This window comes from Uloborus diversus, unplaced genomic scaffold (assembly GCF_026930045.1).
Source record: "Uloborus diversus isolate 005 unplaced genomic scaffold, Udiv.v.3.1 scaffold_12, whole genome shotgun sequence".
In the NCBI taxonomy this organism is placed as follows: Eukaryota; Metazoa; Arthropoda; class Arachnida; order Araneae; family Uloboridae; genus Uloborus; species Uloborus diversus.
In genome coordinates, this window is record NW_026557876.1 from 7,484,702 (window position 1) to 7,547,924 (window position 63,223).

Sequence of the window (63,223 nt, forward strand, 5' to 3'; positions counted from 1 at the left end):
ATATATTGTGACGGATTCGGTGCGACTTCCACTTTCTTGAAATGAAGACACAGTTCTTGATAAAAACACAGGAAATTTATTTACACTATGTACAGGAAAGAGCGTCAACAACTGCTAAAATATTCATCAGCAATTAAGCAATTATCACACAACACCGTAAACTCAACGTTTACACACGTATTTACTTCCAAATACGAAAACAACACAGCGAAATGCCTCGCTATAAACAGAGCTAATACACACTCTCAGTACAAATTCTCAATCGAAACTCTCCTCTTTATCCAGCGTAACCGTTTATATACACACCGAAAAGAGAACTCTCAAAGATTCCAGAAAATGCTACAACGTTCTACAACTACACTTTCATTGATAAAATCAGTGAATGAAATAAGAAAAAAAGAATAGGGGGTTGTATACTTTAGCCATATGTTAAGGGGTTGTATATTCATTACGGGAAACTATTTACAGGTTACGTTACTACAATAATTACTATTTACAGGATTTGTGACAATATATACGGCATGCGTTAGTTTTACCTTTTTCATCCGCCATTAGACAGTGGCTGCAGCTCCCCCTATAGTTTATTGGAGTTGCGAATTACGGGGCCTAAGTAAGGAAACCCAAAGGATTTTTATCGCGGGTAACTAGTATTTTATAGAGCTGTGAGATATAAATTAGTTGGGAAAACATTAATATTTAAATGGCTTTAGATGCATTGATAGATTTTTTTTTCATATGTATGGTAGTTATATGAAGTTTCCTCATCACTCATACTATTTGTGAAATATATTTACACTAAAAAGAATGAAATTTAAAGGAAAAATAAAAATAGAACCGACTGTAGAGCTGCAGCTGGAAATTGCTCTAAAAATTAAAATAAAAAAAAAATTATTTGAACACCACAGATACTACTGTTAAACATAATTTTTGAGGTCGGCGAAAAACGACTGGTAAAAAATGCGTAGCGTAACCATAATTCAATTGCAAATACATATAAATTTTAATGGGCCCAGGTTCTTCAAAAGCACAGCAGAGAAAAAAAAAAAACTTCAAGATGCTTCTGATATAATTCTTGCTGATTCTTATGTAAAATGACCTCTGAATCCAAATATGACCGCCGTTCTCACTCTGCATGTTCCACTTTTTGGAAATGATGACCCCCCCCCCCCCCCCCAGGGTTGGCCGGATTGGACCCAATTGGGTTGGACCCAATAGGTTTTTTTGAAAAAACCCATTTAAAAAACCCCATTATTTAGCCCACTTTTGGGTTTTTTTAAATTTTCTGAGAACTTTTTTTTAAAAAATAATTAATTTAAATACTTTTACAATTTAAATTTCTTTTTTATTTCTTCTTCACAATAGGCAATGGACATAAAAAATGAATTTTGAACTTTAATAGTATTTCTTAACTCTTAAGGGCATTAAAAATGCTTCAAAGATTTTAAATAAATATATTTAACTTTTTCCTTCAACTGGTCAATAAGGAACTCAAATTATCTTGACTAAGTCCTGTCACGTCAGATTTTCTCGGTATTTGCAGAGTGTACAAAGGATACTACTTTAGCTATAGGGCTCTCATGTGAATTATTTTCTGCAAACCAACACATCACAAAACTAGAATAAACAAGGTATATTTTTTAGAAATTAACAGGTTTTACAAATGGTCGGACAGAAAACGGAATAGGATGTACAGTATTTTCATTATCTTACGAAAAAGGTTTAATATTTCTTACTCTGTACACAGAAATAGAAAAACAGGCAACATAAAATTCAAAGAAATGTCTTAATTTAGCTGGAATTCAGTAAAAAGGGATTTAAACTACTTGAGGTTCTACAGTAGTTTTGCATATAACAAAATGAAATACAATAAAGTAAAATACAAAAAAAAAAAAAAATGTCGCAATAAAAAACGAACAAATAAACAATAGATTTTATCACTCAAGAAGTAACTTTGCCTTAACTGTTGGTAATCATGGAAACTAAAAAAATCTGAAACTTCACCATTCTTGAATTTTGTCGTCTTTTATACCCTTCTTCAGAAAACGCTGAATTTTCCAGCTTTTTTTATCAAGACAATTTTTGTGCTTTGTCCATATACTTATGCTACAATATGCTACGAGTACCCCACCTTTCCTCTAAAAAAAGACAAAAAAAAACCCACATTTCTTTTAAAAAACCCAGCTTTAGTTGGGTTTTTTTTTTTTGGGTTTCATTTAAAAAAAACCCAAAAAAACCCTGGGTCCATGGGCTTTTTAAAAAAACCCGGGTTTTTGCCAACCCTGCCCCCCCCCCCTCCCTTTTTTCCGTTTTCAACAGTTTCATAGCCATTATTTTTATTCGGAGGGGAAGGGGGCATTATGTTAGTTATTAACACTCTTCTAAGGGGCTAGAGAGGTGCAAAATTTAAAAGCATGATCATTTGAAGCTATTTGGGAGACTCATGGGAATATTCCCCCCTTAAACATTTAAAAAATAATCAACACCGACTTTTTTTTTTATCCACTAGGGGTTTGTTTTACATTTTTTTCACTCTTTTTCGGCATGGAACTTGATATATGAGCATATGTCCGAAAAAAAAAAACCGCTGTAAAAAATATATACAGTAAACTCCCGATTATCCGCGGAATAGAGTGGCACGGTAACCGCGGATAAGCGAAAACCGCGGATAATCCGAACAATGGGTAAAATACAATACTACTGTTTATAATAGCTAAAAAATATGAATAAAACTCAAACATACATTTAAGTTATAGCTGAAAACATTGCTACATTGTATCTACTAACATTGAATGTAAAAAAATATAAGCATTTAAAGCTAAAAACGAACAGTAACACAATCATAAGTTTGAAAAATATTTAATGACCGTTAAAAAAAATTAATAAAATAAATTGTGAAAAGACCCGCGGATAAGCCGAGCCGCGGATAATCCAACCACCGATAATCGGGAGCTTACTGTATATATATTGCATGTAGTCAGAGTTGCATCGCAGATCTTCAGTGAAGAACCTTCCAGTATTGTTCAACTCACATTTCCAGACATAATTATGATTAAAAACAAACTTAAATCTGCTTATAAAGTAGCATTAATATATGTACAGTGCAATCCGCTTAATTGGACCATCGGTATATCGGACCAGCCGCTTATTCGGAGATTCGGACCAAATCTTAAAGAATCAAAACAAATCCCATTACACAAGTCTAATATTATTCGCTTATTGTGACCAAAAATCCGTTTAATCGGGCCAAGGAACATGAGAAAAAACTGGGAAAAAAAATAATAATAATATCTTGCTTGAAGCGAGTTTTAAGTAGGTCAATGAACTTGATTGCTAGTGCAATAAAAGTTAATAATGGATCCTTGAAACTTTCAATTAAACCCAGCAACATTGACAGGAAATATAAAGCTTAATGAAGCTTCCACTGCATGGTGGCGCTGTTCGATCAGAGATCAAAATTTCAGTGAAATTTTAAATTTCCTCAGTTTAGTAAGCACGTTCAAGAATATGTAATTGTTTTTCAAAAGAAAAAAAGTTTAATTGAAAAATACGTAATTTATACATTTCATTGGAAATTTAAATAACCGATCAGTTCATAATTGCACTTTCCTTTTCACTCTCACATTTTTAGTTACCTGGTTATTGAATTGAATCGATACTGACTGGAAGTAATAACTAAAACCGCACCAGTCTGATAACGTTTTAACGAGTGTAAAAAGAATATTCGCTCTATATTTTATTTTTAATGAAAAATTTTCTTAAACAGCAGTTTAACCTCTTTGCATGCTCACCATAAGTATGGGGCTCCCAATATTTATAAGAACTTTTAAATGTTAGTGTATAGCATGTTCGGTTAAGCTACACAGGTCCTCTTCGCATAATCGGACCAGCCGGTTATTAGGACCACAATGGTCCTGTCCCAGTGTGGTCTTATTAACTGGAATTGACAGTATTTGTATTTCTGGACATACACTTTCTCCATTGTTTATCACTTCTTGATATAGTGAAAAATAATGGGGGAAGTTCATCCCCAGACATATTCATTACACATTACTGAGGAAAAAGACTCATTCATTAATACTATATTACAGGGGTGCCCAATCCCCCCCAAATCAATGACGAAAATTCCCCCCCCCCAAAAAAAAATTTTTTTTTAACCCTCCTTCTCTTGTTTATTTTTATTTTCTGACTTTCTTATATATATATATATATATATATATATATATATATATATATATATATATATATATATATATATATTTGTGTTTTGTTTATTAAAAAAAAGCTTTTTATTTATTTGTTTAATTATTTATTTTTAATTATTATTTTCATTATTATTATTTTGTTATAAAAAATCTGTGCTACGCCAGGGACACACACACAAACTAAATAAATAAATGAAATAAAATATAAACAAAATAAAATAAATAAATTAAATTAAAAATAAATCAATAAATAAATTTAAATGAACAAATTAATTAATTAAAAAATCCCTCCAAAATTTTTTGATGTCACAACTTGCGCCACAATCCCCCCCCCCCTGTGGGCGCCCCTGCTATATTATAAGCATACTTCAGAGCTTAAGACCATTTTAATCTTAATAAAATTTGAATTAACAATTAAGTTGAATAATACGGAAAGATTTTTCTGAAGATCTGCGATGTGACTCTGACTATGCAAATGTGATGCTTCCGATATTTTTTTTAAACTTTCTTTTTACAGCGTAAAAATTATTTCGGATATGGGGCTAAGAGTAAAGAGTGACTTCTATACTCTCTGGTTTTATGCCAAAAAATGAGAGAAAAATTGTAAGACAAACCCCTAGGGAAAAAAAAGATCGGTTTCGATTATCTTACTAATATTATATATGCGAAAGTTTGTCTGTATGGATGGATGTATGGATGTATGGATGGATGTATGGATGTTTGTTACTCTTTCACGCAAAAACTACTCAACGGATTTTGATGAAACTTTACAATAATATAGCTTATGCGTCAGAATAACACATAGGGTAGTTTTCGTCCCGTTATGGGGGGCAATAAAACACAATTTTTGTATAAATTCTCTAATATTGGGATGAAAAAATACTTGCACATATTTACATTATATGTCCATCGAAAGCTCTGATTTTTCTGCTGAAGATGGCACCTGTTCGAAATTCCTAAGTAGAATAAAAAACGAGTTATGAGCTTTTTAGATCTATGTTCGAAGGCTTTCCTCAACTCAATACAGTATTTAGTGTATCATCTCAACTCCCTGTCGATAGCGACAATTGTTGTATTGTTGACTTTCTTTGCTTTTCGTGATTGTTCAAGGCTTTTCTCAAGTCAAATCTTGAAGTAAGATTTTTGCACAAGATTGGCAAATAATACATGATTTGGCTGATGATTTTCCATTTAAACGGAACTTTAATGTAATTAATGGTTTTTATTATTATTTATGCTAATTGAACACTTACTCATTATCCAAACAACCAGCAGATCGCCAAAATTTTTGCAGAAAGATTTCCGTAGCTGATGCATTTGGCAGTTTTTTCAACGTTGCTGTTTTTGAAGCCGAAGACTACGTCACAATGTTTCTCAGCTTTCACCATGTAAACAAAATATCGCCAATCAAAGAATTTTCAAAAGACTTTTTTTACTGTGTTAAATAATCCAGCAACTAAATTAGGCAAATCCATAAACAGCACAAAAACTTCCATTAATTTTCCTTTTTGCACAATTTCAAACAATCACCAAATTTTATTACTTATTTTGGTAACATTTCGGATGAAACTGTTTAGCGCCATTTTATGGTGACCAAAAATATCTCAGCATCTGGCGACGATATCTCTGTAACGAAAATTAATATCATATCGTTTTACAAAGTAAGGAAAGAATGGGGGAGCATCATCGAAGGTACCTCGAAACGACTTTCGCAAATTCGGTAAAATCGCACCAAGAGCCACAATGATTGAAATTTCCCGAAATAACTAAAGCAAGTATAAGGGGATTACGAGCGCAGCTACTTTTTTTTAATCACTTCGTACTTAATTAGCCATACAGAGAAGGTTTTAGACTCCATGTTAAAAAAAAGTATCAACAGATTAATCTTTTTAAACATGAGAAGATTAATTTCATGTTTTTTAAATTTGTATATGCTTTCGTTTCTAAATCAATACTACTTTGTTCTTTATACTTATTGCTATTTTAGTTTTATGGGTAAGGAAGATACTCGATTTTTAATCACGTCAAAAAGATGTGTTTTAAATTTTTTTACTTAAAACAAAAAACAAAAGCAAGTAACGATTTTTTCTAATAATTATTACTGACCCAGGCAACGCCGGGTATTTTTGCTAGTCAAACAATAAATTAAAAAGTTATGGTAAAAAAGGTCACGTTACGAACTCTACGCAAATGACAAAAATACGTGAAATGCCCCAATAATAGTAATAATAAATATAATAAAATAAAATTAAAAGAAATAACTGCTTGATAACATTTTTAACACAAATAAAATAAATTTCAAACTCAAATAGCACACGTGCTTTTTCTGACCAACTTAAGGAACTCTAGAAACAAATATTGTCGCATTAAATGACTCAGAGATTGTTCTGAAGCAGGAATTTCGTTCATCTAGAAAGATTTACAGTAGCAACTTCTGGGTTAATTTTTCCGTGATTTGAGTTTCTGGAAGATAAGAATTGCTACTGAGTGGAGCAGTGCCTACTGAGAATTCTATTCTGCAGATAAGACTATTTCCAGGACCTTTCTACCTCCTGTTGGTAAAAATACCCAAGAAAGCAAATATTTAAGTCAATTTAACAAAAAAAAAAAAAAAAAGATACCAGAAGGGCCAACCGGAAATTAGTGCGAATTAAATGCTTCATAAGTGCGTATTTCCCTACTTCTAAGTGAAATGGATGTGTAAACGCAAGCGAAATTTGAGTTAACTTTGTATAAAACAACGTTTTAAAGAATTTTTCGAAATCTACGTATATTAGTTTTTTTAGATTATTATAAATCTAAAACCGCTGCTAAGCAAACGATGGGTTATCATTTATGCATGTATCCGAGACTGCGCCATTGAAATTTTTAGGAGGGCTATTTTGAGGGGTATTTTTTCTTTTGGGGGCGGGTGGCTCTTGCTTTGGGGGGTCTTCACGATATTTAGGGGGGTGTGCGTCCTTGCTCTTAAGGGGCATCCCTGATCCGCACAGCAGCTAATATATTCGTCTTACGCGCTTGAATATATACTATCTATAATAATGTTTACAAATTTATTATATTAAATTAGTTTTGAAAAAATTAGACAAAAAAAATTAATTTGAATTTTGACATCTTGAATTCAAATTATGTTTTTCATGTTTACCGCAATCACGAGTTTGTGTGTGCGTGCGCGCGCGCTCGTGTGTGTGTGTGTGTGTGTATGTGTGTGTGTGTCGGTGTAGACGTGTGTGTTTGTGTCTGTGTGCAGGTATGAGTGTGTGTGCATGTTTGTGTGTGTTTGTGTCTGTGTGCAGGTATGAGTGTGTGTGTGTGTATGTGTGTGTTTGTGTCTGTGTGCAGGTATGAGTGTGTGTATGTGTGTGTGTGTTTGTGTCTGTGTGCAGGTATGAGTGTGTGTGTATGTGTGTTTGTGTATGTGTGTGTGTATGTATGCGCGTGTGTGTGTAGGTTATGGACGTAACCTGGAGACGGTTTTCGCTAGAGGAGCAGCATCGGGAGGCCGTCGACGGTGGTGCTGCAGAGGGAGGCAGGGGGGGGGAATAAAATCATAGGAACGCCATTCAAAGGTCAAATGAAAACAATAAGCAATGTGATTGCTCAACAAGTTAAATTAAAAAGTAAGAACTTGAACTATTATCGCGAGATGCGCGTGCCCGCAGCGAATGCGTCCACCTTACACTCTTACGTACATAGTACTATGTACTATCTATTTGTAACTTTTACATATTAATTAAATAATATCAGTTTAAAACAAATTAGAAGTAAGCAGTAAGAATTTGAACTATTTTCGCCAGATGCGCGTGCCCGCAGCGAATGTATCCGTACAGCAGCGAATACATCCACCGAACACGTGGGTGTATTACTGTCCTGTAGTAATTTTTACTATCTAAATAAATAACATCAATATCAATTTAAAACAAATTAGAAGTAAAGATAATATCTTTACTTCTAATTACTTATTCGTTTCAAATTGATCTTCAATTGATCTAATCTTTATCTTTTATTTAAGAACTTTTACTATTATCGGACGACGTGCAACTCTGCGACGAATGCATCCGCACTTCAGCGGATGTATCCGCGCACGGTGTGCGTCTACAATATCTAGCTCTGCTTCCTGGTTGGTTTTTCTAGTTTAAAAATATTTTAGTTGGGTACACCGCATGAATTTCCCAATTTGGTCCAAATGTTCATGCTTTTGAATTTTGCACCTTCTCTACCATCTCGAAGAGTGTTAATGGTTAAAATAAAGCTCCCTTCCTCTCAAAAATAATAATAATAGTAAAAATAATAATAGCTCAGAAACTCAAAAACTGGAAAAAATGGTTGACCCTATTTTTAAAAAGTGGGACGTATAGCAGGAAACGGTGGTCATATTTGGATTTTGGGGGTTTTAGATAAGGATCAGCAAGAATTTTATCAGAAGCATTTTGAAAGTTTTTTTTTTTTTTTTCGAGCAATCACGATTGCTTATTGCTTTCATTTGACTGTTTTTGGGGTGCTATCATTTTATTTTCCCACCGCCACCCTCCGCACCATCACCGTCGATCGGCTCCTCACGATGCTGCTCCTATAGCGAAAGCCGTCTCCAGGTTGCATCCATGTCCTACACACACACACACACACACATACACACGCATACATGCAGACACCTAAAAATACACACACAAAAACATACACACACAGACACACAACTCATGCCTGCACACAGACACATATGCCTACACACATACACATCCCCCCCTCACACACAACTACCCACACACTTATGCCAGCACACAGACACAAACACACATGCCTACACACACATACAGATATACCCCCTACACACAAACACACATAACCCCCACACACAAACACACACACGTGATTGCGAAAAAAATAATTTGAATTCAAGATGTCAAAATTCAAATTAATTTATCTTTTTTTTTTTTTGTTTGTCGCAAAGTGTAGCATTTGCAAACATAACATATTAAATTGCATCATATTAGTACAACAGTATAAATGTTTCGGCCTTAATTTTGAGTGGTTACTATGAAAAATATAAATGAAATATGGTCACTCAACATTTTACCTATCGTTTTTCGTCGACTTCAGAAATTATGTTTAAAAGTAGTAACGATGGTGGTCAAAGAATAAAATTATTTTTTACTTTGTAGAGCAATTTCCAGCTGCAGTTTGAAAGTCGGGTCCCCCCCCTTTTTTCTAATATTCGTTTTTATAAAATGTTTTTTAAACTGCTGTAAATCTATATAATGTCAACCATCTACACTCTCCAAATCTCCCCCCCCCCCCCTTAGGAAAACACTTCACCGTGTTCAAGCCAATGTCAATCAACTGCAGTATTTGAAAATCTGTGCCCATGTACTCTGTTCAAACTTCCGGGTTTGTTCACCTGTCTCAATTAATATTCCCCCTTCCTTATCAATTTTTCTGCATTTTATGGCAGAGATAATTACATATTTTTCTTCAAAAGTGAATTGTAAGTTTTTTTTTTCTTTTTTTTTGTGCAATGAGCAGATTTTATGACAATGGTATGACTGTTGTCTTCAAATAATGTAGAAGACAAAGTTAGATGAATGGTTTAAAGAGAAATAGTTATTTGGGAAGGGGGGGGGGGGAGCGGTACGAGAGATTTAGTGTGCCAAAGCAAATATCATCGCACCTGTTCCTAAATCTTATGCTTTCTTGTTTTTTTATGAAAACATAATCATTAATGACTCTCCGGCATAGAAGCTTTTCTCCAGATTGCGCTAGCTGGAAAAGATTAGCTAGGAAAAGTAAATGAAAAAAAAGCGTATAAACATTTTTAAAAAAATTATTGTAAAATTTCACATTCATTTATTTCGAACACGTTTTACACGCAAACCGAAACTTTCGGTTTGAAAAAAGGAAACAATTTACAAGGTAGAGCTACATGCAATATACCAACAGCCAATGTCATCCTGAGACTGTAGTTTAGTCCTTGTTTTGACTCATCAGTCTGGAATAGACAATAACCTAGCTGGTGGCAAATGTAATCTCCATGAAGCTGAGAGTGCCAACAAACTGGTAGCTAAAGCAACTTCGGTGCACCGGAGAGAGTTTGCACACCGAGAAAACTGTGCGTAGTTCTGCATTAAACCTATGCTGCTGCTTAATGCGGGAATGCGATGTGGCTTAGTAATCACCCCCAGTCCCCATTGATGCAAATGGAACCTATGTTCCCTCTTCGAATTATGCAACTTTAAACATACAAGGAAGTATGTATAGAAATTAACAGTCTAATTAAACCCATTTTCAGAAACATATTATCTGCTTTTAATTTGATTATTGATGCGGGTGGGCAAGGGGAGACTGGGTCCCCCGAGAAAGCGCCCACCTTGACTCCCAAAGTGCGGGAAAAAAAATCCCGAAGGTGCAAAAAATAAATAAATAAATGTAAAAAAATGATATAAAACTTTAAAAAAATTAAAAAACCAAAAAAAAAAAAAAAAAAAAAACGTAGATGCAAAATGAAAAAAGAGAGAAAGAATAATATATATATATATATATGTGTGTGTGTGTGTGTGTATATATATAAATTTAAAAAATAATTTGGAATAAAAAAAGTAACGGGAACGACACAAAATCGTACACATGTTCGAAAGCGCAACAAAGAAAGAAAAAGAAAAAGAAAAACAAGGCGCTCACGTTCGAGGGTGCAAAAGTAAAGCCGAAGGAGCTCGGGTTGGAAGGTGGAGAAGAAAGAAAGATCGCACAAATGTGCAAAGTGAAAAAAAAAAAAAAAACGAATACGCTCAGTTCGAGAACGCAGAAGGAAAAAAGAAAAGAAAACGAAGTCGCACAGAGAGGTTTGAAGGAGCCGAAAAATAAATAAAGAAAGAAAGGGGACAAAAAAGTCGTACAAGTTTCCGTATTTCCGAGTTCCTAGTGAACTTAATGACTTGTCAAGAGCGCAAAAAAAAAAAAAAAAATAAAAATAAAAATAAAAATAAATAAATAAATAAATAAATAACGGTGCATAGGTTTGAGGGTGCAATAATGAATAATAATAATGGAATTACATAGGTTCGAGGGCTAAAAGAAAAAGAAGGTACTCAGGCAAAAAAAAAAAACTTTACCTTTTTCATTCGCCATTAGACAGTAACTGCAGCACCTGCTATTCGCAACTGCAATAAAATATAGGGGGCGCTACAGCCACTGTCTAATGGCGGATGAAAAAGGGAAAACAAACAAATGCCGTAACTTATTACTTGCTTTGACGCTTTGTGAATGACAGTCATTTTTCATCGTGTTTGTGGGAAGCTTTCTCTTCAATTCTTCTAAAATAACATTACACCACAAACTGTCCGAAGCCTGTAGTTTACCCCAAAGAGAACACGTTTAATGGAATGTTTTACCTTTTTCGGAAGTATTGTTAATCACAAGGTAGCGCATTCGAGCTTTGGAGTTGCGAATAGTTTATTGCAGATACGAATAAATAAATCTCGTATAAATATTTGTGATGAATCGTTATCATTTTTGTTCTTTATTAGAAATCTTTCGCTAAAAAAATTTGGAAGGAATGTTTATTGAGTGGGGACAATTATGGAAAGTGGGGACTGTCCCCAAAAAATGTGTAAAATTTGAGGAGAAACAAATGCAATGAAACTAAGCATTTTAATATCATGGACTATGTGTCCCGAAATGGATGCAGTTCTTTATTATATGCTATTTGGTGTCCAAATTTGTTTCTGCCATTTTCATCAGTGCAGTGCCACCTAAATTTATTTCAGTACATATTTATGACGCAGACTAAACGTTTTGGCAACAAAGTAGAAATAATTGTTGTGCGGTTACAGGTAAAATTTCGTTAACTGTTAGGAGGATAGAACCTTTAAATTCTTGTTGTGTAATGTTGATTTGCTTAAGAATGTGAGTCGTTTTTGGTTTCTGAGGTTGTTATTTTTCTAACTTAAGTGTTAATTGAAATATGTTCGACACAAATGTTCAAGTGATTCATTTTATGTACGTGAAATATAATTGTAAGTACTTCTATCTTTCGTTTTTATGTGTATGTCAGATTAAACATTCCATTCCGATTCCATTACGGAAACCGATCTAGACTAGTGTTTCGTATTTTCTTGCGTCAAAATTCATTTGAAGTGTATTTTATTAGGGATTAATATTTTAACAAATCTTTGTTTTTTTCCATCTGAACCGATCTTTTTATTTAGATGGAATTCGAATTCCATCTAAATAAAAAGATCGGTAGGAGATCTAGGTAGAAGATTCTATTTATCCCTTATTTTGATTTTATTAATCCGAATTCAACTTTTATTAATTTGAAGCATAAAATCTAATGACTGAAATTGTACCTAATTTATTTCTCACCATTCTGTTCTCAGTAAAAGTCTTTTTTCGTGCTCCATTTTAAAAACTGTGATGTGAAGTATTAATCAGGAGATTTTTTTTTTTTTACCAATGAGTTACAACAAAAATTGAGTACAGAGATGTTGATATTAATCTGATTTGTAAGGCAAATCATGGAGTTTTTTTTATTTTCTCCCCGTAGATTCCATGTTGAGAGAATTTCTATACTTGGGTTGTGTAATTTCAACAATATATTTATGCAACGAAAGCCGGTTACAACGAATCAGGGTTGTTAGAGTTTCGGCCAGTGGTGGAATACCGGTTAAAATCGGCTTGGATAAAATCAGTTTTGGCCATTAGACGTGTGGATTAGGAAATAATAATATTTAAAATCAAAACAAATGAGTACATAATTAAAAGAAATATGAAACATCAATCCTATAATCAGTCGCTATTCGTTATTTATGTAAACAGTTTATTTTTCACCCTATGCAAGTAATAAATGACTGTTCCTAACTGTCCAAAAATGCTAAAGCTTAAGGGGAAGGGGTCACAATACCTTTCAAACATTTTTTTTAAATGTAAGTAAATTTTATATTTCTTTGAAATCATAACATGTATACTTATTTCTTAATAATTTTTTTCAAAATATTGGCTACCATTTTTTTAAAAATTTAAAAAAATTGAGGAAAATTTCAATTTTTTAAAATCCCTAAGGCTGTTTTAATTTTTGCACTAATTTAGAAAATTTTTTTTGCTAAACGATCCCTATAATCATCTCTAAAAATCTGTGCATTCATTTGCTTATGAGTTTGTTAGAAAATTTTCTGTGATTAATTATGTAAAAAATCAAAGTTTTTTTTTTTTTTTTAAATTGGTTTTTAAAGGTTTAACATGCTCTAAACATTTGAGTAATTTAAAAAATGCCTATCCAATGCACAGTTTTGTCAAATAGGTTATCCCAATTGCAAAAAGTATTACTTTAAAGCTGTATCTTTAGGAGAAAAAAATCCTTAGGGATTCTAATGACATGAAAACACAAAAAAACCATCGAGAAAAGCAATTTAAAGTTTTTCTTTTGCATAAGAACACATAGCGAGCATGGCCTAAAACCACGCATAACTTTTTGAATATTTGAACTAAAGCAATGAAACTTTTCCCCTGTGTTCAGAATAGTTTTCAGTTTTGAGATAAGCGATAAATTTTTTTTTGATTGTTTCATCATTTTTTAGGTATTGTGACCCCTTAAGGCGCGTAATCTATTCAATTCATATTTGCTGCATTATTCCTAATGCATAAATGTAAATATTAATAAGTTTTAATTAAGTATTTGATAATATTTTTCCAAAAATGTTCATTTAAAAATTCTTTTGCTTAAAAAATTGCCAATAACTCTATCATATAAAAATTCCTTCTGTAACAGTTAGTAGAGTTATAGAAGGAATTTCACAACACCATCAAGACAACTAATTTCAGTTCCATTTATAACTCAAAGGAATGTTATTAAATGTGTGATATTAAGGTGGGAAAAAAACAGCTTAATTTTTTTAATGGTTTTTGCATTATAAGTTTTATATGATATTTTAACAAAAAACTTTTTTAAACCATAGATTAAAGAGCAATTAATGGTTGATTAAATGTATGCACTTATATTTTTTAACTTGTGCAATTTCTTTTTATATTTAATATTTTTAATACAATATATTCTGTAACTACAAAAAATTGTCAATTATTACACTATATTTTGAACACTTTGGGAGTCCTTAAAATGGTAGTCTGTATCTGGCCCTGAGTACAAGAGGACACAAATGATAATTCAATTCTGGAGAAAATATGTTTCATATTCACATGCAGTTCTTTTTTGAAGGGGAAGAAATAAATTTTTTAAAAAATTTATTAGAACTGAAATTATGGTTATTCCTGTTTGGAATTATCACACAAACACATAATATACATTCTGTATTTTCCTGCGTATAATCTGTGGATCATCTGTTAAAAAAGACAATGTTTATGAGCTGCGGATTATACGCTGCCGCGGATTATCTGTGATTTTTTTAAATTTTAACACCAACGCATTGAACCTCTATATTTACAATCACATTCACCGATACCGATAGAGACCTAGAGACCGTACGCCGACTGAATGTTGTTTATTTTACGAAGCATGCATGTTCTTCTTCGCTGCCTGCATGTTGGTTATTTTACGTTGCTTGAATGTTCCTCTCATGCTATTCAGGCCATGTAAAATAAATAAGAATACAGTGAATTAGGAAGCCATTTGCACAAGATTAGACCGTTAGCTCCTTTGTCATAATTAGCGTACTATAATCACGATTTCAAGAAGAAATCATTATATTTTAAACTTATATTTCCAATTAATTTCAATTATGCCTTCAAAGTAATTACCTTATCACGTTTTTAGTTTAGTTGCTCAAATGGTATGTTTAATTCAAACTTTAGTTTTTTACATCGTATTATCCGCGGATTATACAGTGAATTTCCGTTTCAACGAACTACATTTTCAGTCCCTATATAACTACTACTACATTATTTGAATTCCATTACAACGAAATTCCTGTTACAACGAACAAAATTTGCAGTCCCTTAAAGTTCGTTGTAACGGGATTTCACTGTACAAAGCTTTTTTTCTTCAGGCCGATTTTAAGACCTGCAGATAATACGCAGGAAAACGGTAGATATCAATCAGGAAAAAATTAATGTTTTTTTTGGAGGGGGGGGGGATGAACCCCTCTTTTGTGTGCTCCACTGTTTTAAACGTGTCTTATATTTTATAGAGAAACTTGTCAATTTGGTAGGGGGCAGTTGACCAACCCTAATTTTAAGAAATCAACATACAGTAAAACTCCTCCTAATCGACACCCCTCAAATGCGGACAATTTTGAATTCCCCGATTCAAAAGTGAATAACATTATTAAACCCCTGTCCTGTGCACACCCCCCCTATTGCAGAAAAAAAAATTTGTCCCGTTAGTATTCGCATTAGAGGAGTTTTACTCAGAATTCGTACGCTCCTTCACAACTCCTCCAATACTCCTTCATTTAGGAAATTTTTTGAAGGGCCCTTCAAACTCCTTTATTTTGGTTTTAACTCCTTCAAAACTCCTTCTTTTTTTTGTTCAAGACTACATAATCTTCCTCTATGATATTCATTTGAAATACTTCCAGCGCCAACTGTTAACTTTGTCACGAGGGGGGGGGGGGGGAACAGGGGTGCCCACAGGGTGGGATTATGGCGCAAGTTGCGCCATCAAAATTTTTGGGGGGGATTTTTTCCAGAAGTTTTTTCCTTCTTTAGAACATGAAATTTTTGAATTTTGGAAAGAAAAAATATTTAAAATCACTCAACAAGAAATAGATGCATTAATAATACTTTTTTCATACTCAGGGCCGCTGCCGTAGCACACACACCCCCCCCGTTTTTTAGAAGTGGGGCCGCCAATATCATTTTGGCGATGCAACTAACGAAGAAAAAGGGAAATTCTCCATTGTTTTGAAAAATTAAAATAGTAATTATAAATGAACAATTGAAATAATAGTGACAAAAAGAATTTTTTCTGTAAAATTTTAATCGAAAATGTAATCTTAAGATACAATTTAGGCAGGACTATAGAAGTTTACAAGGGCTAGGTCATTCCTTTGTACTAAGCGTTTCACCGCCGATGTGGTGACAAGAAGGGGAAACTCGTTTTTGACGTCATCGGGTACACTTCGTCCAGAGATTTCTGCAGCTTTGAGTATTCAAGCTGAAATCTCTTTAGAATGTTTACTCAACACAAGGGTTATTTTAAAGGGCAGTTGAAGGGACCTGGGCCCCTCCCAGATATGATTAAAATCCACTCATTATGAATAAGGATATTAATATTATTTTCAAGCTTTTATTTGGGAATGTCTCATAAAGCTTTCCTTGGGGCCTCTCCAGAAAAAAGTTCCTTTTCCTGTTGTACGTTATATTTGCTTCTCGTTCTACTTGCTGATGTAGACATAAAGGTCACATTTTAAAAAATCGAAAAAAAAATGTGTAATATTTGTAAGTATTAAAAATGCCATCGTGAGACGGAGGATTTTGAAACTGAAGAAGTTTTGGAAACTTGAGCTCCCCTTCAAGATTTTCAGGGGTCCAAAACGCACCAAAAAATTGGGAATACAACCTTCTTTTCATTTTTAAAAAAATGGAACACTAAATTTAAAGCCGGGCAGCAAACAATTTAGGAAAGAATTTAAAAAGTGAAGACAAAGAGAAAGAAAATTTTCTTAAAATGTGGTGCACGCAAGGTATTTTTTAATGTAGGATTTCTCTCAACTTTTTGCAACGTACTTTTATGATTTTTTTTTTCTTTCAGTAAGGGCACTGTGAGACCTAAATAAATTTTATTCAACAACTAACCGTAGAATTACAATGCATCTAGATGTAATGCACGGAATTTCTGTGTAAATATTATTCAATACATCTAATTCAATAATTTCTTTAACACGCTTTCCACTTGTGTGAAATAATTGAATAATTAATAAATCGCATTGATGTGACAATGACTTAAAGGTGGGGATAGGGGGATGGAAAATGAACACAATACATTTATAACTACCTTAAATTGTGATTATTTAAATCGGGTATCTTTTTTTTAATGGGGGTTAATGTTTTTATGATTGTACAAAAGGAAGGCCATTTAATCGTTCTTCTTAAACTGTTTTCTAGAATTCTCATTAGGGGCCCAGCATTTTTTACAAAGTAAACTTACAAGCACGGGTACATATTACTGTTGCAGGTTAATTTTATTGCGTTATTTTGTTTGAGTTAAAACTGTAACTACTTCAGAAAAAATGCATTTTTTTTTCAATATCTTGTATTTAAGTCTTTTGTCCAAGTGCTTTACCGAAAATAATTCTTTGTTGATTTTAATTTAAATGTATCGTCTATTTGTGCAACAAAACTCACAATTTCCTTGAATCAAATAAAAAACGTTTAACACTGGTATCATTTAGAATTAAGGTAAAGATTCATAATTCAGAGATTTTCAATAATAATGTTTGCGATAAAACGTGCTTCTTTGGAACTCTCACAACGATAGGAATATTTTCAAGTTTAAACGTGTGGGAGAAAAAATACATTATTTTAGTTCTTGACCGTGCTAATGTTGAAACAACTCAATCACTGGGCCTAATGCGTAACATCTTTCGCACCCCCCCCCCCTCTCCTTGGGTTAAGAGGAGAGGTATTATTTTAATTAAATATCTTGTTCAAAATTAAAGCACATGTAGGTCAAATCAGGACAGCAGTAGGGTCACTTTCTGTCAAATGCAAGCTAATAACTTTTTCCATCTTTCAATGAAAATTCGGGAGAAATCGAAGAAAATACGATGTGGCTAGCTTCCTTCCCTTCTCATGAGAGTTACCGTTTTTTCTTAGAAATGGAAATATTGAGGGAGGTTGCTAATTTTTGGTAATCAGCTTAACTTTTAGCTTTCGGCACGGATGAGGTGCATTTACGGGACATGGACTAATGACGTGTAGAATTTCTCACAGGAAAGTATTTCTTTTCAAAAAGCATCAGAGGGTGTTCTTCCGGAGCTCATCATACTTGAGCCTCAGGAAAAATACTCAACACCTGGTTTTCCTAGAAACGATTTATGCAGCTCTGAAAATGCGAAGTAACTGAGTGACCATTTTATCCTTCGTCATTCATAATTGCATCCCTTTTCAGTGTAGTCGTACAGTGCGCGAATTTGTTTTAAAGTCTATGCTGTTTCAGAAAGTTTTTTTACTCGTCTAATGTAGATAATTTTTGTTTAACATTTTCTTGTACAGGGGTCGATCCAGCGCCAAATTGGGGCCGCTTTGCGGCCCCTTCACAAAATTCCGCGTCGCAAAAGCGGCCCCATTCACAAAATTCCGCGTCGTAAGCAGCCCCTTCGCAAAAATTTTAAAAAAGGCAGCTTTTTTACAATATTTTTTAACCGCAAATGTGTACGCATCTACGCGGAAGCCTACCCCTCTTCCACCTTCCCCCTTCTTATCTTTTTGCCTGCTGCGTGAGGTGATTTGGTTGAGAGCGTCAGAAGGGGGACGGGAGAGGGATGCGTGTGATTGGTGGCTAGTCAAAATCCAAGAAAAATAATTAGCACATGATAAAGAATTGATTCGATGATTTTTTGTCGTTCCACGAGTGCGAAATAAAGACTGACTCATTTCACGCCACGGCAAATTTATTGCCTATATTCTATTGGTTTGATTTGCTTCAATACCAAAATATTTCTGAATTAAATATTCCTTTGATTCATTGCAACTTTCAATTGGGTCTTAGTTGCACGCATCCTTCATTTATCCATATTATTTTGTCAAATTATGCACTTTTAATTCTCAAAATTATCTGCAAATTAAAACCTTGCCAGTTGCAGATCTTTTTCTTTTTTAATTTTTTTAAATATTCTCCTGTTTTTTTTTCAATTTGTTCTTATTTCCTTCAGTTTATTTTGAAAAAGTTTAAGGTTCATAGTTGGAGGGTTATCTTATGGAACGGACGAGCAAAATGTCTGAAAATTATTCCCGAACGAAGGTTAAAAAGAACACTCGAAAATCTTATATTTTCCATTTTTTAATCAATTGCATAGAAATTCGCATTGAATACTGGAGCATGCTGCTGCAAATCGTATTGTGTGGCAATTAATTAAATCCTGTTAGAGTATGAGTGACTACGCGGGAAACGCCGAACAACCGATTAACGAAATTCCCTGTAGTCTGTAGTTGATACTATCCGTTCTCGAAAGCTCAATTGACACAATTGCATTTAATGGAGAAAAAAAAGTGTGATTATGCCAGGGGTACCCACTTTTTCTCATATTCTTTAGTTTAAAGCAGCGTTTCTCGATCTTTTTTTGACACTCGGACCGGTAAAACTTCGTCAAAAAATTTCACGGACCGGTAGAAATTTTTACTTTTTTTTCACTAAAATAAACTAATCTGTTTTGGCCTTTTTTTTAAACAAATGCCAGAAAGAAAAACCTTCTACTTAAAATAAACTTACAAAAGTTAATTGTAAGATTGTTTTTAATAACTTACGCACTTTGAATATAAAAATAAGCGTAGCTAATTTGTGTAAATTTTCATAAGCAAATAAATCTTAGAGAGAAACCACAAAACGTATGCAAAGTAATAGATATATTAATGCATAAAATATATAAAATTAGGAATAAAAATAAAATAAGGAAATTTTATTTTATTGGAAACAGGTATAATTCTTCGAGGACCGGTCAAATTTTGTCGCAGACTGGTGCCTGCGGAGAATTGCTGGTTTAAAATGCATTATTCATTTTTTCTTTCCCGCTATTTTTCTTGTAGACTGTACGTGTAGAAGCAAAAGATAATTTCCAAAGTCACGCTAATTATTTATTTATATTTTTAATCGGGAATCGCGTAATCTGCAGACGATAAATTTAAAAAAAAAAAAAAAAGCTGCAGACGATAAATTTAAAAAAATGTGGTAATTGTACATTATTCCAGTTCGTTTTCTTTCTCGGTATTAATTTTTCTTTTGTAACAGATCGTTTGCGATCCAGGAGCGCAGACGATATTTTTCGTAGTTAGCTTGCTCGCGCCTTCGCGTTTTTAAATGGACATTTTTTAGGCGCATCAAAGAATAAATTGTTATTCTATTCGATTATTAATTTGTGTTTTGCAAAATATTTCATTACGTTTTTAGCGGATAATGGAGCGCTGGAGATAGCAGCCGCAATAATCTCAGTTTGGAGAGATCGCTTGTTCGTTGAAAATTATTCTTCAAGAAATTAAAATATGAAACGAGGACGTCCTGCAACGGGAGATACCTCCCGAATTTCTGCGTATTATGTTAAAAAATTTCGCTCTTCGAACGTTGGGTCCCAAAATATTGTGAATTTCTTCAAGGCGGCAATTAACGACCCCGATAAAATCGCTGCCACCACTTCATCATGCAGTAACAGTAACGCAAATGTTCCCATTTCGGAGGACTCGGAAAATGCGGTAAAAGATAGTAATGCAAATGTTCCCGTTTTGGAGGACTCGGGAAATGTGGTAAAAGATAGTACATCAAATGACAGTGAGGGGGCAGTTCGCGAAAGTATAACGATTTTTGAGGCAGAAAATACTGGAAGTGAATCTGGAGCAACTTCAACAACTGATGACGATATTGAGATTGAGCCATCAAATAATGATTCAAGCATTGTATTTGAGAGTACAAATGGAAATACGAAGCATGCAATAAATGAAAAGTACATTGCAAATTATGAAAAGGTGTATAGCTGGCTTTACTATAGTTATTCAGCTAAGGGTTTTTTGTGCAAAATATGTTCATCTTTCATGAATGTTAGTGATTCGAACAAACCTTGAGTAAATATTGGAGTTGATATCAAGAAAAGCCGTCACCCTACTAGAGTTTAAAAAAAACATGAGTGCAGCAAAAATCACAGAGAGGCTGTCAATATACAAAAATCTAGTGCAAAAGAAGAAATTCTCAAAAAATCTGAAAGTGCAGAGATTGGAAATGAAGCAAAAAAAAAAAAAAAAAAAAATTTACAGAAAATTGGTAAGTTTATTTAAATTTTGTACTTTATAATCAAGAAGCAATGGGCCATTTCTGAGAATTTTGAATCTCTAGTTAGATTTTTGGGGGAAAATTTAGATGATAATGAAATAAAATAACATTTACTAACTTGTGGTAAGAATGCCACGTATTTATCCCACATTTCAGTTCAAAACATTTATCTTTGAAAATACCGACATTCCGTTGTTTTCAGGAAAATCCTAAATTTTACTTTGATTACGCAATATATATTTAGTATTAATTTGTGTTGAGTTTCAAAATCAGGAATAACTTTACTTAAAATAAAATTCTTTTATATGCTGTTTATATTTTTTATTTCTTTTGAAGATCTTGATTTCCTTACATCCACCATGGTAAACGAATTTTTCGCATTTTTGATGTTTACTGTACCTTGTTAAGAGGCAAACAAATAAAATTTCTTTATATATTTATTAACATCATTAAATTGCAAAGTTTTAAACGAAATACCTACTCTGTAAGAATGTCAAATATCAAAAAATTAAGCGCTGAATGCTGGTGCAGTAGTATTTTAGGTTTTAATTACTTTTAAGTTTTTCAAACACATACATGGCATCTTTAATGAGTATTTCACTTCTGTGTTAAGAAATATCTGATATCTTTGAGTCTGTTCATATTGTATTTATTAGGAGTTATCATTACGTTCAGCAGCATGTGCAATTTTCTTTGCTCTAAAAGTATTTGAGAGGGGCAAACAGGAAATCTGTTGTGAGACTTTCACCTTAAGAAAGTGTGCTTTGCATATGTATATTTGTAAAAAACAATAAATGTAATGTATGTGTCAAATTACGAATAAAATGTTAAGAGTCTTAGTCTTACTTCCCCCCTCCCCACAGCGCATTTTCTCTTGAGAGCTTTCAGGTATTCTTCAAGAACTTGCAATCACCCCTGAAAACCTGTCTAGGGTTTTTCTATAACGATACGACACTGTCGTATCGTTATAGAAGCTAAAAATGCTTTTATAAAATCTTTCCCAAGAAAAAAATCACGAGAAGATCTTTTTTACAACAAGAAAGAAAATTCACAAAAATATTTTGCTTTTTCACAAAAAGAAAGAAAATTCACAAAAATATTTTGCTTTTTCACAAAATGGGGACCCAAAAAATAAAACCTGGATCGACCCCTGTTGTATATACTTATATTTAAATCATAAAAAATGCCTTCATGTGCCGTAGCAACGTGTAAGAATTACGCAAAAAAAACTAGAGGAGGAAACATCATTTATCACAGATTTCCTAAAGAGCCAGAGTTGGCAAAAGAATGGTTGCATAAATGCAAACGGAATGATACTGTGAACATTGTCAACGCTAGAATTTGTAGTGAACATTTTGCAGCAAATGACTACAAAGTAGACCTAAAAAATCAGCTACTTGGTCTTGAAGAGAGAAAAAACTTGAAGCATGATGCGATACCCAACCTAAATTTACCCAGTATTTCTGAGAGTGATGCTCCATTGGCAAATGAACGTAGACTAAGAAATGAAAAAAGAAATATTTTAAAAAACGCCTTAATTCGACTTGATGAAATTCCACTGCAAACACAGGCAGATGAAGATATTTGTGAAGGAGAAAACAATTCATCTAATATTGATTGCTCTGAATGCAATGACTTAAAAATACAAAATGAAACTTTGGTTCTCAAAGTAGATTTTTTAGAGAAAGAGATAATAAAATTATCAGAAGAAAAAAAGGAGCTACTGAAGCACAAAATGAGAGTTACTAGAAAGAAACTTCAGCTGCAAATTCAAAAAAAGAATTTAATTTCGGAAGCTAAAGGTTTACGAAGAAAACTTAAAAAAGCATCGAAAATGAAGAATTGCATGGAAAAAGTGCTAACGAAAACGCAACTGTCAGCAATAGTAGAAAAAAAGAAGCGTATAAATTGGACCCCCGAAGATATTTCCAGAAGTTTGGTGTTAAGGGCTCAAAAAAGTTATGAACACTGGCGGACAATTATTGGACTCCCGTTACCATCTGCAAGCACTCTTAAAAGGTGGTGTGCAAAGTTTTCCTGCAAGCCCGGCATTTTGGAAAAAGTCCTAATGGTATTTAAAAAAACCTCTGAATCTATGTCTGAAGAGGAAAGAATGTGCACGCTTAGTTTCGATGAGATGCACATAGACAGTAGATATTGTTACGACGTGAGAGATGACCAAGTTTTAGACTCTTTCTCAAAAGCTCAATTTGTTTTAGCAAGAGGAATTTTAAGATCTTGGAAGCAGCCTATCTTCTATGATTTTCAAAAACCTATGACAAAAGATCTTCTTTTCGATATAATCCTCAGAGCCGAGAGTTATGGTCTACTAATTTCAGCAATTGTATCTGATTTAGGTGGCGCATCGACTTTGTGGCGTCAATTAAACATTTCTCCTGAAAATTCATTCTTTGAACATCCGGGCAATAAAGATAAAAAAATTTGGGTGTTTGCTGATCCTCCCCACTTTTTAAAATTACTGAGAAACCACTTTTTGGACAGTGGCCTAATTCTGGCAGACGGAACGCTCCTCACAAAAAATATCCTGGAAGATGTTCTTGGGAAAGATAGAGGAGAAATCAAAATGTGCCCCAAGCTCAAACCAGAGTATTTGAATGTGAAGGGCAACAACCGACAGAAAGTTTTGCCAGCTAAAGCAGTGTTTTCTGCTACAACAGCTACAGCCATAGATCATTTAACAAATAATAAAAAAGCTGCAGATTTTTTCAAGCTTGTGGACAAATTTTTTGATATATTCAACAGCACACATCCAAATCCCAAGAGTAACAAACCAATGCAGTCGGGTTTTGGAGAAGAGAAGCATTTTCCAGAGCAAAAAAAAGTGTTAGAAGAAATGCGGATTGCAATTCATGGAATGAGGGTTTTTGGTAAAAAAAGTTTACTTCCCTTTCAGAAAGGAATTCTCACATCCATAGCATCTCTTTTAGGCTTGTGGGAAAATTTAAAGGAAAAAAACTTCCGTTATATTTTGACTGCACGCTTGACACAAGATGCTTTAGAAAATTTATTTAGTCAAATTAGAGGTGCAGGTAATTTTTATGACCATCCTTCTCCGATTGAGGTGATGAACAGATTAAAAAAATTACTATTAGCCAATAAATTGCCTTCATTATCACCCAAAGCTAACACGGTGTTGGAAAAAAGCTCAGAACAAGCGCACTGCTATTTGACTGCGGATATTATAAAAAATGCATTTGAAGATGATGTAATAGTAGATCCACCTTCAACACCTCTGGATGAAAACGAAATATGCTCTCTTTTGTATGAAGAAGAAGTTCCAATGGAGTGGGAGTTAGAGAAAAGTACTTCAGACGTGTTGATGACTTTCTCGGAACACGAAGGACTAAAATATATTGCAGGCTACATCGCATATCGTGTAAGAAAAATTGACCCAACTCTCAGAGATCTGACGTCCAGTCAAAGTGAAAAAAAAGCAGACGCTCCGTGGATCATTGCCTTATCTGAAGGAGGATTGACGATTCCAACTGACGAATGGCTGGAAACAATCGAACAATTTGAAAAAATATTTTTAGCCATACACGGCAAAGAAGGAATTCGGACAACAAAAAAAATAACGAAAGAACTGGCTCGTATATTGGAGGACCAATTTCCTGACACTTGTAAAGAAGCTGTTAAACTTTTTTCTCGAGTAAGGACATTTAGAAGAATCCGATTTTTGAATGAGAAACTGAATGAGGACAAAAGGAAAGCTAACAAAAAGATGAAAAAATGGATTTTATCACAGCAGAAAACTTAGTAGAATATTCGGTAAGATTTTATTTAATTACTGTAACGTAATGTTTTTAGTGTTTAGACATAAAAATATTTTTTAGTCTACAAAGTTAGCTTTATAAATTCGGTGATGATCATTGAAACTTTAAATTCAGTTTACGTTGTAAGTAGTTAAATTTCAAATTTTATTTTTAAATTGAAGTGGTTGAAAACGTTGAATAATAATTACAGTAAGACTTTGCCTAATCCGGAATTCCATTTAAATGTACATACGTTACGTATAAATAAAAGGCCCGTTAGCGCAATAATGTATTTTTGTAAGGCCGTATTTTTATATTTTTGGATTTATTTTTTGTAATTTTCTCTAATGCAGTTATATATTTCATTCTCTTGAATTAAAAATTACAATTTTTACCGTGTTCAAGTATTTTTCTGATGTGCATTGGTCCAATTTATAGGTTATTATGTTTTAGCCGCTTTAATCAATCTGGATGACTTGGATCCCCAAAAGTCCGGGTTAATGAGGTTTTACTTTAATTTTCTAAAACAACGTTCGTTAAAATTCTTGGTTAGAGCTTTGTTACTTAAGGTAAAAAAAAAAAAAAGGGGGGGGGGGAAACCCTACTCTAAAAAATATGTGCAGTATTACATATTTACGAAAGGCATCACGAAATTCAAATATGTTTTAGTTATTCCTTATTATCTTACCTCTTTCATTTTCTATAATGAAATACATTATTATTATTTTTTTAAGTTCAAAGTAACAAAATTAAAATGCACACAAGAGTAAACTTGACGAACACAGTAAATTATTTTCATTTCTTTATAAGCTCAGTTTTATTGTGCAAAATGTCCGCTTTCTACCCCTTCAAAATACGCAGATCGGATCAAGTATTTCCGAAACTACACAAAAAGAACTAAAAATTTGTATTGTAGATTTTAATTACGTTTATTGTTTTTAGTATCGCCCTATCAACCTGTCGATGGAATTCAAAACATTCACCCTTGTATTTCATTACTTTTAGCAACTTAACCCTGAAACTTTTAAAGATTAAAACAGGAAAAATTGGTGTAAAGTTACGCACGCACTATACAAATGTCCCAGATGGAGTGTACCCAGTGACGTCACTGACGTTTTCCCCCTCGTTCCTTCTTTCTCGGCGCTAAGATCCAGCCCTCCTATTTCTATAGCTCTGCAATTTAGGTACATCCATGATTCTCTTTTATTAAGAGTATCTAAGTAAGGGCCGCGGAAATGTACGTTTCAAACATTTTTATTAACACAAAAAAAATATTCAGTACAGCACACTCTTCACTAGGCCGCAGAGTGGGTATGTCTGCCTAGTCGGAAACTATGGGCTCGGCTCGAATTAAAAACATTGTGCATAGAGTAAAATTAGCATAATGGGAGGGAGGGCCGGCGACAAAACTAACATGGTGCACGCCTTGTCTCTCGGCGGCCGCGGTTATACAAAACCGTGCTTCATAGTTCATCAGTAAAAAAAAAAGAAATTAATAAATAAATTTAAAAAAAAAACATAAATAAGTAGTACAGCTTTATTAGGGCAGCCCATAGGATAGGAGTCGCCGTTCCCATATGGTTTTTGTTTTTTGATGAAAAATGTCCTAAAAATCATTGCTAAAGAGGAGAAAAATGTATGGTTCGCAGAAATAAATTTGAGAGGGAGAGAGGAAAAAAAACAGTTACATGCAAAGAGAGATTCAAAGTATTGTATAGTGAATACTCACACCAAAAATTCTAAATGTTTGAATGTGAAAATCGTAAGTAAATCAAAGCTTGATCAAGAGATGTAGGTGGCATATTTAAATTAAAATGAAGTGGAATAGAGACCTAAGGTATCGCAGAAAATTACCACATCCGTTCAAAATGTTAAGAGTCCTTTTTCTAATGTAGCAAACGCTTGTATTTCAAGAAAAGAAAAATATTAGACTGGGAATTGAAAACTTGATTATGGAAAATCCAACCAAATAATCGTGTATGGCAAAGGAAAATTTGAAAAAAAAAAAAAAAAAATGCCACAATATGTTTATCAATAATTAAAATTTACAATGAAGATAGGAGGGTCGTAGCCAAACTGAAAGGAAGAGTGGGGAATTCCAAACCCTTCTTTTTACGTCCCCAAAGCTGGCCTGGTTGAGTTTTGAAATTGGTGAGTTTTTAAAACTTAGTTTTTGAAAAAAATCCCGGGAAAACGTTCTCAAACCCATCTCTTACTCTAACGTCACTAAAGATGGCACACACTTGAGTATTTAGGACTGCAATTTCGAAAAACCGTGAGAGTGCTCCCAACGTAATCTATGAGAAACGCTCTCTCAATTAATCATTCATCATCATTCAAGGCCGAATAAATTTCGTCTTTTGGCCTTCAATTTTAAAAAACTTCCCTGAACTGTCCAGAAACTGTCGTCCTCCAAAGATCCTCAAAAATTTCATTATTAAGGCTTAAATTCAGAAAATTTTCGGCGGAGATCTCCAAAACCATCTATCCCTCTAACATTATTTAAAATCGTCTACGATTCAGGGCCGAATTTAGCTCCATGTCGCCCCTAGACAGATTTGAAATCTGCCGCCCCCTCCTCCTTAAAAGAAGCAAAATTTTCTTCACTCAAAAACACGCAAAACGTGTTCCTGAAGTTTGAACTGCCAAGCTTACGAAGAAATGATGACGTTTCACAGTACGGGGTGTCCCGATGGGAGGTCACAGTGATCTCCCAAAAAATTCCATAATCGGCAAATTTTGCTGACGATTACGATTTGAATAATTTTCTGTTATTACGTTCACTTACTTGTGTTCTTAGAACTCTTCACTGTTCGATGGCACTTCATTAGTAAATTGTAATTGGATTACAATGCAAAGAGTTGAAAGTTTCCGCTTTTGAAAACTGCCTATTTGAAAAAAATATATCGCGTTTAAAAAGTTTTTGAAGACTCTTTTTCATTCTACGCGTGGTTTTTAATTTAGTATGCTTCCTTTATTTAAAATCTCTCAGCCATTTTCACTCGTCACTCATTTTTATTGGCTCCGAGACTTAATACTAACAAAAAACAATTTTTGAATATTAATAATGTAAAAAAGAAAATAAATGTCAATTACTTAAGAAACCGGTACTGAATAAACTTTAGTATATCGTTAAAAATTTTAGTCACACTCCAATCTTGTTGTGACTTCTGCCCAAATGCAACACTTTCTGAAATCGATACTCGCTTGTCGTCTTCAGTTACTGTTTTACACTGCTCTATTAACATGATTTGAAAATCATTTGATTTTCATAACATGTATGAAAGTAATCATTATTAAATCACAACAAAAAATTGTCCCTGTGGGAAATAAAAGAGTGCTAATATTTTACTTTCAAGAATTAAAAATTTAAAAAACGTATGGTTAAAGCAAAATTTGCCACCCTTAAAACTTTTGCCGCCGTAGGCAACTGCCTACTCTGCCTATTAGGAAATTGAGCCCTGCTACAATTGCGTTAATTGAATCTCAATTTTGAAAATTCGCCAGGGGAGGACTCCAAATCTATCCACTCCTTAACATTACCAAAAATCTAAAACTGCGGTTTCAACAGATCGAAATTTTTTCCAAAGAATCCCCCCCCCCCTCTCTCTCTCTTTCGCCAACATCATCGAAAATGACTTAAATCTCGCTTTTAGAGCTTCAATTACAAAACATTTCTGGTCGCGAACCCCTTCAAAACTCCCCCCTCCCCTTCATCGAAGATTGGCTTAAATTACGTTTTCGGAGCTTTAATTTCAAAAAACTGACGGTGCACTAAATTTTACCAAAAAAAGTCTACAATTGCATTTTTAAGGCTTCAAAATTTCAAAACCTTTCGGGGAGGGGGGGTTTCCCCCGCATCTCTCGTCCCTTTTAGTGTCAAAATAAATCGTCTAAAACTGCATTTTTCAAACTACAATTTTCAAAATTTTCCCGGGGGAGTGCCCCCAGATCCCCCCCCCCTCCTTTGCGTGTCACAAACAGAAATAACTCACAATGTGTGCTTGAAGTTTTCATTTTGGGAAATTATAGAACGATGATGCCGTCGTGTCTCTTCCTCCCTTAACATCACCATAGATCGTCTAAAAATCTTGAAAACTCTCGGGGGAGAGCCCCCGGAACCCTTCTTCTGAACATAATTAAATATATTGTACGATTGTGTTGGAAACTTAAATTTGGAAAAATTATCGGGAGAGGCTATCCTCCTCTCCCCTTTCTCCCAAACTTAAAATATAGTCTAAAACTGCGTTTTTATGTCTTCAATTTCGAAGTAATGCAAGAAGGTAGTCCTCCGACACCCCCTAATTCTGAATCAGCGCCGTGTCCAAGGGGAGGGTTTTAGGGGTTAAACCCCTCCCTTGGGGAAAAAATAAGCAAAATGAAGAAAATGTATATTTGACTTAAATTTACTTTAATGAAAAAGTTTGAGTTCAGCGTTTTTATTTTATTTTAATTTTCTCTCTGTTTTTTGCGATTTACAACTGCTAAAGCCTTACAAACTGATGTAATATTTCGTAAAAAGTATGGCGGACGAACCGCTGAATGATCTACCAATGCAAAGAAAGAATATTGCTTATTGTAAGGAGCTTATGGTGAATTTGGCATATGTTACATCTATGAAAAGATGCATTAGTGATTGTGCTTGGCTATGTAATTTGCATCTGCAAAGAGCTCTTTCTTGTTTAGTTTATTAAGCATTATTTCAGAACATAACAACCTGATATACATTCTACATTATAAAAGAATTTGTGAAGAGTTTTTAATACTCATTGCAATATGCTATATACTAAACAGATTTAATTAAAAAGAAGCAAGCAAAGTTTGATCAAAGCGAATCTGTGAAACGAAGGAATACTTTGGTAACTTGTACAGCTAGAGGTATCCTTCAAGAATACAGCAGTCCTTACATGTGAATAAACGCCATACTGGGATCAGTAATTTGTCGTAAAACTAAAAGGTGTAAGGGGGTTGAATTCTCCCCCCCCCCCTACTGGTAAGATTAAAACCCCTCCCTTTATGAAAATCTGGACACGGGCCTGTTCTGAATGAATATTATCCTTACGATTAAATTTATATTACTAGTACTAAGGTCTAGTAATATGATTTTCCCTGCTAAACACAAGAAGTCAAATCTTCTCTCTCTCTGCGTATTTGAACTTGAGTTTGAAACAATTAAGGGGTCGCCAAAAGCGTACCCCCTCTCCCTCCAGCTTTTTGACCTAACGACGGCCCTGGTACTCTTTCCAAAACTTAATGACCGTGTCTCTTTTTCAATGAAGGTAACATCACAGATGTCATGGAGTTGGTGTCTGTTTCAAAGCTGGATCAGACGATTTGATTTCTTTTCAATTTTTTATAAATTTTCTGGAAGTAGCACAATTTTACATGATGAATCGTGAGACAGTGATGAGAAGGAGAGAGGTCGAAAATGTTTTATTGCTTGTAACAATTCTGACCAGTATGCTCTTAGTCTTTCATTGATTCATTTGCACCCTGACAATCGGTAAGAACTAGCTTAGAAGTTTGCGAATAACATATTTTTTTTCCCTCCAATTGAAAATTAATATATTTTCTTCATTAACTAGCTTAAGCTGATGAAAAAATTTTCTCATTTCACTTTACTCCCATCTTCTCTACCATTTTTAAACTGATTGTTTCAATTTATCATTAGATGATTTTAATTAAAACTTAATCATATTTACTTTCGTCTATGTCTGATATGTATAGATGGATATTTGATTCGTTAAAGTTCTCGAGTTTTGATTTTCGATGTTGCTGAATAGCTGAATCCATTTTTGAGGATTTCCAAAAAATATCTGTCGCGGTATGTGTGCTCCTTCAATTTTGGAAAACTTGCAGGAGAGCGCCTCCATTGTAACACCTTATTTATCAACAAGAGTCATCTGAAACTGCGTTTCTAGTACTGCAATTTTGAAAAATTTGTAGGGAAGAGCCCCTGATTCCCCCCCCTCTTTCCTTAACACGATCAAAGACAAGCATAGAATTGCGTTTTTGGAGTATCAATTTCAAAAAATTGCCGGGGGAATGACACCGAAATTCACCTTCCACTTACCTTATCAAGATCTATTAAAACTGCGTTTTCAAAGCTACATGCTCGAAAATTTAAGTAGAGTGCCCTTTATGCCCCCCCCCCCCCTCACTCTCGTCAACATTAGTAAAAAATCGTCTAACATTTGGTTTTCAGGGCTTTAATTTCGAGAAAATTCCAGGAGAGCTTCCGAAAAGTAGTATTTTTCTTAACGTCACAAAGGTCGGCTACAATTGCGATTTTAGAGCTTCAATGCTTTGCTCCCAACCATAGATAGCGTTTTTAAGACTTGAATTTTATATACAAATACAAATACAAATGTGACGACCAGCAACAGGCACTGGGCCCAGCTAGGCTGGTCCTAGTCAATTAATTAGTCCCCAATGAAGATCAATGGCCCTCTTAAAGCTATCCACTCCCTTGCTCATTACCGCCTCTTCCGGTAAGCTATTCCAAGTGCCCACGACCCTGCTAAAGTAGTAGTTTTTCCTGATTTCCAAGTTAGCCTGAGATTTAAATAGCTTAAAACAATGACCCCTTGTCCTGCTTTCCCCGCAAAAATTTAATCCATTTACATCTTTCATTTTGATAAATTTAAATAACTGAATCATGTCCCCTCTGACTCTCCTTTGCTCCAGGCTATACATGTTAAGCCTATTAAGTCTGGTATCATAATCTAAATCTGAGAGTCCCCTTACTAATTTAGTTACCCTTCTTTGAACCCTTTCCAATACAAAAATATCTTTCTTCAGATAAGGCGACCAAAACTGAACAGCATACTCCAAATGAGGTCTTACTAAACTCCTATATAAAGGCAGAAGAACTTTCTTAGATTTGTTTGAAATAGACCTATTGATGAACCCAAGCATTTTGTTGGCTTTGTTACTAGCAATACTGCACTGTTGACTAAACTTGAAGTCCTGATTTATAAAGACACCCAGATCCATAACATTATCTGCCTGATTTATGACTGAACCCTGTAAACGATATCTCATACGCTTATTTCCAAGACCTAAGTGTAGCACTTGACATTTCCCTACATTAACTGCCATACCCCATTTATCTGCCCACTTAGTAATATGATCTAAATCCTCTTGCAGCTGTTTTACTTGTTCTTCATTTTCGACAATCCCCATAACTTTTACATCGTCAGCAAAACAATTCATGCTTCCAGAAATATTTTCATTGATGTCATTCATAAATATAATAAACAAAAGAGGCCCTAAAACTGATCCCTGAGGAACCCCACTTAAAACATCACTCCAATTAGAATAACTTCCTCTCACAACTACTCTTTGCTTCCTACCAGTAAGCCAATTTCTTACCCAAAGTAAAGTTTTTCCTCCTATTCCAATGTCAGCTAACTTGCTGAGAAGAGCAACATGCGGTACCTTGTCAAAAGCTTTTTGAAAATCAATATAAACAACATCCACACATTTTTTGTTATCTAAAGCTGAGGTAACCTTGTCGTAGAAATGCAATAAATTAGTAGTACAGGATTTACCTTTCCTGAAACCATACTGCAAACTAGTCAACAGACTATTAGTCTCTAAGAACATCATGATCTTAATTTTGATCAAAGTTTCGAAAATCTTACAAATCACCGAAGTCAAACTTACAGGTCTATAATTCCCAGCAATACCTTTAGACCCCTTCTTGAAGAGTGGCGTTATGTTAGCCAGCTTCCAGTCCTCTGGCACCGTCCCCGAGTTATAAGAAGCATTGAAAATATTCAAAATAACATCCACTAATTCCTCTGCACACTCAACTAAAATTTTTGGATAAATATTATCTGGTCCCGGAGCTTTAGTTGCTTTAATCTTTTTCAAATGAAATAAAACCTCCTCCCTGGAAAATACAAAATCCTCAAGCTGTATAATAGCTTGTGTCTTGTTAGTGTCAACTGTTGAGATACAGTTATCGTTAAACACACTGGAAAAAAAGTTATTTAGAACATTTGCAATATCCCTATCGTTTTGGATTAAATTTCCATGCTCATCAACCAAAGGCCCAATTTGACTGTTTCGAGCTTTCCCGGAATTAGCGTAAGCAAAAAACCTCTTAGGGTTCCCATCAATGTCATCTGCCAGCCTTTGCTCCAATTCCCTTTTCTGAATCCGTACCAAATACTTAAAATTTCGCCTTGCCTTACCATACTGGAGCCTCTCCGCACTCTGACCAGTTTCTTTAAACTTACGAAAAGTGGCTTGCTTATAATTAAGAGCTTCTTTAGTCTCCCTGGAGAACCACATGGGCCAAATTTTGGTACTAACACCTTTTCTCCTAAATGGAACATAGTCCCCAACGGTTTTAGCAAGTTTATCCTTAAATTCCGTCCACTGCTGATCTACGTCGCTATTTTCCAACCCTGACGAAAAAACCTCTTTCAAGCTCTGCCTAAGTGCAACAAAATCGGTGTTTCTGAAATTGGGCACAAACCTAAAATTATCATCTTTGCACACTTCAAATTTAACCCGGAACCTAATGCTGTTATGATCACTATCTCCAATATGCTCCCCTACACTCAACCCCTGAACAAAACTACCTATGTCACAAAAAACTAGATCCAAAATGGCCTCCTCTCGAGTTCCCTGAGTTACAACTTGATCTAAGAAACAGTCACCAATTACTTTTAAAAATTCCTCTTCTTTGCCATTACCAGGATAAAAATTATTCCAATCAATACCCGGAAAATTGAAATCCCCCATTATGATAACGGATCCCTTACTAGACATGTCACTAATAATACGGTACATCTGTTCATCTTGTCCCTGGTTTGAATTAGGTGGCCTATAAATGTTTCCAAAGCGTAGCTTTATGCCCTTACTGCTCATCAACTCCAGCCAAACCATATCAATATCAGTAGGCTTATCATTTATGACCAATTCATTGCAAATAAAATTGTCTCTAACATAAAATAAAACCCCACCACCTCTTTTACCTACTCTATCCTGTCTGAACAAATTATACCCAGCAATATGTAATAACTCTGCATCAGATTCGGTAGCCCATGTCTCTGTAATTCCGATAACATCCAACTTCTCATCCATAACTATGCTTTTCAATTCATCCATCTTGTTCCTAATACTGCGAGCATTGGTATAGAAAACTTTAAGCATGCCTAAGTTGCTTTTATTTAACACCCTGAAATTTCCTAAATTACAATTGTTAACATTACTACTCTTGTTTGTCACTTTATTTCCATTTCTAGCAATACCCAAAAACATTACATTCTCTCGATACCTGGTGCTTGAACCATGCCCCCCATTCCAACTTAGTTTTTTGACTCCAAAGCCCTTAAAATCAATCCACTAACCATTTTGACCCCTGTAGAGCTCAGATGCAGGCCATCCCTAGCAATCCAATCCCGTTTACAGTGACTCCATACATCAATGAACCTGATACTGCACTTTTCGCAAATTGACTTCAGTAGCAAGTTCATACACCTAGCACGTTGATTTAGCCAGCTCCTATGCACTCCATACCTGGGAAGCAAACCAACCACTTGGACATTCGTCGAAAAGCTGGTTGCTTTATCCAACAGGGATTCCCATTCCCTAGAAAACTCCTCATTTTTACTGTGGCCTACATCATTTGTTCCCACCCACAAAGTAACCATGTCCTCCTTATTCAATACTCCCTTCTTTTCAGCAACCATATTAACGTCTTTTACCCGAGCCCCTGGTAAACAACACCTAGCCAACTTACGCTTTACTCTCCCAACTGTGTTACCCACCTCCCTTACCATAGAGTCCCCCAAAATTACACCCTTAGTTTCCCAATCTAACTCCTCATTTGAAACTTCCCCCTGAATCTCTGGAACATTTATACCCTCTACAACTGGCTTACACCCTAATGCTAACTGGGCTTCCAAAACTAGCATCTTAAGTCTTAAGTCTGAGAGTTCAGCACATTTAGTGCAAATATAATCCTCTTCAAAAACAGACTCATTTTCCCCCTTATACAGGCAGAACATATGACATAAATCACAAGAGATCCACCTGTCCCCCTTCCCACTCTTTACCTCTTTCATAATGCATATAACACCCATTTCTACTCAGTGAATATGTTCCAAAAGGCAAAACAGTAAGATAAAAATGCAAAAAAACACAGAATAAATACTAAAAAACAGCAGTAAATAAACAGAGTTGCTACACCCAATAAAGCACACAAGATCAAAAACCAGGAGATCACCACATGTTAGGCTTAGCTCCAAAAAATGCAAAAACACTTCAAGAATACAATAACAGCTTTTGAAAGTTTTCCTGAGGCGAGCCCTAGGATCTCTTCTTTACCTAACATTACAAGAGATAGTCTAATACTTCGTTTTTAGAATTGCAATTTTGAAAACAGAGCCCTCCTTAACACAACGTTAGACTATCTACAATTGCGCTTTTTAAAGTTTCAATGCTGAAAAATTACCGGGAAGGGGCCACCAAACCTTGTATCCATCCAACATCACCAGAGATCGTCTAAAACTGGCTTTAAAAATTACAATTTTGAAAATTTTGCGGGGGAGAAACCCCCGCCCCCCTTATCTAAGTGACAATATAATAAAATTCATATTGTATAGATTTATATTGTATAATTCTAATAATGACTCCATCCCAAGTCAGAAAGTTGAATTCCCTCTCCCTATAATTATTCATACGTTTGAAAAAAAAGAGGTGTAGCAAAATTCAGGGGTACCCAAAACTTGTTTATTCAAGCTCCACGTTGTAAATTTGGGAAAAAAAGACGGGTCAACAATCCAACAGTATTTCAGTTCAAATGGTATTTGTTAGCGCCCCCCCCCCCCCCCTCGTGAATTTGACTGGAAATTAAACACTCTAAAAACTTTTATGTTTAATCCGATTCGAAAGCGAGAAAATTTTTGAGGGGGAATTTGCGCCATTGAGCTTAGGGGGGATGGGCACCCCTGGGGGGGAGGAGGAAGCTGCTTCGTGCACAGTCGCAGTTGAGAGAGAAAAATAAACACATTGAATGCAGAGAAAAATACTATAGATAGAATAGAAAATACTATAGAATATACTAATATATATAGAAATACTATAGAATATATCAAACAAATTCATTCTTAAACTCAAGTTGGCCGAAAGTTTACTTTGTCTCATTTTAATGCCCTCAAAAGTGTTCTCATCTTACCAGGCTGTTCTCTTCTCTATTTTTTGTATGAAACTAATCTTATAGGCTTATTTTTTCACGTTTTATGATTAATGCTTCCCCCCTCCTCCCACCACCATACTCTCAGCAGCAAAAGTCAGTTTGTATAGATATTATTGAAATATTTTAAAATACATAAATATGTGTACTATATTAAGTGATTGTATAAGAAAAAAAAACAATTATTTAGTAAATAGCAGTTTTGACATGGTAAAAAGGGACATCCGCAAGTGATATCATGCCTTTAGAGGGTGACAAAAGTGACATCACAGTTATTATAACAGTATGTATGACATGTGACAAGGGAAAAGAAAGGCGTAGGGTGACACTTAGTGACAAAGAGGGAAGACTCAAATATGTTGAAATTGTGTGACATTTATGGACAGCTCAAAAGTGCTCCTTCAAAATGTCTTTTTACTCCTTCAAAACTCCTCCAAAACTCCTTCATTTTATTTCTAAAATTGAGTACAAACCCTGTTACTGTATGTACATAAACATGGACATGATTTTTGTTGTTTATCAATAGAATATGCATTTTGATCCCCCCTGGTAAAATTGGAAATGACAGGCCTGCCTCAACTTTAACCATTGACAAATCCAGGATTTTGTTCTGGGGGAGGCTGAGGTCGTTAAAATTTTATGTCTCCTTGACATCACCAAAGTTCATTAATGTAAACGAAGAGTTTTTTAAACCAGCTATCAGTATCCGCTTTCTCGGGGTGAAAATGGCGAATGAAATTTTCTGTATCCCGCTTGAAATTATCAAAAATTTGGTATTCAGTGGTAAAATTTAAATGTCAGTGTATATGGGAAAAAAAAGTCATGTATTTTAGACACTATTGCTAAACAATTTGAAAGCAAAACTTTTAATTCTTGTTAAGGATGCTACGTATAGCAATTGTAGGTAAAATAAAAGGTAGAAGAAAGAAAAGTTGAAAAATCTTAAATAGTTAAAAACAGCGAAAAACTAACATTTGGAAAACTAACATTCCTGTTACGATCACAAATTTGTGTATCAACCTTAAATAGAGCGAAAACAAATTGAATGATAAAGATAGGACGGATGTAGGGAAATATATTTTTGTTTGAATTTTACTTTTATATACATCTAAAAAAAAAGAACTTAGTTCTGATCTGGGGGCGGCTGCAGCCTCATAGCCGACCCCCTGAATTCGCCACTGACTTTAACCATATCGCACTTCCTTCTTCTTCCAGGTTAATGATTGGGTTCATGTTGCAAAGTCATATCTCGCCAATCTCGTATCATTCTCGGACAGAGTCGCTGCAAGATAATCAAGATAGACTTCCAGATCTTCAGCATGCTTTTTAGCAGGGCCCAGAACTTCAGTGCGGGAAGCAGGCCAGACCCCCTGATCCCCACCACTTCGGCAGGACGTACGGAAAATCCTTCCGAGGGCCACAAGCTGTGCGACAAAGAGCACGAGCAGCAGATCGACAACTCGAACACCGTCTTGGAAAAGATAGCGAGTCTGTACGCGGAAAGACTGCTCAGTGATATTACTTTGGAAGTGGGTGGCAAACAATTTGCAGCCCATCGCCTTATACTTTGTGCTTCCAGTGATGTGTTCCAGGTATGTATGCTATGTTATAATTCAATGGAATTCAAGCGCTAGGGCTGCCAAAAATACCTTCTGGAGAGGATTTTTTGATCAAAAATACCTTCTGGAGGGGTTTTTTTTGATGTAAAATATCTAGTGGAGAGGGTTTTTGATGAAAAATACCTTCTGAGGAGGTTCTTTTTTTGATGAAATATACCTTATGAGGAGGGTTCTTTAGATCAAAAATATCTTCTGGAGGGGGTTTTTGATCAAAAATATCTTCTGGAGGGTTTTTTGGATCAAAAATATCTTCTGGAGAGGGTTTTTTGGATGATAAATACCTTCTGGAGAGGGTTTTTTGATGAAAAATACTTTCTAGAGAGGGTTTTTGATCAAAAATACCTTCTGGAGGGGTTTTTTGATGAAAAATATCTAGTGGAGAGGGTTTTTGATGAAAAATGCCTTCTGAGGAGGTTCTTTTTTTGATGAAATATACCTCATGAGGAGGGTTTTTTTAGATCAAAAATATCTTCTGGAGGGGGTTTTTTGGTCAAAAATATCTTCTGGAGAGGTTTTTTTGACCAAAAAACCTTCTGGAGAGGGTTTTTTGATCAAAAATATCTTCTAGAGGGGTTTTTTGGATCAAAAATATCTTCTGGAGAGGGTTTTTTGGATGATAAATACCTTCTGGAGAGGGTTTTTTGATGAAAAATACTTTCTGGAGAGGGTTTTTTGATCAAAAATATCTTCTGCAGGGGGTTTTTTGATCAAAAAATCTTCTGAAGGGTTTTTTGATCAAAGCAGCCCTTTCATATACATAAACTACTGTATTAGAATTTGCATTCATGTTAAAACCAATGGCTCTGGGGGTGTTTTCACCCCCAAAACCCCCACTTTGCTGCGCTACTGAATTCAAGCAGTTTATTGAAGGGCCCTTGGTTTGGGAGCTCACGGAAAGTTACTGTGACCTTCCAAAGATTTATTCAACAAATTTTGTCTAATGATTTGCAAGATTATGATCATTTGGCAAAATTTTCACAATTCAACGAAATTTGTTGCTCCAGTCGATGAAATTTGGAGCTACATTTAGCAAAATTATCATCTTTCAGCAAAATTTGGAGTTCTATTCAGCAAATTGAGAATTTCCCCCCTCCCAAAAATTTCAGCCCAGGGCTCCTTTGAGTTTATTTAATGCATACCACTACCTAGAGATGGGAAGGATCGAAAAAAACCGAAAATTTTGGAGAAAAGACTGATTTTTTTGCTTTTTTTTTACGTAGGTGATTATTTCCAATCGGGGGAAATTTGAAAATTTTACCAACATTTTTCTCTGTTTGCACTTATATTATTTGCTGCTTTTCCTGCTGAAACTATATATACACGCAGGATTGATTAAATAATATCTTATATCTTTAAACGAGCAATTCTTGTGGGTATGTATATATTTCTTATCTCGGAAATGGCTCTAACGATTTGGATGAAATTTTGGATTTAATTGTAGTTTTGCATTACAAGTTCACCTACATCAGTGTTTTTTCTGTAAAAACGCGATTTTTTACAAAAAACAGTTTTTTAATATAAAGTCAAATTGAGTTAAGCCTTGAAGTAAACTGTGAGTTGATGCATCAGGCAGACGATTTGCAACCATAACAATGAAAATTTGTCTCTTCTCGCTTTAAAGTTTTATACTTGCTTAGGGTTGCCAGGCTTGGCTGATATTGGCCACTTTGGCTAATTTCAAACACACTCGGCTGAAAACAAATTCAAAAGCATTATGTAAGTCGATGAAAGGCTTTTTTTTTCTTTTTTAAGTGAAACTATTGCTTGACCATCCTATTTTATTTTATTTAATTTATTTATTTTCTTTTTACACTTCAAATAGTTTAACATGTTTTTTAAATCACGCATCTAAATTTTATTTCGAAGAAGTGTATGTCTTGAGATTGTTTATGTTTTGTTGAGACAGTTGTTATCATTTGTTGGAATGGTTTGTGGATCATCAGTTTTGATGGATATCATGCTGTATGTAGCATTTTCTGGCGTAAAAACTAAAAGTACTTATTCAAAAAGAAAATCTCGATTGGGATAAAATCGTGAAACGCATCGTAGTATGAAAGGAAGTATTCGGTTAAAAACCGATTTCACCATAGCAAAACTAAGGTCAAAATATTTTAATTACTGACAAGAAAATGGTATAGTGGAAACAAACGTAACAGTAGTTTAAAGCAAAATGTTTATTTAATTACATTCAGAATCTTCTTTGTTTGGTACTTTAGTGTTATAAAAAGGTCGAGTACATAATACAGTGAAACCTCCGAATAGCGGACAGTCAAGGGACCAGAAGTTTTGTCCGTTATTGGGAGGTGTCCGCTATTAGGAGGAACTACTTAATTTACCTTTTTCAAAATGGACTGTTGTTCTCTTTGTAGAACACAATCGAAACAATTGCGAAAGGTTTACTACATTTTACGTCAAGTGTAATTAATCTGTTTTTTCTTAATAAAGGTATACTGACAGCACACACTTGTCTTAAAAAGCATTTAATCAATTAATATAAACAGTTAAAACAGTTTGTCATCTCTTTTTTGCATTACCAACGGCGGCGATTCGACGGAGCAACCCCCCCTCCCCCCCTACACACACTTTTTATGGTTAATTTATTTATTTTATCTCGAGGATCACTATTGCATGATTGACAGTTGGCAATATGACCTTGAATATGGGCAAATCTTTTTCATGTCTAAAAATTAAACAACCCAGCGAAACCACGGCGCCATAAAGCCGACTACTACCGGCGCCGGTCTGCTCAATTGCATCTCCCGAGAGCCCCAGTTAGAAAAAGCGCCCAGTTTCTTCTTTTTTATCTTAACTTTGAATAGTTATTGTGTACAAAATTCATTAAAATCTTAAGAAAAACGTTCGTTAATTGTTAGACTGACATCAGTTTTCACTTATCTGCTTCAATACTCTCAAAACTAGCCGTTACAAAATTATGACTTTTTTTCTTTTTCATTTTTTGCTGCCCGCAAAAAGTACAATACCTTTTAGTTTTTTTTTTCTGCCCCCAACTTTTAAGCCCCAATCGCTGCCTCTGCCCATTACCAAGTTTTTAATTCCAAGAAACAGTGATAAAGAAATGACGGGGGGGGGGGGGGGGAGTAAGTTGTGGAGGATGAAAAGCTTTGTAAGGCAAGCAGTTACTAAGATATTCTGTGAAAAGAAAAAAAACGGAAGTGCTACGATCGCAAGAAAATTTTTTTGTGAAATAACTGTCCGTTATTCGGAGTGAATTACATGGAATGGCCTATATTGAGGGACTGGGACTTGCAAAAATGTCCGTTAATTAGAGGTGTCCGTTATTCGGGAGTGTCCGTTAAGGGAGGTTTCACTGTATTTCGTTAACGTGAAGCTTTTCAAGTATATTTGGAAAAGTATTGAACCTTAAAAAAACACAATTTGACAAAAAATTATTCTTTTAAAGCCGAGCGAGGCTCGGTCTTCCAGGTACTAAATAATAAAGTGGATTGTGTTAAACAATCCCATGTATTTTTGTTATAAAGCATTGTTTTTTTTGCTGTAATATAAATTGTCCGGATTTCCGTTTATCGGGATTGCATTCGGTTCCAATTAATCCGGATAAAAGTTATCCTACTGTACTTAATTTAAAGTGCTTACTATTTACACATTTAGTAATTCTGAAATTCCTAAACTCTAGCACCTAGCCCTTATAGTTTTAAGAGAATGAATTTGACTTCATTTCCATAGCAGCTGCTTTTCTTTTTGTTTAATAGCGATAAACTTTGCTTAAGATAGTCATCACAGCTTAATTAACCATTACTACCTAAATATCTTGGTTTTGAACTTTTACTTTTGTCTTGATTACATTATCACAACAAAAAACCCTCAATGTTGTAGATAAAGTTGGATTGCCAAAGAATGTAGATAGTGAAAGGCGCAAAACGTTTCTGATCAATTTGGTATTCCAGCAAAGATTTGTGTCCAATATTATAAAAAATATTGCATGTGGTAACTAATAGTATTGAATCTTACAGAAAACATGCCATTATGATACAGTGAGTTTTATAGCTGACTAGCTGCATTGCCCGGTTCACCTTGAAAATAAACACTGTTCAAGTGACATATATTCAACAATCAGGCTTAAATAAATGAATTTAAAAAAAAAACCATATTGTAAAATTTCTCAATGACGACAGACATTGAAATACTTTCAAGAAATTAAGTCGAGAAAGATGGATTCAAAAAGTGTAACCATGGAAACAGAAAATAAAATAAGCTTAAAGATTTAAAATGCGAATGAAAATGGTTAACAATTTGAATGGACATCAGATTTTTTAAACTTGATTTAAAAAGGCTTATAACTTTTTTCCTTTCGAGATAGAAGCTTATTTTTTTGACCATCGGTCGAGATGGATCTGGAGTAAAAAAGTCACTTTTTCAATGGTGTCAAAAAGAAAACTGTGGGACAATTCCATCACTTTTTATTGATCGATTTAATGAAGAAAGTAATGCCTAAATTTCAGCTAAGCCTGAAAAAATTCGAGTTAAAAACACAAATACCTCCCACCGTAAGTTGGTTAGAGCATTGAAACAAATTGCGTAGAACGCAAAAAATTCCACCCTTTCTAACGATATATAATAGGAATATGTGTAAGTAATTTTCCACCTCCTTATTTGGGAATTCATGGGAAAATTGGGCCTAAATTGGAATAAAAAAGAACTACTCAGCGAATTCTTTTCGAACGGTTCCGCAAACCTTTCTGGTGCTAAAAGAAAGGTACTGTGAAAATTTCAGCGAAATCGGCCTGGTAGTTCTCTAGTTTTGCAGACAGACGCTATTTTTGGAGATTTTGTTTTATACTAAGAGGTACCAATTATATGGAATCTGACTGTGTAACAGGGTTCATACGCTCCGGGAAAACCTGGAATTGTCAGGGAAAATGACACAGGTCAAAATGTCGGGGAAAAGTCGGGGAATTTTCCAAATTTGCCCCCAAAAAATTTTTTCCCAGGGAATTTTGCTCTGCGAGATCGAATCTTCATTTTTATCGATGTTTCTAAAAAAATATTAAAAATTTTGAGGCAAATTGATGTTAGCAATAAAAAAAAGTGGTGACTCAAAAAACTTCCGCAGTCGCCATTTTTGACTCTCAACAGTTCCCAAGAAAAAAATTCTTCGGGGTGAACAGGAGTTATGCACACACTCAACAGGGAAGATGACAATTTCCTGCTTCGGAAGCACAAGCCTGAAGATGGGAGGGTCGATTTGGGAAAATCGCGTTTTTGATCGGAAAATCTTTTCAGCTACAAGTGAACCGTTGTCGCCATTTTCGGTCATTCACAAGACGGAAGTAGACACAATCCTTAAATGCTTAAGTTTTCCAAAGTCAAAGCAGAATTGGATGTGTTCTTTAATTGCAAAATAATAAAAAATAACTCAAAATGTGCTGCAATTTATTATTATTATTATTATTATTTTAAATAATTTTCTTGAGAAATGACAAATTTTGTTCTTAAAACCTAATCTTACCCTTATTGCCTTGGACGCACATCTGCTAAAAACTTTTCAACTGAATTTATAGTTTCATGAAGATTTATTTATTTAATTTTTTAAAAAAATATTTTCATGCTCCAAATTCAAAAAATTATATCTTATTTTTTGATGTAGTCACCATATTTGGTCATTCCCAGGATGGAAATACACAAGACTTCTTAAGTGCCTAAGTTTCTTAAAAAGGCATTGGATGTTTATTGCAATACAAACTATAGAAAACAACGCAAAATGTGCCCTTTTTTTCGGGTATTTCGTAATTATTTTCTGAAAAAATGCAAAATATTTTATCTTCAGAACATGTTTTTAAATTATAATTGATTGTGGTAAAAACCGACTATTTTGTCTTAATTGTAGTTTATTAAGGATTATTAATTGGTTATAACTACTTCTATGCTACAAATTTAAAAACCTACTTATTACCTTAAATTTTTACCTTAGTCGTCATATTTGGTTGTTTGTGCGATGGATTTTTGTGCGTGGATCAAAACGTAAATTTCCAAAAACAGGTTTCTTTTGGGTGTAGCCGCCATATTTGGTAACTCCCAAAATGAAAGTACACAAGACTTTTGAAGTGCTTAAGTTCCCGAAAACGGCATTGGATGTTGATTGCAATGCAAACTATTGAAAACAACACAAAATTCGCCTTTTTTTCCAGATAATTCATAATAATTCCCGGAAAAATGCAACATTTTATCCTCAGAAATTTTTTTTATTCTAATTGAGTTAGACGCTTATGTGCTAAAAACTGACTATTTTGTCTTAATATTAATATTTAAGTATTATTAATTTTTTATAACTATTTTAATGCTACAAGTTCAAAAATCTACTTATTATCCTAAATTTTTCACTTATTCGCCATATTTAGTCGTTTGCACGATGGAAGTAGACGTAAATTTCAAAAACAGAATTGGATGTTTATCTAATATGTAAACTATTGAAAGTGAAATAAAATGAGCAACAAATAATGAATTTTTAAAAATTAATCTTCTAGAGAAGAAAAATTTTAATGTTAGCATCCTTTAATATGCGAAAGAAAAAAAAAGATGATTATTGGCATTGGCCTACGATCGGCGGATGCTGATTTTTGTTATTTTGCATTATATGGTATGCCGAGCAATGCAACAAGTTAATCATATTTATGCTAAAAAGTAGCTTTGTATTTTGCTCAATATTTTTTTTTGTGTTATAAACTAATAAGAAAATAAAAAGAGAAGAATTGTAAACCAAAAGCGTATGCTAAAAGATTGCTGCGCGACTACAGCAAAACGCTAATATTACGCATGACACGTGACTTCGAAGAATCGCTAAAATAAGTTGAAAATACTTTGTTTTCAACATGTAGTAAACCAATTAAAACAATTTTGAACAAAGTGTTTCAAAGAAACTTAAAATTTTGAGGGAGTGAAAAGAAAGAAAAAAAATTTAAGTTTTTTTTTTTTTTTTTCAATATTTTCAAATCTAAGTTTTTTTTTTTTAATCTAAGGGGAAAAGTTTTAGTTCTTCCGCATTGCTACTTTAAACAATTTTAATTATTTTAAAAATATTACTTTTGGAACTTAATTTTGAATGAAGCGAGTAACTTGGAATTTTCTAAAAAACAACATGGAAAACCTGGAAAAGTCAGGGACAGGGTTGGGTTTTTTTGCCGGCAAAAAGGTATTTTTGCCGGGACAGTGGAAAAAACTATGGCAAAAATGGAAAAAAACGGCAAAAATGGAAAAAACGGCAAAAACCTAATTGCAAATAAAGTAGCATCATATTGTTAATCAAGAAATAGTGACAATATAATATAAATAATGCACTTTAATATTTTACTTATGTCTCTCCATATTACTTCTAATTTATAATGTGAAAAATAAATAAAAAACAAATGTTGGGATTGCAAAACTTAAGATTTTAAATGTTTGCTAAAACAATTTTTTCAGAATGAGCCAATTTCTTCAATGCTAAAACAAAGAATGTTTACTTAAGCTTAGTAAATTAATAAAAAGTTTGAATTCTAATTATATATATATATATATATATATATATATATATATATACACATATTTAATTAATCACTTTTTTTTTGATCCCACTAAGATTTTTAAGCTATTTAATTAAATCTAAATTAAAATTCTAAATTAAATTCAATCTAATGATATTTCAATCTAAAGAAATATGTATTTTGCTTTTTAATTACTTTTATTTCTTTAATTTTATAGTTGCATCTTGATTAAGTATAATTTATATAGATATTTAGTATTTTGTAAAAAATGCTATAATAAACAAGCTAATTAGATTTTCATTGTAAGTTAATTATTTGTCTTAGATGTTGCAAACTGAAATTTTATGTTAGTTTAAAAATTTAAAAGTAAAAATGCTCCATAACTTTAAAAGCAAGTTAAACCTTAAATTTTTTAAACTATAAAAATTAAATTAAAATTTTTTTCAAAATCTTTTTATGCTTTTACTTTTATATAATGGGAAAAAAAAACTGTCCGTAAGTTAACACAAAATCTATTTTTGCCACTTAGGCAAAAACTGGCAAAAACCTATTTTTGCCGTGCGGTTTAAACCGTGGTTTTTTCCATGTTTTTTTCCGCCCCCGGCAAAAACTTGCCAACCCTGGTCAGGGAGTTTTTTTTTAACCACAAGTGTATGAATCCTGGTGTAATTAATTTTCTATCATATGTTCTACAGGTGATGTTGATGAATCCAAATTGGAGCGAATCTCAAGAGACCAAGATCTGCCTCCAGGAAGATCCAGCTTGTGTGCTAGTGTTCCCAGATTTTCTCAAGTATTTATACACTGGAAAGTTGCATATAAACCACTTCCTGGTCTTACCTTTAGTGACTCTAGCCGACAAGTACAATGTCAAAGACTTGGTCCATCTGTGTGTGGATTACATGTGCAGGCATGTTGTCTCTGCGACTCGACACAACCAGTTGGTAAGTCTTTTTATCGTTTGAAGCATTTTGGGTGCTTTTCCAACGTTAAAGCTCTAGATTAACGGTTTATTTCACTGAAAATGGCTACAAAAAATCAAGTCCTAGTCGTCAAAAGTAACGATCATGTGTTGCTTTTTTTGTTAAAAATGATAATGGAGCTGTGACAAAACGCTTCAGATCCTATCTGAGCCCTTCTCTTGAAGCCCTCATAACAGGATTAGGTTTTGGACTGTCTAAAACTGGTTTAGGACAGAACAGGTGGTTTTTACCATCCAAAAGTGTCCAAAACTCTTTAACTGTCCAAAAGTATGCTAAAGCTAAATGGGTGCAATCTAATCAATTCATATTTATTGCAATATTCGTAATGCATAAATAAGGATATTAAAGAGGTTTAATTAATGAGTATTTGATAATATTTTTCTCAAATGTTAATTTAAAAAATATCTTTAAAAAAATTGCCGATAACTCTATTACACAGACATGCTACTTTTTCGCGGAAACAGAGATTTCCGCTTTTTTTACCTTCAATTTCATCATTCCTGAGATTGATGCAGATTTGCATTAATATTTTCATAGGGGGGGCGGCATTTTTTTTCCGAGTAATTTGCAATATGAATCTTTAATATTTTTTTATGTGTATCAAAAATATCGGTTGGTGTTCATTGGGTCTGTGGACAATTTCTGAAAATGTGGGTGCACATGTTAAAGGAAACTTAAAAACTGCTTAACACTGCTTTTTCATTAAAAAAAATATTCAGTATTCAGGCATAATAAATTTAAGAAAAAAAAAACTATTTAAACAAAAGTTTGATTGTATTGTCCATTACCATCTGAAGTTTCTAAAATCTTTGAAAAAATAAAATTGGGAAAAAAAATGTAATTGAATTTGAAAAAATCAATGTAAAAAATACATAAAAACAATATTATTTGAGCTCCCTGTTTGAAAGTATATTAATTACTCTCAAATGTTAATTTTCAACGTTTTATTTGTTATGCGTAAAGTTCAGCTTTTTTCTTCATCAAGCTGTAGCATGATTGATTACATAAAAATTCCCTTCTGTAACAGTTGGTAGAGTTATGAGAGGAAATTCACAATACTGCCAAGACAACAAATTTCAGTTCCGTTAACTCAAAGGAATGTGCAATATTAAAGTGCAAAAAAATTAAAAAAAAAAGTTTAATTTTTTTTAACGGCTTAGTCAAATAAGTTTGCACATGATGTTTTAACGAAAATTATTTTTTAAACCATAGATTAAAGAACAAGAAATTGATGATCAAACACTTTTATTTTAAAACTAGTGCTCCTCTTTTTTTAGTTCATATTTTTAATATAATCTTCCTGTAACTGCAAAAAATTGTAATTTATTGCATTTAAGTCAATTGTTGCAGTTTATTAGGTTACTTTTGCACACATTCATAAATGTCAAAAAATTTGGTTTATGGCAGAAAGAAAAAGAAAAACCCTCACGGATACAAATTGAAATTTTTAATGAAGAATTGAATTTCTACGTAACTAGGATTAAAATCAGCTGCATAAATAAGTTACATATATATTTATACTTGAATGTTCACATTCAATAAATATATTAAATGGTCAAGAAATAATTTTGACACATTTTGTTCTGTTTTTGATATTATCTCATAAAATATAGTTTCTCAAAAAATAGTTTAGGATACTTTCGGATATAAGGGTTGTGAACAGGATAGGAAAACCTTGCCAACTTTGCTTTCCTTTGCACACATGCATAAACATAGGGAAATTTGGTTACTATTATCAAGAAAAAAAGAGCTAATGTGTGCATCACATGACTTCCTTTTACTCCAATTTAATGTCATTTTTCCATTATTGGCAATTTTAATGTGATTCAATAGTTTACTCTCTAAATATCACCAACAGTGACCAGATTTATAAAAAAAAAATGCCAAATTTGTTGGCAAGTTGTAGACAAAACTTGGCGACCAAAAGACTGGCGATATATTGCCAAGTGTCCACCAAATAGTAACTCCACTTGAGTTTACATCGAAATCAACAATGATTTTCCCCCCAAAAAGGGGCAAAAGACTCCCTTAGAAACATCCGAATGCAACCAAAAAGGGAGGTGCACAACTAGACCCAACTAGGAGTCTACGTACCAAATTTCAACTTTCTAGGACATACCGTTCGAATAGAAAATTTGTCGTAACTAACTCGGGAAACATCAAAATGGATATTTCGTGTGTATATACGTTCTTAGGCACTTATCCACGTGGTGGTCAAGTCGAAAAAAAAACTTAACATTCATTTGGGGGTGAGCAAAATGGAAATTAAGGTCGATTTTTGAGTGAAAATTTTTTTGCGAATACAATACTTCCTTTTTTGTAAAAGGAAGTAAAAATAATGAAAATAAAATTAAACTCATGCATACAAATTGAGATTCTAATCAAGAATTCAACTTCTGTGTAACTGGATTAAAATCAGCTGCATAAGTTGTACGTTAACATTGAATAAATGTTCAATATAAAACATTACTTTGATACATTTAATTCTGTTTTTATGCTTTCTCGCAAAATACTATTTCTCTAAAAATATAGTTTTGGACAGGACAGTAAAAACCAGGGTTTTCACCGTTTATTTTTACCGTAGTGTCCAAAACCTTGCCAACCCAGCCTCATAAGTGTTATCTTGTTTGTTTGTTTTTTATTTAAAGGGATTTTTTTTTTGTTTGTTTGTTCATTTCAGTAACAAAATCAACACTTCCTGACGTTTTTTCTACAACTCGTATTTAAAAAATGGTCCACTTTTACGATCATGAGTTTTCTTTTCTTTTTTTTTTTTTGGTAAAGGGTTCATTTCTGAGTTTATGACCTTTTTTAATTTCAAACTCACTAAAAAATAATCATACCGGGCGACAAGCATTTTCCCAATAAATAATTGACCAAAACCTTTATGCAATGGGGTGAAGAAAGTCCTCTTGCAAGTTTTAAAAAAATATTATGCTAAAATGGATTGTTAAGACTACAAATTTGAAACCTTGTGAACCCCCTTTCCCCCACTCCACATCATGGAATAACTGTTATACTCAGGATTAGTTTCATATTGTTAATACTTAGACCTGGTAGCGACTTCCTCTTAAACAAAAAAATGAACCCCATTAACTTTTATTGTGTTTGAGATATTCTTCAAATGATTAAGGGGCCATCCATTTCTTACAATTGCTTACTTTTTGACCTTGTGACATCCCTGGAAATATGCGTCTAGGGCAAGTTGTTTTTTAAAGCATTCATAGTTTTATTCATAAACGGATGGTGCAACAAAAATGTGGGAGTGTTGACAAAAGAAATGTATGGAGTTAGGTATGGCCCCTGAACCTTTTTTTTTTAAATTGGGCTGGAGTTAAAAGCTTTTAACATTATTGTTTCTATGACCTCCAAAAAATGTAGAATATAGCCTCAAAATCATGACGAATGGCCACAGAAGACTTTCCCCTACCAATTCAAAGTTCAATTTTTACTTCCTTTTACAAAAAAGGAAGTATTGTATTCGTGAAAAGATTTTCACTCAAAAATCTGCCTTAATTTCCATTTTGCTCACCCCCGAATGAGTTGTTGAATGAATGTTGAGTTTGTTTTTCAACTCGAACAAACGTGGATATATGCCTAGGAACGTACAGACACCCAAAATATCCATTTTGATGATCCCTGAGTTAATTACAACGCGTTTTCTCGTGATGTCTGTATGTACGTTTGTATGTGCGTATGTGTGTATATATGTCCGCATAACTCAAGAACAGAATGTCCTAAAAAAATTAAATTTGGTACTTAGACTCCTAGTAGGATCCTTTGCCCCTTTTTGAGGGGAAATCATTGTTAATTTCGATTCTGTTTCATGTTCGCATAGAACATTAAAAAAATTTTGTGTGTTTCGGGAGGGGGGGGGGGGGGGCACATGCTAGATACACCACTGCTGTATGAGCTCTCACATTAGTTTTCCTTTAGTGATAATTGGCTGTATTAATTTTACAGTGGAGCACCGTTTATATGTTTCTCTTTTATACGTTTTTATCAATTATACATTTTTAAAATTGGTCCCTACAGAGTGTAATCCACATTAACCTATACCTATAATAAGTTTTCTCATTTGTACGCTTTTTTCATACAGTCCCTTCAAAAAGGTATAAACGGTGCTTCACTGTATATTCATACATAAAAATTTAAAAATATTTTCCTTTTGTTGTATCTTTATATTAAAATATATATCTAGTGATATTTTGTTTGTTATTTTCGTACATTATCATAATCTTTTAAGTTGTTGTTAATATTACTAATAGAGCAAATAGGTTATTGATAGGGAAAGGAAAAGCAGCGTTAAAAATCCCATGCAGCTCTTTAACTTTTACATATTTTTTTTTTTTTGAGTTTTTTTTACAGTTATGCCAGCTAAGTGAATGCAATCAAGTTGTTTTCTTTCTTAAAAAAGTACTTTGAAAAATATTCTGGTACAGTAGATCTATATCAGTGGTGCAGCATGAGGGGAGAAGACAAGGCTAGATTAAGGCATGGTACATGGGGCACGGTCCCCGCCCACTAATTCTGTAGGTAAGAAAAAATAATCCCTGTAAAGGTTTAATATCTTTCGCAAATCCCAAAACCATTCCAAGTTCGCTCAAAATTTACTACCCTACTGAAAGTTATCCAAGGGTGCCCAAAGGGGGGGGGGGGGAGATTATGGCGCAAGTTGCGCCATCCAATTTGGGGGGGAGGGTAAATTTAATTTATTGATGAATTTTAATTCTAATATTTATTTTATTTTATTCTGTTTTTCGTATTTAATTTAATTTATTTAGTTAGTTTATGTCTGTGTGTGTGTGTGTGCGGTATGTCATTGGCATAGAACAGAACTTTTCTGACAAACTAATAATGATAATAATAATTAAAATTAAAGAAATAAATAATAAAAAAATATTGTAAAAAATAAAATTAAAAAAGAGAGCTAAAAAGTAAAAAAGGGAGAGAGTGTTGAGAATTTTCCTTTTTTTTGTGGGGGGGGGGGGGGATTTGCAGCATCGAACTTGGGAGGATGAGCACCCCTGACAGTTATACCATAGATAATTTCATATTAATGACTTACTGCAACGGGCAAAGTTTGACGACATCTTACATTATCATGTTTAGTTAGTTATCGAAAAACTCTTACACTTCTATTTTTACTTCCTTTTACGAAGAAGGAAGTATTGTATTCGCGATAAAATTTTCACTCAAAATTCGGCCTTAATTTCCATTTTGCTCACCCCCGAATGAATGTTGAGTTTTTTTTTTCTACGTGACCACATGTGGATACATGCCTTAGAACGTACAGACACCGGAAATATCCATTTTGACGATCCCCGAGTTAATTACAACGAGTTTTTCTCGTGACGTCTGTATGTACGTGCTTATGTGTGTATGTATCTCGCATAACTAAAGAACGGTATGCCCTAGAAAGTTAAAATTTGGTACATAGACTCCAAGCGGTGCTAGAATTTGGCAAACATTTGGCAATGTATCGCCAAGCTTTTGGTTGCCAAGTTTTGTTGCCAACTTGGTGACGAATTTGGTGATTTTTTTTTTATTTTTTAAATCTGGTTTCAATTTGGTCATATTCAGAGAGTTAACCATTGAATCTCATTAAAAACTGCCAATATTGGGAAAATTTATCTGTATAAAACGTTTTCTTTGCTTGGGTTTGCAATAAACTTGGGGTGAAAATATTTAAAGTGTTTCTTTGCTCCCTCCGAGGCTTTATATTGGAGTAAAAGGAAGTCATGTGATGCACATATCAGCTCGTTTATAATGCATATAATTTGTAATGTAAGGTACCGCCAAATTTACTACAGATATATTAATATGCGAGTATAAAAATATTTTACTGCTTCTCCATATAAAATAAGATCAGGAGAGGGGGGGGGGCACCAAATAAATTTCATGCCCAGTGTCTTCAAAAACTTTATTTGGGCCCTGGGAAAGTGGATTAACGTCTCCAGAGCTCTTCTTTTTAACTCACTTTCGAGCATTGATTCGGTATATCATACCTGCCAAGCCTTCGGGATTTCCCGGAAGTTTTACGGATTTTTATGTCCTTTTCCGTTTTTCCGGTTATGAGCAAAATCTTCCGGATTTTTCACGTTTTGTAGGAAAAAAATAGTATCTCGCCAATTTTGGCGCTAACGATTCTTTTGTGGAATGCGGCACCGCGTTTTAGGCCAAGTAACCAAGGAAAGGTTGCCGTAGGAGAATAGCAGAAGAAGTGAGGCAAGATTATGACGTCACGGAGTGATACAGCGCATGACTTCATTGGGATCCAATCAAAGCGAGCGTCGCGCCTGGCAATTAGGGGCTCAATTTCGGCGCTGATTATCTTCTCGTTCTCTCAGTTCGAGCTGTTTTTGCTTTGTTCTTTTTTTAAAATGAGTACCAAATGTTATTTCCAAACTTTTAAAGAAAGCAATAAAAGTAATATTTACTAAACGAAAGTAAGTTCAATTGATATGAAATTCATAACTAATATATTGTTAAATGTAAAGAGGGTAGGTGTCCTGTTTGATTTTATTTTGCGTTAAAATCTTGTGGATAAAAATAAAAAAATCTTCCGGATTTTTTTTCTCGGAGGTTGGCAGGTATGGTATATTATTTACGCTTAAGGACAGTCATAAGCCCCCCCCCCCCCCACACACACGCACAGAAAGTAAATTTTGGCTGTGTGAGTAACATAAAGTAGTTAGTGGGCCTCAATGGTGTTTTCTACAAAACTGGTGGGCCGCACAACTAAAAAGGTCAGGAACCGCAGTTGTAGTGCATTTCCCGCAGAAAATATTAACTTTGTTTCTCATTACACATTGTGATTTAAAATTTGTTTATAATTTTTTTCAGTTAAGAAAATTTATTTTTTTATTATTACCGTTTATATTTGCATATAAGTCGAGAAATTTACTACGAAGAATGAGGTTTAAAGTTAGGGGGTCAACTTATATGCAAAGCAGAATTTCCGAAAATATCCCTGATTTTTTCTTTAAAAAAAACACTCAAAGCCTAAAACATTTTCCCGGTTTTAGCCCATCCCTTTTAAGCAGATGCAAAAGAAGTAAATACTTAAACATTCTGTTATGATTTTACATGGTCTGACTGTGAAATAAAGACTAAATAATTACAGTAAATGGCCGACTACGCGAAGAAATGTGTAGGAATCGTCATATTCGCAGATATTCCTGTAGAAGCGAATTATTGCTCATTTTTTAAAAATAATGTAATATGGCTACGGCATAAAATTTTATTATCATAAAATCAAAATAAAAGCAACAATTTTTTAAAAATGTTAACAGCAAACTTGAACCATTTACAAAAATCGCGATCGCAAAAGTAAACCCTTTTGGAGCAAAATAATAAAATCGGACCTTTTTTTTACATAAAAATTTTCAATACATTTCATTTTCCTCCTTTTAATGACGTTTAAATTCAAAATTAGAGGCAACTACCTTTTTTTTTTTCGAAAAGTAGGGACTCTACTTATACATGGGTTTTTGATTTTTTTCCCGATTTTTCTCCTAAAAGTGGGAGGGGGAGGGCACTTATAAGAGAGTATATACGGTAATTAAACGTCTCAAGTGTTGAAACAAGAATATGAACCTGAAGCTTTTTAAAATAAAATGAAATCAACCAAATATTCGAGTCTCTTGCACATTTTTGTTTTAGATCATTTGTTTTTCTCATTTTCGTAGCGATGTTTTCTCTTAAAAATATCTTTGTTTCATAGGTTCTGTGGCTTCAGTACACATTGAACTGTAACCATAGGCTAGTGTATAAAGCTTGTGCTAGTTTTATCACTTGGAATTTCGAACTTGTTGGTGAGATGGAGGACTTTGGCACGCTGGAAACGGATGTTCTCGTTAGTTTTCTGCAAAGATCAGACTTAGTTATAAGTGATGAAATTTCTGTTTATCAGTAAGTAAAAAGTTTTTTCTGATTTTTTTTCGATTATACTGATTCAAACACATAATTTTTAATCATTCATTACTGGTATTTTTTAAAAAATAAAGCTTATTTTTAAATAAAGTTTTAAAAAAAACTCTGAGATTGAACTGTACTTTTAGTTGCTACAGTTGCAAAGCTGCGATCTTGTACGATTTAGCCGTACATTGTAAGATTTTCAGAAGTTATGTACGATTGTACGGTCTTATGGTAGATTTATACGATTTTTTAGGTTTTTGGTTTCAATTTTACGATAAATTGCGAACAGTTGAAGATTTCTTTTACTTCCAATACTTTTGAGAGCAGAAAAACTATTGTTTCGAACAAGTTTTTTGATAGATAATTTTTGAAAGCTTTGAAGTCGGCAACTTTTCAAAGTTTAAGTTCAAAGAAATAAAATTTTACTTATTTACTTATTTTTAATTTTTTTTTTGCTTATAAAAGCATAGATCAAGTCAAGGTAAGGATTTGAAAATATTATAATACTATTAAATTTTAATACTTTGCTTTATGATGGTTAAAAAAGGGTAGAAATTAGAGACGTACCGAGTAGCACTTTGGCCGAGTACCGAGTACTCGGTTTTTTACTACTCGGCCGAGTACCGAGTTACCGAGTACTCGGCCTTTTCACTACTCGGTCCGAGTTACCAAGTACCAATTATGTTTTATGAAGAACCACCGACACACATGTGATGAATTTTGAACTTATTGGAATAGTAGTATAGACCTCCTTGTCCATATAATAGTTTTTAAAACTAAATTCCTGCTGAAATTCAATTTACGCACTATATAAACAATTTTGTCTGTGTCAAAAATTTTACAAAAAAATTATTTTTAAAATTAAAAATAAATAAATAAAAGGTATGTTTAATCAAGTTGGAATTAAAACAAATTTATACCAATCAATTATAGTTTTAGTTCGCCAAAAATAAATAATTTTAATACAACAAATGTGCAGGAACACTGCAGACATGTGTTTCGCCCCCCCCCCCCCCCGTTACAAGGAACGTCTTTTTCAGTGCATAACATGTGAGCTAAAGAATGTAAAGACATACGACAAAAAAATCCGACTTTTGTCGGATGCCTTTAAATCCACGAGCTCCCATGTTGTGCATTGAAAAGGGAATTCCTTGTAACGCCAAAACACGTGTCTGCAGTGTTCCTGCACTGTGTTTTTAACGTTGTTTTATTTCCTTTTATTTTTTAAGCAAAGGTATTTTCATAATTTTTTATAACTAATTTTTGTTTGCAACAAAAATCCATTTTTAATATAAAAATTCCATATTTTCTATACTTTTTTTTGCATAATTTTACATAATAATTTTTATCAACTTTGGGGACATTAAAAGAAAGATTTATTCCATTGAAGCATTACAAACTTCATTATTCTCAAAATTTAAAATTTGACTTATAAATTTTAATTGTAAATTATTGCAGAATATTATGCTTGCTCTTTTTTCTATAAATTTTAGTATCTGTCTTTGACAATATTCAATTTTTTGCAACAACTCGGTATTGGCCGAGTATCTGATCAGAATTTGGCCGAGTACCGAGTACTCGGCAAATTGGCCGAGTAGGCCGAGTACCGAGTAGTTACCGAGTACTCGGTACGTCTCTAGTAGAAATATACTGCCGTGCTAAGCACAAAAGTGGTATCTGCACTTTTTGTCAAAATTGAGTTATTGTCACCAGGCGCTTCTTTGTGACATATTTTACCCAAATACAATGTTTTACGGTCATTTGACGATGGAAAATATTTTTAAAGGAATTCTGAAAAAGTTTCGTCTGAATCAAATACATTGAGGCACATAACTTTAAACGAGGATTTCTCGTTTTGAACTCAGCTGTAGATACCACTTTTGCGCTTAGCACGGCAGTATAGCCACTTCACACATTGTAAGATTTTTTAATCTGGCATGTTGGCAGCTATGCAAAAGAAATCCAATCATCAAAGCCAATAGGGAAGTTTTCGATTTTTCAATTTTATTTTTACATGATAGAGTAACAGGTATGAACATCGTAGGTGAAAAAAATTTTGCGATACGATACGTAGTTCTTTTTTAATTAATTTTTAAAGTTCAAGCGCTTGTGACGTCAAATGGCATAGGAAGTGACGTCATGCGCCTTTCCGATAGGGGAGAAGCCGAAGGTCGTGCATTCGACTTCGAAGACGAAACGTAAAAGGCTTATCTCCTCCCATTTAACTCCTCGCGTTTCTGGAACATTAAACCTCTCGTCCTTTCTGAAATATTCGAATATAATCATTGATGTTGCTTGAGAAAGATTATTTAGATTGTGCTTTAACGAATCCTGCCTCCATAGTGTGCTCAAAAGGATTATTGAATTTCTAAAAAATAAAAATATCGGCCCTCTCAAAATGTTCCTAGCGAAAAACAAGGGATCTTCGGCGGAAGGCTGCCCATTAGTGCCCTGTGACGTAGGCTCGTGGATTTTTAAAAAATCATTAAAAATCAATCACGGTGTTTTAAAATTAGGCGATGGTGAATTTTTTAGTTTTGAGGGTCAATTAACAACATCCAATAGTCAAAATATGAACATTTAATAGGTTGCAACTTCCCTATTAGACCAGTCCCCATTTAGATAGTCAAAATTTTGGATCATTGGATTTTCTGAAAAAGGGGCCTGAAAAGGGGTTTAGTTAATCAATCTGAATGTTTGTTGAAAATGAAACAACGTTCTATTTTTAAAGAAAAAGAACTTTTAGTTAATGAAGTGGAAAGCCAATACTTTTATTGTTTAGCGTAAAAGTATATTAGGACACAAATAGCAGGAAAAATGCATACATGTGTTTTGGGGTAACAAAGAACCTTTTTTCAATGCAGGAGAAGTGAGCTTATGGATGAAAAGATATCTGACAAAAACAACATCCCTTTTGTCAGGTGTTTTTTCATCCATTGGCTCACTTCTTTTGCATTGAAAAGAGGTTCTTTGTAACCCTAAAACACATGTATATGCAGTTTTTCCGCTAATTAATGCCTATACACATTTTATGTTCTTTTACTAAAATATTTTAGTTTGAATATTTGAGTTTTTAGAACACAGTCAAAGAAGCTAAAATTTTTAATACATGTGAGTGCATGAAGTGAAAACAATTCTAAACCACAGAAAAAATCCATGGGGGATAGGAATTATTAATTTGTTACTTGCTTTAGAGGAGTTTTAACATGTTAGCTTTGTGATGTGTTTTATTCATTTCAATTAAAGAAATAGGCCAAATTTACAACTAAATGCATATCCAGGGAAGTTGGCAGAAGTACCCTGGTACCCCCCATCAGCTCATAGAAACAACACTTCAATAAGAAATGGTGAAACTTTTTATGCTTTTTAGGCTTTTTATTCTCATACCTTATGAGCTGTAAAAATACTACTCATATTCTTTAAAAAATTTCCATGGGTGTACACGTAAAAACCTTTTTGAGTGTACTCTAAACTCTCTGGCACAGTGGTACCCCCATTTCTGATGAGTACAACTTATGAGGAGTTGGTGTATGTTGGTCCTCTTTTCTGTTTTTTGCTTCTTTGTTCCGTTGTTTTGTTATCGCATCCAAAAATTAAATGAGCTACCATAAGTTTCATTTCATATGTCTCCCCATCCCAGATTTTTTTTTTTTTTTTTTTTTTTGAAGTACTACGTGAACATGTACAGTAAAACCTGTAAAGTTGACCACCCTTGTAAGTTGACCACCTGTCTATGTTGACCACTTTTGTTGGGAACGGAATTAGTCCTATCTCATATAATGAAGGAAAACCTCTGTAACTTGACCACCTCTCTATCTTGACCACCTGTCTATCTTGACCACTAATGTACGCCAAATTTGGTTTGGAGTACTGTAAAAAACCCTTTGTAAGTTGACCTCTTGGTATATTTTTTAAAACTTTATTCAGCAAATTATTTTATTTTATTATCTATTTATTTATTTTTTGATAGCTTTCCAAAAATGTTTTTAATGCTTTGATGACAGACTAGCATTCTACTTACCAAACAGCAGCATAAAGCTTATGCTGCTCTCTATTCTACAAACTTGTTTTTTATTTGTTGCTCTATTTGAGATAGCTTTTTGTACTCTGTTCAATGAAAATAGGTGTCAGTAGAAAAGTTCAAAGTCTTTTCTTTTAGTTGCGATATGTTGTGGCAACACAGGAATTGTGCTAAAAAGAGCAGGCCCGGATTTATACATTCCCCCCCCCCTGCAACAAAATATGTAGCCCCCCTAGTGGCCAGCAGTGTCTATTTGTAAAGTGAATAAGTCTTACTGCTAGTTTTTTTTAAGAGATAGGACATTTTGATTTTGCCTTTATGAACTGAGAGAGTCGCGCTTATTGCTCTTTGTGCTATAAGTTGTCCAAAAAAAAAAAAAGGCTTGAGAAGGAAAGTTAGTTGAACTTAAGATTAATAAAAAGTTTGAAATATTATATTAAAATTAATTGAAAATGGAGAAAGCAGGAGTAAATTAGCCGACATATTTAAAATTTCTAAAACTATAGTGTCTAATGTAGTTAAAAAGAAGGAAAAAATAACAAAATTATTTGAATAGTATTTTTAATTATTGTTTCATTTTCAATAATGTTAAACAATGAAAATGAGTTGAACGGAAAGAATAAGGGTGAATCACTCAAAAAATGAATGCATGATGCAAGAAATGACAAAATAAAAAAAAATCATTACCGCCCTTTATAAGTTGACCACCAAAGTACTGCACCGCAAGTGGTCAACTTACACAGGTTTCACTGTATCTTTTTTTTTTTTTGGAAGGACTACATGAATTTTTTTTTTAGATTAGTTTTTTAAAAGAACTTTACAAAGTGGAATATTACATTACTTTTTTATGTTAATGATGTATTAATACATCATAAAAATATAGTGCATATATTTTTTAAATGAGCAATATTACTATGATTAATATAATTTTTATATTGAAAATACCGTAGTTGAAAACATAAATATCAAAAATAATCATGATATTTTCAAGATAAATATCGGATATATATCTTGATATATATCATTGTATATCGACCGATATATATCAGCAAACTCTGCTATTATAATTAGAATTTAAATATGCATGATTTGTTTTAAAAAACCCTACAAGTTTGATCCGGATAAAAAAAGACAGGAAAAAGCAGGAGTCTCCTCTATTTCTGAAATATAACAGGGGTGCCACCCTAGGGGGGGGGGAGTCATGGTACATTGAAATTTTAGGGGGGCTGTTTTGAGGGGTATATTTCTCCTTTGGGGGTGGGGGGATCTTTGCGATATTAAGAGGGGGTACGCCCTGATAATGCAAAAGAATCAGATATTTGTTACACATAAAATTTGGCCTGTATGTTTTTGAAGAATGCGCTGGTTGCTACTCTAGCAACTTCAAACATACATCGACACTTTTGGCAATTTTTGCTTTCAAACATAGACTAATAATAAGAGTAGACCGAGCTTTCCCAGATTTGCTGATGAAAAAATGGGTTCATGGATACATCATGTGACTGGTGAAAGGCTTGGCGAAAACTTTGGCGGCATGGTTGCTAGATGGCAACATTATATATAGTTTGGCACTCGACTAGCATTTTAAGACGTAATGTGTTTTCATTATAATTTTTTTCCAGGTCCAGAGATTGAACTGTTTTTCTTTCAGTTATGCATTATTTTGACATTAGTAATTAGTTTTTGATCACAGTTTTCAGTAACTTTTATTTCATTTGGAACTGCTACGTTAGTTTTGATGTGAACGTAATGGCGTAAACGTTTTGCGTTGACGTAAAAATGTACTAATCGGTATCTTAAATTGAAATTGTAGGTAAAAATCTTACCATTTGCCAATTCTTTTCAGTCGCTTGCATCTTTAATTGCTTAGAGAGTTATTGAAATTGACTAAAGAAAATGCACAATACTATCTAAACGAAAAACTCACTATATTAACAAAATATTTACAACTTAGAGTAACAAATTTTCAAATCGGACTCCATAAAAGATCATTCTTCCGTGTTCCATCAATTCTACTTATTTTATTTCTTGCGGCCGTTGATCGTCTGCTACAATCAACGCCCGCTGTTGCTAGGATATCCACCAATCACATGGTTTGGTTTATGAGCAGCAAAAGAGTTGCCATAGCTCGGTCTATTCTTATTATTAGTCTATGCTTTCAAAAGATTTTTGCTGGCTACTATTGTACAAATTTTTCTTTTTTATTCATTGGTGCTTTTCATTCTCATGACCATGTATGAATGCTAGAGTTATAACTACAACAAATCCTTATTTTTGTTGCATTTTAAGTTTTCTTCTAAAATTCATTGCTAGACTGAAGAAAAGTATAAGGTTGTGAATAATCACAAGAAATAAAAAATAGCATGAATCTGTTTTATTTTCATCCTTCAAGTTTTTTTTTTAAAACTAGCTGCTTCTCCCTACCTCGAAAATAAAAGTTATGTCGAGTGACGAATCTTCAGGCTTGAACAAAAAAAAAAAATTAGTGAAATTTTGCGGCAGATTGCGGAAAAATAACCAGAAAGTAAATATTTTAAATCCTCTGATTACAGGAAAAGTCTTTAAAATAGAGCGATAATTTTACTTGTTCATATTCAGAAACAAATATTTCAACATCTTTCGTCTCAATGATTTTCTTCATGCTATAAATTTCAATGAAAGCAATGTTGAGGAAAGTTGAGATGAAGCACTGAATAATAATTTGAATGGAGGAAAGCCTTTGAAAAATAGGAATTTTGTGTCAAAATCATAAATTAAGCATCATAATGAATAGTTTTTAATTGATATCTCCGCTAATTATTATCGGAGGATTATGTAAAATAGCCAAACATATGTGAAGATTATGAATCCATCGATACTGGTTTGATGGTCAGTTCACTATCATTCCAAAGAAGTAACTTGGACATAGATGACTACATAGGTACATACATAGATACATACGCTCAGTTTTTAATTATATATAAGATATTAACAGAAGAATATATGTTGTATCTTGTGGATTAGTTTGTCTAAAATGTATAGCTGAGAACATAAAAAAATACTGATATTGTGCTAATAATCATCTGTTTCAAGATTAAATATTTCTCCTACATTTTGTTTTTCCTGCTTTTTGTTTATGTCTGCAAGCTTTTTGCATGAAGGAAGCAGGGTTAGCAAGTTTCTGCCGAGGTGGTTAAAACCACTGGTAGAAACCGGTTAAAACCGGCATGGCAAAAACCCCTTTCTGCCACATTTGTGGCAGAAACTGGCAAAAACTCAAAAAATGACATAAAAGAAATCTTTGATACCCAATAGGAATTTAGCACAGGAAAATAATGAAATGTTAGCCAAAGCACAATTTATTTACAATATCATTAAAAATCAAACATTATGTTTTTTGCCCTCTGCAGCTGTCTTTAAGAAAATGTGAATTGAAAATATAAATGATTTCTTAATTTAATATGAATAGAGGAGAAATAACAGAATACTCTCGCAACAGAAGAACTAGATGGCAATGCCATCAAGGATGCAGCAAAGATTCATGAAACTTTCATCAATTGTATATATTTTTTAAATAAAATGATCTACTATGTAGTAACTGGGGTGGTTTTAAAATTTGACTGGAAAAATAAGTTTTGGGAAATAGGATCAATTTGTTTTGTAAAACTGTGATATTAGGTATAAAATTGAGGTTACTATCGGCAAGTAAAATTCTGGCATTTTCTTCTTGAGCAAATGATAATTTTAATCCCAAGCATTTTAGATGACACGTATAAGCTAGCAAATAACAACCAGTAACTGCCTGTTTAAATCTGTATGTCACTTCTTTTTCTTAAGTGCCCTTTAGATTAATACACATGTTACGAGCATCTGCAGTTAAACAGTTCTCTTTCTGATCAAACTAAATCAAGGGCAATGAGTTTTACTTTTCATAATGATGAAATAGAATTACATTTTTTAGTTTACTTAAACAAACATTTTGTAATTACTTGAATTAATAAAGATGCTTTTTAGTTTTTGCCAGTTTCTGCCGGTTTTTACCTGTTATAACCAGTTTCTGCCATCGGCAGGGCAGAAACCAGTTTCTGCCGGCAGAAAGCCAACCCTGGAAGGAAGTGATGTCTAGTTGTTTTTCAATCGTTGGCAAAAACAATGAAAAATAATACTAATTATAAAGTTAAAATACTTCCTCTTTTTCATTGTTGCAGAAAACAATGATATTGAAAAATAATTGTAATTATGAAGTTAGTTTTATTGATAAATTTAACCACGGCTCCAATAGATGGCCCTGATGCAAACCGGGCCTTAACAGTTTATGACTTTTCTGTGTTAAAACGATGCAGCTATGGTCTGCTCTTGAAATTCTCGAAAAATTAGAAACTTCATAAGTTGCCCATTTTGACCGCAAGAGGTACTAAACGAAATCCTGTGCATCCACCAATCAGTGGCAAGGTAATGGAAAACGAGTTGCCTGTAGCGCCCTCTTTGTTGCTATGAGTTGCAGTGATTGTCACGTCCTATAGGCGTAAGTGAAATTTAGTGGAGCGATGATTTAACAAAATCAATTTCAGGGCTGAGATGAAGGAAGTATCTAGTTCAAGTCAAGTTTTGAAGTGTAATCCTCACTGCTTAAGTTCAAGTTACAAATCCTCTGAGTTTGATTTTATTCATATTTTTTTCAAGGCTTTACTCAAATGGACTTTACATTTAAAAAAAAAAAAATTCGAATCGAATTATGTGTTTTCAGAAAAAAACGTAATCTATATGGATGAACTTAATAGCAAAACTTCATCTGAGTGCAAAATTTCCAGATTACCATTTCCAACCATTGAAGATTGATAAGAAATAAAAATATCATAATGGTAAGCACTGTAAAAATCTCAATGTTTAGTTTGCTGGTGGATATCCATCAGAAATTTTTAGTACTGTATCCTAATGAGATTTTCTTTTTTGACAGATTTGACTCATATTACCTGTTCTATAAAATCTCCTTTCATAATATGATGAGTGCGAATCTCTTGACCATTTCCATTCCATTCAGTTTGTAGAGGCAAGAAACCTGAGGAGTAGGCTTCAATCACAATTTGTGATTCCAAA

The 63,223-nt window shown here is 33.7% G+C and overlaps 1 protein-coding gene across 1 annotated transcript; it reads left to right on the forward strand.

The window, feature by feature from the left end:
• Positions 1-12,079: 12,079 nt before the first annotated feature.
• Positions 12,080-54,075, forward strand: LOC129232408 (BTB/POZ domain-containing protein 17-like; the record flags this gene model as incomplete). The annotated part of the gene is given in 4 exon segments (XM_054866553.1): positions 12,080-12,208; positions 37,321-37,697; positions 45,919-46,167; positions 53,933-54,075. Coding segments are annotated over 3 exon segments (665 nt in total), but the record flags the coding sequence as incomplete, so codon positions are not given.
• Positions 54,076-63,223: the final 9,148 nt, after the last annotated feature.